Consider the following 72,089-nt stretch of genomic DNA (forward strand, 5'->3'; position numbering starts at 1 on the left):
TATCAAATGAAATTATTCGAAAGATTTTTTGTCAAAAATATCAAGTTTTACCTTTATTAAATTATGAGCTATATGAAAGTTTTAAATCTATTTATTTTTGGAATTAAGGACTTTATTCAATAAAATAACATTTCAAGTTTTCACAAAACTTAAAGATGTTTACTTATTTGTTGTAAAAATAGTCTATATATACTTATATATAAATTATAAAACTTTATGTTTTTCTTAAAACTATTCAAGTGTGAAAATAAACAATAAATGATATAATTCATTTAAAATATAACCGTTTAATCATAAATAAAATTATTAATGACATCGAAATTATTAATTGAAAAAATCCGATAAAACTTTCAACAAACGATAAGACTTTTCAACCTTTTGTTTTGCTAAACCAGTAAATCCTGATCTAATGTAACAAACTATAAAGACGTATTCCAGATCTTCATTTAAGAATTCACTGTTAACATTTATCGTGACGCAGTACTGACCTTGGTTGTAAGAGGTTGTCAACATTTTTAAACAAGCTGATGAGCAGATTAGGCAAGAATTTTTTAATAAAAGATGATAAACTAAGAAAAATATACTTCTTAAAAAATATTAAGGCAACAAAGATTTTCAATGACTTAAAATAAACAGACTTAGTGTGTTTGTTGCTTGTTATTTCAAACATCTTTATTGAGTTAGTATGAAATTGGTGGGAGACAAACATTTTGGTAACTCAGATGACATTGTGTCATTAAATGTCGGAATAATTTAATCCAATTTATTCTGTTTCTATTGAAAAATAAATTGATTTATTCTGTATCAAAATTTTATAGATGTATAACTAACTTAAGTTGTTTTAATTGTATTTAACATCAAGCTTATATCGTTTAAACAACCGGACTTAAGTTTAAAAATGCTTAAATGTCATAAAAAAAAAAAAAAACTATGATAATTATAGAAAAAAGTTTGGAATTGGTTATAACCACATATAAGCCAATACTTAACTATTATGTTTTTATTTTGAGTACACGTTTGTTTAAGAGTTAAGAAATCCTATATAAAAATACATAACTACAATTTTAAATGTTTCAATTTTTTTTTAAACTTTAGAACTTATATAAACTTAAGAATGGTTTAAAAGAAAAATCTAAATTACTTATTGTTGAATGTTTAAATCAACTTAAATTTGAATTAGAAAGTCACAATGCATAAAATTAACTTTTACAATAAATAATCATTTTTAATATTGTAGTCGAAAACTGTATTTTCCCTTTGTTTGTATTTTACAAAAATAGTAAATAGTTTTAAAATATTGTAAACAAATTAATTTTTTTTAATTTATTCCAACATCATCGTTATCAAACTTCATATGAAAAAACTTCAAATGCATGCTTAAATTCCTTGTATACTTAAATCAAAACAAAGTTGCTAAGTGCTACGTCAAAATAATAAATAATATTAATAAGCATTAAAATTAAATTTCTGCTGTTTTGACTAAATTTTATATTAGTTTTGACATTAACTAGTTTTAAACTTAGAATAATTATATTAAACTTAAAATGGTCAGAATTTTTCTCCCACTGAAACCTTATTAACAATAAGACAACTATTTACCTTGTAAAAAGATTTTTCGCAAACATCAGGATAAATAAGTTTTAGCCTTCAATTTAGTCGACACTAAATCAACACAAAGAAAAAAAACTGCAGTATTTTAAGTGCTTTTATTATTTTCAATCAAATCAACTTCAGCAAAAAGTTATACGCAAAGGTTACGACAAGAAACCGAAATTATCAATCAAAATATACTCAACATAAACAAGGTTAAGACGTCGATGCAAAACAAAAAACTTTTAATATTTGCAATTTGAAGGTTCCATAATAAAACCACGATCGTTAATGATTACAGGTGGGTCAATCGGAACAATGTGGCAGCTACCAAAACTGTGACTCATTGTCAAAATTATAGTAGACAGGTGTTGAATGCCGCAATATTCTACACTCCTGTCATCTTCCAATATCTTACCCCCGTAGAGAAATTTTTGCATATACCACGGAAGACCTTAAATAATATCGAAAATGCTTTTAAAGTTTCTTTAAAATGCTCATAATTGTTTTTGAAATGAAGTAAAAGCTAGTGTTTAGTTTATTGTTTCAAATTAATAAAAAAAAAAACAACTAAGATTAAGTAAAAAATAAAAGTAAAATTAAATTATTATTAAATGAAAAATATCTTAAAAATGTTAAAGACACTTTAACATTGTTTAATTAGTTTTAGACTAAAAATGTTTGAATTTAACTTTATTTGTAGGCAAAAGAATTATCATTTAACCTGATATCAAAACTAATATTAACATTTCAATTTTTTTACCAAATATTTTTACCTTTTAGCCTTTCAATTTTCCTCTTAATATCTGCAATTTTTCCAGAAGGATCAACTTCTAGTGTTATAGTTTTTTTGGGTGGTATACCACTACCAGGTATTAACTGCACAAATATTTTTGTTTTTCCATCGAAGCTGGTCAATAAAAAGGTTATATAAACAAAATCGTCTGCAATGATAAACAAGTAAAACCAACTGGTTTTCTTAAAAATTAAAGCTCAAAATAAAAATAATAATTGTGTTATCTTTTTTAGTTAACTTTTTTTTTGTTTAAAGTTTGTTATACTTTTACATTTCAGCTTTAAAAACTAACTTTTGACAACTTCTTTGTAAATATTGTTAAAAAAAATCATCAGATATAAATATTTTTTACTTTTAATAAAGTATTAAAAACCAAAATTTTAGAAAACGTTAAGTATGTTTAATTAATGATATATTTTTGCCTTACTTTACTTGTTATACTTATCATAAGTTCAATTAGTAAAACTAACTTGCCTGGTTCAAACTTATACTTGTGATAACCCAAAGTACAACTGTTGTCCAGTTTTAATATTTGATCGAAATACAAACATTGCTCATCTTTGGAAGGCACTAAAGATTGTCATAAAAAATATTTAATTTTATCAATTTTTACTATACAACTTATGGTAGATTAAAACACTTTAATTAAGTTTTTCTTAGATTTTTTTATTTTAACTTAACATTTGCAGCTTTTTAACCGATATTTTAAAAATAAAAAATCGGTAATTGATTAGTTACTACTATGTAAATTATTGTAATTTAGTATTTGTTTAAAAAAAAACTTTATTAGTTGTGTCAAGTTTCAAACGTGTATTCTTAAAGATTTATGCATTTAATTATTTTTAATCAAAAATAAGTTGAATAGAATAAAAAATGTAATATATTAAAAATTTTTACTTTAAAAGAAGTCAAAATATTAGGTATACATATAAATATTTACTTATTACTACAATTTATACTAGTAAAAAACATTTCCTAATTAAGATCGTTAAAATATATATTCATATTATCATTAGATAATGTAATACTCTTATTAATTATAACTTTGTGTAACCATACATAGTGCAAATAGAATACTTGTAAATTATAGTAAATTTTGTTATACAATACATATACAAACTGAGCAAAAACAAAACTTTAAAAACAGGTTTAAACTTAAAACTCTTTATGCGAGTTTACCAAAACCAAAAAAGCTTCTTGTATCTTTATATAAGGATTATATAGTTTTTTGAAAATTTACCTCTCTTTCTGATATTGTCGTTTCTTATCCATTTCATGAATTGCGCAACTGTGCTAACCCAAATGGTTCTGATCTCAAGGTAAATGTTTTACCATTAATTAATTTTACAATATAATACATTTTTACTGCTGTAGCTGGTTGGAAAAGTGTGTTAAAATTCAGAAAACATTCCTTGAAGTAAAATATTTGTTCATAAAGAAGAATATTATAAAACATAAGTTTAGTAATTAAAAAGTTAAGTAAAAAAAATCCTAACAATTCATTTTTGTGTTTAATTGTTATCTTTAAATTTGTTAATTTATTTTCTAAAACTTATTAATCATAGAGGTTTTTTAGTTTAAGACATATTTTTATTTTTGAACTAATTACTGTTCATTTTACATAGTTTTGTTTTTACAAAAACTTAATGCAGAATTGTCTAAAAACAAATTATAAAAATATAACGCTAAAGAAAAATAGTAAAGAGTTTTGTTCTTTAAAACAAATAAAACTGTAAAAAAACACTTTATACACATTAATCATTTTTGGCTTAATACTAAACATAATTGATAATACATAATGCTCGAAAAAATACGTTATACAATTCTTTAATTATATTTAGTGTCTAATAAATCAGTTAACTTAGTTCTAATTCTAATATGTCTTTTTGTCTTTTTTGGTAAATAGTTAATTCACACAACTAAACTGAGGAGCCATAGTAAAACAGAAGTTATGTTTTAACATTTACCATTTTAGTTATAGTATTTTATTTATGAAAGTTAGTTATTAAATTTCCCCATAAAATTTAAAATTTTTGAAGTAAATTAGCAAAAATATTATTTATATCTTTTTATCGAATGAAAAGTTTTCTTTGTCGTAAGTAAGCGATTTTATTCTATAAGCTATACAAAATTATAAATCAACACGCTCTTTGGTATGTAGCACTAAAATTAAATCTAAACTAAAATCTCACAGTTCAAATCTGCACTAAAATTTTTTTTTTCTAATTTATTATACAAAAAAAAAAAGAAAATAAACATTTTTAAAAATAAGAAACCAAAAATAAATATTAAATATACAATTTTCTTGAAGGATGTGTACAAAAATATATACTAATAGTTTTAGGATGTCTCTAAACTTTATGTAAAACATTTTAAATCGAATAAACAAAAAATATTATAAAACTTTTATATTGTTCAGCCTGTCTTAACTACGTTTAATAGAGTAGAAGTAAACTTTCAAAAATTAAATTTTTAGTTTTGAATAGTTTATGATACTGCAAACTGTATAAACTTTCAAGGAAAAGAAAAGCTTAGGTTAATATATATGTTTTATTTTCTTAAAGCTATTTATAAGAATAAAGCATATAAAAATAAAAAAATCTTAAGTGTTTTATGTTTAGTTACACCAAAATAAGAATATATTATTGTTTAGGTGTATGTTTTTAAGTTTAGTAATACTGAATTGAACTTTATATAGTTAACTGTACTGTTGTCTACATAGCTACTAAAAAATAAAATTAAACACAAGTACTCTATATAATATATTTTAAAATTATGATAATCTCATTCAGAATATATCTATCAATTTTCAAAAAACCATATATGCAACATAACCTATCAGACTGTTAATTATTAATTATTTTTACCACTCTTGTTTATACAAAAAACGAGTAATATTGACGTTACAATTTTGTCACTTTTATTAAATCATTAACTACTGGAAAACTTTAATATAACATGATCCTGTTAATATGATGTTCGGAGATTAGGTTTTTGAATAGCCTGTCAGAAAAGTTTCTTTACAATTGCTACTAATCTTTGTTGTTCTTAGTTGGTTTATCAGACTTTAAAAGTGGCAATCAGATATTTATAATGTAGATCTAGAGAATATTCGTTTTTTACATCAGTTTGAATATAGGCTATTTAAATTTTTGGTGTGATTTCCCATACTTTTTTACAAAAAACCCACTTAACAAAAGAAAATAAAAACACTATGGCGCTTCTAACATGATTTCTCAAAAATTTAATATTAAATTTGCCTGACACCTTTTTTAGCTTTTCGTCATCAACTCCAGGATATCTAGTCTAATTTTCAATTTATGGACTTGTGGCTCTCGCTTTTACAACTCATGACCCCTAAGTTTTCTAAAGTTTTTCAATAACATCTGGTGAAAATTTCAGTACTACCATTAAAATTGCCTTTACTTTTTTTAGACCTCTTTTTTTGCTTTTTATTATCAACGCCATAATATCTAGTTTTAGTTTTTGTATCATGTCTTTTTGCCCACTTCGTGAAACCCTAGTGTAGAGTAAGGTTTTGTTTAAGTTTAGCTGTCTGCTTTGCGTTTGTATTTCCGGTTAAATAACTTTTTGTGATTTTAAAAGTTTTACAATTTATAATTAAAACTATTTGTAGAAATAACACAAGTATCTAAACACAATTAATCTCACCAACCTAATAACTGCTTGTGTGAGAAACTTTTTTCATTAGGCATAAAACAAGTTTTTGGTTAAGCTAGAATATATTTATTGCAACCTATAGAGGAAGTAATTTTCTTGAGGTTTTACCACCTCGGCTTTAATTTCATTGTTTAATTTGAAATGACACGAGTTAGCAAAAATAATTTCCAATAGCTTATCCAGTTGAGAATTACAAAAAAAAAATCTTCATTGATTAATTTTTTGGGTCTTCAATACTGAAGGCGTCAAATAACTTATAATCAAAAACAAGGTATGTTTCTTACTTGATTCATAAAACTTATATATTACACAAATATATTAATTAAAAAAATAGTTTACTTACATTAAATGTTAAACCGGTTTTGAAAAGAAAATTTTATTTCAAAAGTATTTTCAAGATGAAATAGCAGGATTTTTAAAGTTAATAGAAATCATTATTAGTATAAAATATAGTTGAATAATAAATGACTTTGTGATGAACATCAAATTTTTCAACTGACATTGAATCATAATAATAAAGCAATAGGTTTTCAAGCTTAGTAAAACCTTTAAAAATTAAAATTAGACTAAATAAAGTTAGTAGTTTTTATAGGTATGAAATTTTCTAAGTTTTTCTAAGGGATATTTTTTTGTAATCGGAAAAAACTTATTTTAAACTTAAATATATTTTAAGATATTAATAAGATCTCCATATGTATTTCTTTATTTGTTAAGTCTTTATTAATTTTTAGGATATGATATAACAAATACTTTTTGGTAATTTAAATTGTCATAACTTGAATCGTCATGTAACCACTTTTTATTTTAAGAAGCGTGTAAAATGGATTAAAAATAAATTAATTTATTAACTTTTACTTTCTTACTGAAAAAAATAATGTTACCTTTTAACCTGTTAATATACTGTATCATTTAATTAGAAAACATTCATTAAAATATATCAACTTTCAGTACAACAATGCATACTTAAGAAAAAAAAATAAGTTGTAAAACCAACAAAAAACTAAAGTAATAATACGACGTAGTAGTAGTAATGTATAAGTAGTATTGTCATTAATTAGACCAACATACCTTTTTCTTTTTCAAGTATGTATAAATTTTGGAGTTTTTGCCCTTTAAACACCTTTTTATGGTTCGAATTGACCGAATAGTTATGTAACCGATATAAGCAATTCAGTTAATCTAAACTTTAAGATTTTTTTTCTAGTTTTAAATTTAAGTTATATGAACAGACTACTGATTAAAAACCATACTTAGATTTAACCAAAAACAAAGATTCGGGCTGTATTACAGTTTCAAGCTTTTTTCTGTAATTAGTTCAGTTATTTAAGGACTCCAGAACTTTTTAATAAAATAGATTCAGATTTTCTGAAAAAATTAACATATATCATATAACTATAGAGTTCAAAAAACCAATACTTAATCACTTTAAAATATTTTCTAAGGAAAAAATGTTTTACTCAGTAAACATAAATAAATTAATTTTTTTATGAAACTTTCTATTACAAAGTAACTTACAGATATTTTTTCTAAATCTGTAAACTTATCTTTTACGAAAACTATTTTGATTATAAACATCTAATAATTGAATTAGGTTTGTTATCTAAATTTAAGTTTTGAATTTTTTTTTGGCATGAAACATTTTTTTTTTTCATGTGTTATACAATTTTTAAAAATTAAAGAAATAACATGCTTTTAGAGGTTTTTAAATTTCGTACTATATGGTTTGAAACTAACTAACTTATAAGTCAATAATAGATGAAGCTAAGTTTTAAAATTTATTAGCATAATAAATATATTGGCTAACATAAAATTACATTTGTGAATATAATTTACTAATTTATACTAGCACAACATCAACAACGTATTATTATAGATTTCTAATTTTCCATTGTTTGAGCTAAAATTTAAACTTCATAATTCAAGTTAGCTCTGCGTCTAAAATTTGAAAATTAAGTTTTATGATTATACTTTTTGTTTTGCCTTGAAGTAAAAACTTGTATTTTGTAAGTTTAAATTACTTTGTCAATCCTGGAAATTATATTAAACTGTATCCTAATTTTACCTCTAACCTTTTTTATTTTTTGAGTTTCCTAAAAATTTAAAATTCCTTTACTTACCTAAACAATTTACTTACTTAGTTAAAAAACTTTCTCAATATTTTTCTACCTTATTGTTTACTGAATCGAAAAACCCGATACATTAGTTTCACAACATGTTCAAAATTTGATTTTTATAAACAATCTAATACACAAGTTTTTGTTAACATCTTAAAAATATTAAATTTGGTTATGTTAAAAAAAATATTAATAATTTATTAGTTAGAAAGTGTTTGTTTACCTTTTATTTTCATTGGTAAAAGGAAATAAGATATAATTATTTGAAAAATGCTTATAGTTGAATAGGAAAATAAGTTTATTTATTTTTTTTAGTTTAAAATAAATACTAACATGTTTTAAGCAAAACGAAAAGCAATAGCTACTGAGCAGCAGTTGAAAATTAATTTCAAACATTTGTGACGTGATAGCTTTTAGACCACTAATGTTCTTATTCCACAAATATTAATATGTAAAAAATCAACACATATTTTAGTATAATTTATCTTTAACAAAAGCACCAATTTTAAAGATTGTCTGTACAGTCTGAATTCGCAATCAAAAAATATAAGCGATAACAAAAAAACCAAAATTAATTTTTTCTTTTTGTTTTTACAACAACTTAAGTCGCTAATTTTAACTATATAATGTACAACGTGTGGATGAAGCAGTTAAATGTAAACACTTACTTGCTAAAATCGTTGACAAAAAAGATCCTTTTTTTACATATTTTTTATAAAAAAGTATAAAATGTCACGTTTCCTACACTAAAGATATATTGGAAAAAATCTGTAGTGTGCACTTGCTCTCACATATTATAAACATTTTTAGAATTATAATTCTTGTTATAAGAATACATTACCAGCAAGATAATTAATTTTTGTTGGAATTTTTAAAGATTCAATTTAACAATTTAAAGATAACTACCAACAATTTGGAAAAATATATGTAAAAAGTGAAAAAATTAAGCATTTAGGATGACTAGATTTTAAAAAATTCAAATGGTTAGAACTTTTAAATAATTATTGCTTTTCTTCGAATAAAAGTATCGTTGTTTTCAAAGTTTAACAAAGAAAAAACAAATATATAACCTTAGATTCACCTTATTCGTAATTTAAACAACAAACTTTAATATTTTCAAGTTAATTTGAGATATACAACAGATTGTCATTGACAATCTTTAGAAATCTAAAGAATTGAAAAAGATGAAAAATAGTATACTTATTTGAAAGCACGACTTGTTAGAATAAATGAAATTCTTACAAACATTTATGTTTATAAATAAGGCAATATGTCCGCTAAAAGTATTTTAAAGTGCTTTAAACAAAGTAAATAAGTTATTTAAGTTAGTTTTAATATTTTTAACAACAATAATAATAAACTATAACAGTTTTCCTTTTTTAAAACTAAAATTTCCATAAAAAAATTTAAAAAAATGTATGATAGCTATTATTTTAGAAGCATATATACTTTTATATATCAATTTAAATTAAACACTAATTTAGGGCTAACAAAATAAGCTTTATAGATAAATATTTTTTGAAACTTTAACTTTTAAGAACAGTATTATATAAGAAAATGAAACAATGGAAGTTTATTTTTTATTTCGCTGTTAGTTTCTCAACAAGTTTTAGAGCTAGAATTATTTTTGATCTTAAAAATTTTGTTTTCGTGTTGTACTAACAAAAGGTAACAATTGATTATTTAAACAATAACGGTTTTTAATGCTAATATGTTTTATCTATTCCGTGTTTATATTTCTAATAACAATTTTCAGATTGTATTTTTATTCACTATACTACTTGAGTTTCAGAAACCAACTAGACAATTTATTATTTTATATAAAGATAAATATTTTTATAACATAAAAAATTTCAATATATGCTAAAATTAAGATGTTTTAAATTTAAAAACTTCGTATTAAGTGTACTTCAAAAATTTCAGAAGTTTTAAGATTTAAATAAGTTTAAAAGATTTAGAATTTAACTTATTTTTTAAAGTTAAAATTACTTACTAATTAGACACTTTAGAAGTTTGTTAAGTATTTATTTACAAAATTCTATATAACTTTTATATATTAATTATATATATTTACAACAGTTATTTAAAAGTTTTATCAAGATACAGTGTTTTAACTTCAGATATTTAATTCTAGTGTCCTACTAGTGTTCTATTTCGATGAGACATTTACGTTGCTATAGTTAGTCTTACTGCAAGTCAAACAGATTCTAGTATAGATAAATTTACACATAAGTCAAATTGATTTAATTTGAAATTAATGTGGCAATAAATTATGTTGAAGATAAATTATTTTGAAGTTTAAAAAGTTTTAAGCAGATTCTATTAAACAATCTTACAAAATCAGTAACCTAAAAGATAGATAATTTATACTTAATTTGAACTGTGCATTTAAAAGCAAGTGCTAAGAATATTATTTTATCAACAATAAGTTGCGCCAACTAGATGTATATTTTTTTGTATTTTATATTTTATAGAAACAAAGTTTTTTTTTTAATTGACAAGTTAAAAACATATTTTTTGTAAATTGATAGCTTTTTGAAAGTTTAACTAATTTTTTAACTCTTGTACAAAAAAAGATCTATTAAAAGATATTTGAGATAAGACTTTAACATATTTATCTGCAGCAAAAATAAAATTTAATTAAAAAAAACAGTTTTTGTATAATGTAGTTTTTTTTTATGACCTTTAGATCTCTCATAATTTCTAACTATGCTTATTAAATATTTCATACAAGTTAGTACTTAAATCAGATTGGAATTGTAGATCTTTTAGCTCAAAAAGAGTTTTTAAGGCCATAGGTCCAACATTTTTTTTTACAAAAATTAACTTTGACTTTTATATGAAAGCTTTAAGTACAAACTACAAGCCAGTTTTTATAGAATTTAAAAATATCATTTAACTTTTGAGATATTTAATTTTTTGTAAAAATTTTCCTATATAAATGTATGGACCGCAAATTTTTTGGGGTCAATTTTCTCGGAAATTTAAAAATTCACTAAAAATCTATCTCCTCCTTTATTTTTCAAGCAATCTTCTTCAAATTTTCAGGAAACGTTCCTTATAATAAAAGGAAAAACCTTTACTTTAGAATTGTAGTAATATGAAAAAATTAAAGTTTTATTACAAAAAAAAAAAAAAAAAGTGTTTTTTTTTAAATATGTTTTTACAAAAGATTTTTTGAATTCCAAAGTAAAATTTTTTTGTTTTTGTATAAAGATTAGACTGTAAAAGTTTGAAGAAGATTGCTTGAAAAATGTAGGAGGAGATAGATTTCAAATGAAATAGTCTTTTTTCGCTGTTTTAGTTTTCCTTTCCCATAAGGAATCTGTTATGCGGCCCTACTTTGACTGGTCATATCTCAAAAAGTCATTTAAATTTTTTAAACCGATCAAAAGCATCTTGAAGCTTAGAAAAAACTCTATAAAATAAGATCAACTTGTAAAAAACATAGTTTACCCCCCCCCCCCTCTATGGCCTTAAGTTAAATATTGCATTTAAAAATTTTTCAAAAACTAGCAAAACTTCTTAGCATCCATGTTAGGATGGATTTTGATAGTATACTAAATAATTCAAGAAACTATTATGTATGATCCATAATCTAAAAAGCAATACTTAATTATTGCAAGTAAACAATAGGAAATAAAGAAGTATTTTCAAATAAATATGTACGTTTTGTACTATATATCGTGTTAAACATATAATATTTATCTTTTTAATTTATATAAACAGTTAATTGTAATAACTATAGCAGTTATCTAAACTTAGCTTAAATAATATTTAACTAAATATTAAAATAAAATAAAAACATTTCAATAAATTATTGATGGAAATTACTTACATGTTGGAATTTAAAGCTATATATTTTAACTAATAAAATAATAAACTGTCTTGTTACAGAAAAACACTTTATAATTACTTTATTTGTATAAAGTTTTCTCAGCCATAAATAAAGGGTTTTAGTTTCGTTTCAAAAAATTGAAATTTAAAAAAAAAATTATCTAAAATATATTAGGTCGTTGTAATAAGTTTAACTTTTGAGCTATTAGTTGTATAGTTACAAGAACAAAGACAAGTTTCATTTTTGTTGTACACATTATGCAAAACCTAAGTTTGTTATAGTTTGCTACTGTAATAAAATTTACTTTATTTGAAACTAGCTTACTAATTATTGCAATAATCACTAAGCTTTTGTTATTACCTGACATCAGTCTTAAAATTTAATTTTTTACTATATAATTATTACAGAGTGGTTTGTAAGTAACAAGTACATTATATACTGAAATTAATTATATCAGTTTTCTTATATCTTTTATTCTTCGTCTCTAGAGTTAAAGCATTTTTTTTTTCGATTTTTACTTTTTTTTTATTTACACTACAATCTTTAAAATACATGTTCATTTTCATTTTATTAACGGAGTTTTGGTTTGCTTTATGAAAAATTTTATAACTCTTTAAGAATTTCACAATTAGTAAAGAATCCACTTGATCTGCTATCTTGTTTAAATAAACTAAAAAATATGTTGGTTCTTTTAACTGTTTTTAAAACAATTAATCTAAACTTTAAATACCAGTTTAAAGACATGGTTTTAAAGTTATATAACTTATTAAAAACAGAATTAAATTTGCGTTTTAGATAAATTTACAAAAGTTAAGATTCATAACAGTATATAATTATTTTAAAATTAATACTAAGTTTGATTAAACTATGACTGAAGTATAATTTACAAAAGCTTTACTTTAAAATAAAAACATAATTTTAACTTAAACTCAAAGATTTTTTATATGGAACCTTGTATTTTATATTTTCAATTGACAAAAAGCTTAATCATATTTAAAATATGTCAAACAATATTATATTTACTTTAATATTTATTGAAAATATTTTATTTTAATTTAGGTTTGTTGTCGAACATATCTTTGCTTTTTAATTTGTTTAAACATTATAAAATTTATATTGAAATTGTTAATATTTTTTTAAGTGTTTTGCTAACTAAGAAACAACTAGTAGCTGAAGAGAAGTTATTTCTTAGTTAGTAAAACACCATCAAGCTTTTCTATCAAATGACCTAATTTTGTCTAACTATTTCAGTTTCCACAAGTTTTAGAACTTTTCTAGTATAAGTTTAACTATTTTTCTCAAAAATGATTGTAAATACTTAACTTTTAAATTTTTTCATCTATTTTATTGGAAAAGAAGGTATTATGAACATATAATAAGTTTATAATTTTATCAAAACTTCAAAGACTATTAAAAACAAGATTGGTGTACTACTTCTTGTGAAAAATTAAAAACATAAATATATACGCTTAACATCTTATTTTTTGTAATTTAATAACGTTAAAAATTGATTTTTACAAGTTCTACTAGTAAAAATAAAAAATAAGTCATTTATAAAAAGTTCCCTCAAGTATTTTTTTTTATTTAAGTTTAAAATTTATCACTATTTTTCGGGAAATATTTTCATGTATAAAGGAAAGAATTAGCTGTTGAGCAGCAAATAGAAATACATTCTATTGATTCATTCGTGACGTAATGGTTTATAAGCCACTAGTGTTCTTATTCAACAAATTATTCAAATTATAATGACAATTTATATAACTCTCCCTGCTTTATAACTAACACAGCAATTCCTTTTATTTAAACTGCTTATACAGTATTAAATCTTAACAAAACTTAAATGGATGAAATCAAATACAATAACGAGATTATAATAGTTCATGTATTTATTTAAAAAGCCTCTTCGCAATGTTGGCTTAAACAGATAGTTTAATTGTTATTTTATTACCAATTTACTACTAAATTTATAAAAACACTACTTGAAGATAATGTTTTGCAAATACAAGTGCAATAGAAATATCTAAAATTGAAGAAAATACATAAAGATTCCAACACAACATATTGAAAATTACTTTTATATATTAAGGTTTCATAAAGTAATTAAGTTTTCAAAGTTTTTTTAAAGATTGTGAAACTTAATTTACTTTTATATTCTGCTAGAGTTTGAAGAATGCAAATAAATAAACCTTACAAAGATTTTGTAGTTGTAAGTTGTAAAATAAACTCTATTCTTATATTTGATATTATTATAGTTTCTTATTTTTATTTTAATAGTTTAAAATAAATTTTGATTATAGACAAAATTATTGTGATAATTTAAATTTATTTAACAATTGCTTAACACAACTTAAGAGAAAAATACAACTTAAGTTTTAGTTAATAAAAGTTTATTTACCTTTCTTATATTGTTTAACCTGTTAACTATAAATGTTCCGTTGTCCAAATGGTTTTATTATTACAAGCTAACTATAATTGAAATATATTCAACACCCAATATTTTAAATTTGAAATTTAAAATTACTTTTAAGTTTAAGTACTTTAGTTTTTTAATTTAAGTATTTTAGCTTTTTTTCAACGTTGTGAAAAGCAATCTGGTTTATATTTCGTAAACTATAAATACACTCTGTTTACACAGACTTTGTAGTTTTAAATTTTAGAATATGTACTTTATCCATATTCTATAAATTAATATTTATTAATTCTTTTAATCAAATTACCATTAGTTTTTGTTACAGCAAACTTTAAATTTTGTTGGAATATTTTTAAATTTGAAGAAATGCAATAAACTTCTAGTTTTTATAGATTAACGTGGCCTTTTCACAAACTTTAACTTATTAAGAGTTGCAGTGTTGCAAAAATTATATAAAAAATATATTTTTATGTTTCGACTAATACATACTAATTATAGTTTCATACGTTTTAGTAAGTATCCTGGTATGTTTACTTTAAAACTTCTATAACTATTTAAATTTAAATAGATATTTTTTACAATCATTGAAATACTATAGAAACATTATAGAGTAAATGAATAAAATCAAGTTGCATTGTCGATAATTATTTTGTTTTTATTTCAGTATTAGTGGCTTTACTTATTTCTTAAATGAGAAAAGTGTTCTGTAGATGTGTTTTTTTTTATTAAATAGGTTCATGCTAATTAGTTATGAAAACTCATTTTAATACTTTTTTATATTGTAATTAAGCAGTTAAATTAGAGTTTGGTAGCAATAAACTCTAATCGTAAAAAAAAACAATAAAATTTTAGTTAGCTAATGTTACTGCACAATAAAAACTAAACATCAAAAAATTATCAGCTTAATGTTTTAAAAAACTCTATAATAACCAAAAATATGTAAAACTGTTTACACGGTTTTCTTTTAGAAAATGTTTTTACCGAATAAAATTTACAAAATTTCAAAAAAAAAAACAAACAACAGACAAAAAAAAAAACAGAATTAGTTAAACGTTTATATATGTATTGGAAAAACAAAATTTTGTACTAAAAAAAGAACTTAAATGGTTTGTTAATTTATTAAAAGTTTAACTATTTTCTAACATATGTAAGTTGTTAACTAAGACTTTTTCGAAGTAAAACCAAAAGATCTGTGTTAATATTTCAAATACTACTTAGTTTAAAACATTTTTTTATGTTTGTTTATTATAATTATTTATAATATTCTAATGAATGATATTACATTATAAAATAAGTGTGATGCTCTCTAAAAACGTAGTTATGTAAAAAGATTATAGAAAAAAATATAGAAAGTTATGTTTTTTTTGTAATATTTGTATTTTATGATAAAGTTTAAATATTTAAAGATTTATATTAATTAGGTATCGAATTAAATTATAAATAAACGCTTTTATTTCTCTTGTCATTTTGGAGTTGAATAAGTAGTTATTTATGAAAATATAAACAGTAGAATAATGGTTATATAGATGAACTTATGTTTACTTAAAAAAAGTTGTTGCATTGTATACTACTAAATGTTATTAATTGGTAGAATAAAATACATACTTGTTACAAACTTGGCTTAGAATATAAACAAAAGAATAAAGTTTTACATGAATATTTTATATATCTTAACTAGGTCTTGTTCAGTTACATAAAACTAATTACTCTTCAGTATATATTTTGAAACTGAAGTATGATCTAGATAAAGGCGCATCTTGTGGACATTAAGTGAACTTAATATGTTCAGAAGATTTCAAGAACTGTATATTATTTAAGTAGATTACATTATGTTTATACCATTTTTATCTTTCAATTTCAAAAGCAATTTAAAGATTGATTTATATAATCTTAATTTCAAAAAAAAACATGATCGTTTTAATTTGATTTTTTTAAAGCATTTCTTTAATTAGTCTCTATTTTATTTTAACAGCGTATAAAGTTTAGTTATAACAAGTCGAATTTTGTACTTTATAATTTAAACTGGTATTTTATTAAACTAGGTACATGCTTTTAAAATTGAGTAGAACTATTCTAAATACATTATATAAATTACCTATTCTATAATACTTGAGTTTTGTCTAACATTCTTTAGAAAAACAATACTGTGCGATTGTTCCTAACAATCTTTTAAAAACTTTGAAAAACAAAAATTAGCAAATGAATGAGTGTTTTACCTTAGTATTATTAACAATTTATATATTTTTTTTGACAAACTAAGCTGGTAGAAAAAAAATAGCGAACTGTTTTATTAAGAGCATTTTGAATTTATTTATATTATTGTTAATAAATTACATTAATAGTTAACTGTACTATTTTAAATTTTAAATAGTGTTTTCTAAATAGTAATTAAATTTGTATAAGCTAGTAACTTTACTTTCTTAAAAATACGTTAACTTTTATAGGTTAAACATATTCAAAACACGCTACTAGGATATAGTTAAACACTTTTGATTTCTTAAAACTTTGAGTAAGTTTAGATTTTGTTTTAATTAAAAAACATGTTACATATTTAACTAACTAAAAAAAATTGAACTTTACCGGTCTATGTATTTTTACTTAAAGTTTCAAATTAGTTTTTGATAAAGCTGTCCTTGTTTACCTAAAAAAGTTTAATAACCTAACAAAAAAAGTTTTATTTAACGTAACCACTGACGTTGTCTTTGATCGAAACTTAGTTTGCATAAAAAAGTCTTGAAAGTATAAACTTAAAAAAAAATTCTATGAGTTTATTAACTAGCCAGACACTACGCATTTTTTGCTAATTATTACTGTAGTAAGTAAAGTCGTTAGCAGATTCAATGACTTTGTAAACTATGGTCAGCATCAACATAATATTGTGCTCGAAAAACGTTTAGTATTAATAAAAAAAGGGCTCAAATATAATAAATATTAACCATTAAAGTAATCTAATTAACAGGTTTTAAAACGTGCAGTTTAAATTTATAAAAGTATGTTTACTTAAGAAAGTTTTTAAGTTAATTATGTTTGTATATTTTAAAGGTATTTTTGAGAAATCCTCTAAAGTTAAATTTTTAAGACATTAAAAAAAAACTGATCAAATCTGTTAATCTTAATTATATAACTGAACTAACTGTATAAAGAGTGAAAGTTACAGTAAGCTTAAGGGAATAATAAACTATAATAACAACAACTTTGCGGTCATTTTAGATTATTTATACGATAAAAAAATAGCTTTTAATCAATAATTTATCTCAACAATTGTTTATCGGTGTTGTTTTTAAATTACTAAAAAATACTTAGGAGATTTTGTTATTGACCATTATAAAGTTAGTTCTTTTAAAATACAAAATTTCATATTCATGTAGTTTCTATTTTTCTTTATATTTAATACTTAAATTTCTATAGATTATTTATTTTGCTTACTATTTATGATACAAAGTCAGATTGCCAGAGAAAATCTTTTAAAAACTTAAGATAATTTTTGTTCTTGGTACAATAGTCGATATTAAGCTGTTATTGTTTTTACTTATATGCAGTAGTTATAACTATAATAATATTTAATGGTTTGTTTTGTAGCTAATAGATGCTTTGATTTGTTTAACAATATTTTCAAACTTACAAACAGTTTTGCATGTTTTGGTAGTATTTTAGTTATATATATGCCTTCTATAGTAAAACTATTAGAATTCATTATCCAATACCTAAATAGTTACAACACAAATAAAAATTCATATATATTATAATTATTCTAGAATTTTTTTGAAAAATATAGGTATTTTTTGATTTTTAGTTTAACTGAGAAAAATAGTAAAATTAATTGACTATAAAATAAGTCGAGATTTCATATTAAATTAAAATTAAAAACTTAACCTAACTTTACTCATCGCATACAATAAAATTTTATTGTAGTTATGAAATAAATCAATAGTTTTTCTCCTATTTAGAACATATATCTTCTTACTAGAAACACTAAAGTTTTTTTTTTATTTAGGTTATTAAATTTTTGAACCTAAACTCTAAATAAATTTTAATTTCACACATTTTTTACATTTTTTAATCATTATTTAATAATTTTGTAATCTTATTAGTATAGTCTGCATTTTATTTTAGTATGCATTTTACAGAATGCTTAATAATTTTTATAAATATTTAAAGTCATTAATGTATGTCCTTTAGTTTTCAATACATTATGAGTTATTACTATTATGACATATCGGCCCTTGAAAAGTATTAAGTTTAAATCATTTCGTTATTCAGATGTGATAATAAACTAAATTTATAACATCAAATAAGACATAACTTTGTTTAATACATTTTTTGATTATTTTTACTCATATAATAACTACTATAAATTTTCAATTAATGAATGCATCATAAATGAAAAAATATAACTTTAGATTTTTAATTAGTTTAGTAATTAAAGAAGTTTAATTTAAAATTAACAAGGTACATTTCTATGAAGATAAAATATTCAAAAAGTTTAAATGTGATACTTGAAGAAAAACTTTGAATATAGTTCACAAAAGAGTTCATACAGGAATAAATCATTCAAATTTGAAGCTGTGACAAAGTTTTCAAGCAGAAAGGTGATTTGACAAGACACATATTGGTGCATAGTGGTAAAAAATATTTTTAATGTTATGTTTTTCATTGGAGTTTTGCTCGGAAGAATGAATTAAATTGCCTTTTAGGAAATCACATTAAAGAAAAAGTGTTCAAGTGTGATTTATGAGACAAAATTTTTGCTCTAAAACACAATGTAAAGCCACATATGTTAATTCATAATGGTATAAAATATTCTCACTAATAAGTTTTTTTGAACAATATCAAATAAAGTTATGTTGCCAAGTTAACATGCGCATACTTATTATTAATTATTTTTATGCTTATTGTTTACAACTTTTGTTACTTTTAAAGATAAAAAAAAATATATAAAGTAAATCTTATGACGTTGAAAATAATTAATTCTGATAGCTAAACATAATTATATAACTGTGAAAACTTTATGATAATTTACAAATTTATAGAAAGCTTAAATTTTAAGCTTCTTAAATTTTTTTTATTTAAATTTTACTGTTGAATATTACATAAATATACTTTTATGCTACTAAATAAGAGGTTTTCATAAATAAGGTTTTAGTATTGAATTGAAAAAATTTACACATTTATTTTGAATTATATTCTTATAAAATAACTTTTTTGACTTTTATTAATGTTAACGTAAAGATTTGGTAAAAAGTTATATAAAACTGATTAATAATTTGCATTTCTAACGCACATTAAAAAAACAAACACAAACTATTTAAAATAGTAAAGATGAAAAAAATATTTTACAAATAAACTAAACATAAGAAAATAAAAACATTTGTTAAACTTAAACTTAACTAAACCTAAGTGTATCTCCTGTTTTTATTTTTTGCTGTGTAGTTAAATGTTACTTATACTTCATTTGTTTAAATAATTTCTAAATATTAATTATGCAGAATAAACAACACTTAGTTTCATTAGATCACTTTTATTTCAAAGTTCTATAATTACAAATTTCTTTCATCACACCCACACATTAATTCATGTTTTATTTAAATATTAAAAAAAATGTATTCTCTCAGTCGTCTGCGTGGCGCAATGGATAGCGCGCTGGACTTCTAATCCAGAGGTTCCGGGTTCGAGTCCCGGCGCAGATGCTTTTTTGATGCTTATGTAATAATTTTTATGAAGTCTATTTAATTCATTTTTATGGAAATATAGTTTCTATAGTATTAAGGTTTTTAGTACATACTTTTTAATATCATTTTATGATAAATTTAGTGATGTAATGAAAAAACTCTTGACGTTTTATATTAAACTTTTTTTGCATAACAAATTTTCTTATTACTAAAAATTGTACCAAAAGTGAAAATATTAAAATCAAAACTATAAAAATAAATATTAAGAGTTTATAATTACTATGAAAAGTTATTCTAAAATTAGATTTCAAATTTAATCAAATGACTAAACTAAACGATCTATTAGTCTGTTAAAGTTCTGCAAAATGAAAAATATGTATATTCCGTCGCTAAATTTAGTTACAAATAAAAAATTTTAAAAACATTATAAAAAAGATAAAACAATGAATTTAAGAACAATAAAAACGTTATGAGCTTCAAGTAAACCTATATGTTGAATCGACTAAAAATATATAAAAGTTGAAATGTTTTTAATATAGAGTCTAGGTGCATTTAAAAATGCACGCTCGTGGTTTGAATTTTTCAAAAGTATAAAAAACTCTTTTTGTTCTAAATTAACTTATGAATGGGTGCACGATCAACTAAGTTTGAAAAGTAAAACTTTCTAAACATTTTGTAAAGATTTTTTTTCTTTGAAATTTTTAAAGACTTTTAAAGATATGGCTATAATATTTTTTTAAGTATAAACGTTTTAGAAATTTTTAAGTTCTTTTTTAATAACTCTAGTTTTTTGTACAAACAATAGTAATTTTAATCAATCTTTTTTATTATTGTTGATTTTAAAGATTTTTTCGAAATCAATCATTACTTGCGTGAAAAATTAAATTCACTAAAATTCCTTTGTGTGGTACTTTATCCATTTAAAAAAATTTTTAGTCAAAAGTACAAAGGTTGCAATTTTTTAATCCAATATTAGTAGTATTTTTGTTAAAAAATCCAAATTAATCTTTATGGTTTTATTTTTAAACAAGTTGAATATTTGCACAAACCGTTTGTTTAACTATTATCTTTTATAAATGCATAGTCAAGCTCAAAAATCAACGATTTTAGTTGCAAAACCACTTTTTACATAATTAACTAGAACAACATTTTTCAGTACTTTTAATGACGTATACTAAAAATAAAACGAAAAAGTTCTTAGTCTGAACTACTTCAATGAAATTTGAATTCTAAATAAGTTTTAAGAAATTCACTTCTTATAAGAATAAACAAATTTGAACTAGATACACTAATCACTTAAATTTAAGAATACTTATTTATATTTATTGTTACTTCATTTTACTCGTATTTTGTTTGATTAGTTACATTTGTGAGTATTTATTTTGTTATGAAAAAAAAGTTACTTAATTAAATTTTTAAAGCTTTTCTTAAATAAGTTGTTAAAACGATTACTAACAGTGTTTTAAGTTTATTAGTAAAAATTACAATTTGGACAGTAGCTTAATTGGCTTAAGTTAAAATATCCTTAAATATTTTTACTAAACAACAAATTGACATGACAAGTAGGTTCCGAATGCGGTTTGATGCATAGTTGCCAGATTTTATTAAATTAAAAACCAATTATCACTCAAGCCAAGTGTTTTAAGGGGATTCATTCATAATCCACCCGCAATCAAAATCTACCCAGTCAATTTTAGAACCGCTTATCGATCGAGGGAAAGGGTTAGGGGTATCAGTGATAGTGAAAATTAAAAAAATACAAAAAATATATGAAATAAATTAATAAATAAAAATATGATTTAAAAAGAGAAATATAAATCTTGTAAGCGGTATCACTGGTCTGGTTGTTCCGGATGATCACATCATTTTGTTGATTTTGCGGTTTCGTTAGTCTGTAAAATTCAAATATTTTTTTTTTGAATTGAGCAATTTGTTGACTACTTTATGTAAAGCTATATTTAGCTCACTGACCTGAATTTGTTCTACTCATGAATTATTTCTTAATGCTTTTTATTTAAAATTTATATTTTTTGATAACATGGAGTCGTTGTAAGTACTAATAATGTATTAACACTTTTTATATAATTTTATTCACTCACCTCGAGTTTGTGTTGTTCATGAAAGCGTTGATATCAACAGTTGCACCTCTAGTCCCGTCAGGATTGAGGTACCATGCCCGGATCTGATTTTTTTTGATTAAGCTGTTAATTGTGTGCTATCAAAGTATTATTAAAGTTTTTATACAGTGTTCTATTCTTTAACAAAAAAAATAAAAATAAACTGAATTGGTATGACTTAAATTCTATAAAAGGTAACTCTGGTATGTAACATACTAGTTCGAATTTTGTAACGTTATACTATTTATTATTCTGGAAAAATCTAAAATTAAAAATTTTAGATAAAGCTTTGTTATACAAATTGTTATCAAAATCGTTAGTTGAAAAATAAATTTAAAAATTTTTAACAATTTAATTAAAAATAAAGAAAAATAACAAATAAAGTTCAATTTTTATGTTATTGTATTACATCTGAAACTAATATATGAAGGTTTTAAGTGCTTTAATACAAAAATATTTTACAATCTTACAAAAGAAAGGTTAAACAAAACGTAGTACAATTCAACGAAAAACTTTATTATTATTACGAGTATACTTTATCTTTGAAGTTTATTTCACTTCAAATTATTTATTAGTATTTAAAACAATTTTCGCTTGAAAATACACCAGGGGTCAACATATGCTTGTAGTATATCAAATTACTTGGAGTAATTATTATGCACCATATCTTATTAATATATAATAAAAACTGAAAAATAAGTATAAGGACCAAGTTTTAATTTTATTAAAATGAAACAGCTTTTTGTTAAAAACCAACGTAACAGTGATGTAGGTAGGTTAGTTTTACGAAACTTAATTTAGACTATTTTGAAATTTAATTTTTTATATAGAGCATATGCTTGTCCAGAAATCCTGAATTAAAAAACTAGTCAGAGTTTGCTAAACTTTGTTATAAGCAATTATATTTAATTAAAAGAAATAACTCACGTTTTCTGAAAATATAAATTTCCAATGCTGTGACTTAATTAAATTTTTAGAAACAGAAAAAGACTCCAATGACAAAATCACTATACTATTTTTCACTTTAAAACTTTTTTTTTTATAAAAAAAAAACAACTTTTACTTCTCTTAAAGCATTAACTTAAATTTCAAACCGATTAATTTTATTTTAACTTGTATAAAACTATTCTCTTGTTTCAAACAAGTGATTTTTAATGTTACATTTGCAGTTTGTAATGTTTGTGATGCAGCATCAAGTTTTTAACGAAATTTACTTTAAGTTTATGTTTTAAAATCATATTTCAAATGATATAATAAAGCAGTGCTTCTGAAATGGGGTTCCGCGAAACCCTAGGGTTCCGCGACGCCTCTCAGGGGTTCCGCGAAGCCTTTCGAAATTTAAAAAAGAACATTTATTTAATTAAAATTTTATGTAAAGTTTAAATTAGGGGTTCAGCGAAAAAGTTGGAAAAGGGTTCCGCCATTAGAAAAAGGTTCAGGAGCACTGTAATAAAGCACCTTAAGACACTGTATTATCATTGACCCGTAATATTTCTAATTGTATTTTTCTTTTAATCTGTAGTGCATATAATTTTTTTCTTAATTTATAGTTTTACTTGTTTATGTAGTTTTTAAAATTAAAGCTTAAACCTTATTATATATAATTTTTGTTTTCTGTTTTAAACTTTTTTTAATTATCACGAAATTTTTTATACTCATTGAAAAATTTTGAATGTACATTTTTGTAAGATATATAAGTGTTCTAGTTTTAAAACTGAAATATATAAAGATTTTAAGCCATATTAATACTTTCTAATTGTTATTTCACATATAATTTTGTAGTCATCATAGTTAATCAAAGTAAATTGATAAGTGCTTCTTAATATAATAAGCTTATAAAGTCACAAGGTAGTATAACTTACATGCACTAACATGTATCACTATTTAAATTTATACAATTAAAAAAAAAAATTATTTGTTTTAGTTACTTATTTTTATGCAGATTTTTAATTTAACTGTTTAAGTTTCGGATAAACTAATTTATTAGATGTAAATCTTGTTTTTAAGCTTAATATAATAAATATAACACTTCAATAAAATTTTAACTAAAGTAAATGTTAGTAAACAAACAAAACTAACAAAGTTTATGTTAGTGTTGTTAAATTAGTAAATTATATTATTTTCAAATCAGGTATAAGTGTAAATATCCTCTGCAGACCATGTTTGAATTTGAAACTCTTATAATTACATACGTAAATGAAGTTCCGCAAAAGTTTTCTTCAAGAGGTTTGATCCAAAAACTTTCTGGAGACAAAAATGTTGTGGATTGTGATGAGACCGGTACAGGATTGCATGATGCGCTTAGAAGGAGGTACGAAGCAGAACTCAATGTGGTGGAAAACAATCTAATGTTTAAAACAGTCAAATTGTTCTTTACTGTATCTAGTGTAGAACGTAGCAACCTCAATTATGCAAATGCTGAAGATGTTGAGGAAATTGATCTGAATTCAACTGCTGGAGTATTGCTTCATAAATTCCGTAGAAGTTTTCCTAAGTCACAAAGGCCCATGGTAATTCTCAAGTTGTTTTATGTTACAAGACAAACTTAGAGGGCTTTTCAAATTCCGACGCATTATTTTTTCTGTCGTACGGGTAGTTGTAGTACTTATTGTGTCGTCAAAGTTTTTTTTGAAAAGTTTCATCATATTTCCATCTGCTTTTATGTGCTGAGGTACTACAATTTTTTTTTGTATGCTTTACTGCTCATTTTTTAAAAAGTTAGCCCGCTAATACATATATACTTAGTTTGTAATTATAAACGTTTTATTGTTACGCCTCGGTTTTAAACTTTGCTCGGTTTTTTATGGTGACTACTTGCTCAGACTTTCTTTATACGTTTGTTTAATAAATTTTCATAAAATTATAAGCAGCTTTAATTCTAAATACATTATCTAGTTATAAAAGTTTAAGTTTAAATAGTTGTAAACTTTTATAAGGCTTAGGCGCTGGAGAATAAACTAATATTGAAGTTTCATATTTCTGACTAGCAATTATCCATACGGAATTTAACTCGTAATGTCCCAGTACAACGAATCGGCTTATTTTTTTGTTTTGATTTGCATAACTTGACAATTTTTATCCTTAGTTAAAACTTAGATTACAATAATTAACGCAAGTTTTTAACATTAAAACACAATTTTTGAACAGTTTTAAACTTTATTTCTATATTATAAATATTTAGGAGACCTTTTATAATAAAAAAACAGTTTTTTTAATATTAGTATTTTTGAGTAAATTATGTTCATAAATATTTATGAAACTAATAACTTTCATCTCTTATATATCATCAAATTACTTAGTGTTTTTAAACAAAGTTATGTTAAATTAATTAGCTGTTTCATTTGCATTTTCAAGCTATACCATCTAAAGTTCATTTAAAACTTACTGTTACTTTGTAAAAATTCTATACACTTTTGAATGTTGGTATCATGTAAAAAGTTTTAGTAATGTTTTAAATTAAACTAGTGCTTTATAAATAAGTTATTAAGGTATGATACACATAATCTTATATTTAGAACAACCAATAAAAGAGTATGTAATCTATAATACTTTATTTAATAGTGTGCAAGTAAAGTTTTACAATGTTATTATTAATTAAAATACGTTTTAAATTTATCTTTTTTTTTATCATTATAAATATTTTTATCCTTGCACATATCATCATTGTTTTAAAATCATGAAAAAAGCCTCAATAAAAAAGAGAAAAGAAAGACTAATTTTGTTGTTTGAAATTTTAAAGTATTACAAATTATATATGTATAAACTATTTTATAACACTTAATATTTTTATAATGGGTTTAGTCTCACTTTTAAAATTGCCCTTCTTTAAAGCTGAAGACTAGCCATAAGTCAATATGTGCTTTAATTAAAATCAAATTCAAAATATACATAAATATTATAAAACAAAATGATACTATGTTTCGTGAACAAATTTAAATTACCAGAAGAATCATTAAAAATTTTAAATAATTTAAAAAGAATCTAACACATAGGATTTACAAACAAATTTTAAACAATCTTGTTTTAATTTTTTTTAGCACGAGTAAACCTGAAGTTTAATTAGATATATTTAAGGTTTCTTATATTTTCTTTTGTTAAATACTTGTTTTAAGAATCAAATAAAACTAATATTGAAAACTGTTATTTGCTAGAATTCATTAAACACAATCTAAAATCTGCGCTTAGAAATTTCAGTCAAACGACTTCGGTTGTAGAAAGAAACTTTGAACATCGAGCTACATACTAAATATTTAATTTAATTGTTTAAATTACTAAATTTATATTTTGAAGACCTTTTTCTTTAAAAAATTGCATTTTCTAATTTTCTAAAATTTGTTACTATATTAAACTTAATTCACTTTAAAATAGTTAGTTTATTTGAAAAAAATCATGAGAATATAAAACATGCTTAGTTTTATCAAAAAATATTATTCAAAAAGCAAAAAAGTTCAAGACTATATTTAATTTTCAAAATTGCTAGAAAATGAATAAACTCTTTTTATATAAACTCAAAAGCATTTTTACATTAACAAAATTATATAAAAAACTATTTAAAGTAGAAAGACCAAATGGTGAAGCATTAAAGTTTAAATCTAAGACATTTTAAACAAAAATTTTCTATTCTACGAAAACAAAATTTATAAATCATTTTCTTGAGAGTTAAACTAATTTTTTTAAATATATCGTACTATCCCTGATAGCCTTACATGAACTCTTATCTTACCAAGTTTTAATCAAACACTCTTGTCTTTATTAATAATTTGATTGTTGTTTAATTTGCTAACATTTTTTCTATATTTATACTTATAACTTGTTACACTCCTAGAGTAGTCTTTTTTGATGATAATCGATTACTGCTTTGTTTTCTTCTAAGTCTTTGTTTATAATAAATTTTAAACTGTGCTATATACTTAATTTCATTTTTTTTAAAGTACAAAGGGAAAAACCTATATTTGACATGTCGGTATAAAATAATCAATGTTTAAATGTAAATAGTTTTACAAATTTGACACTAATTTCAACAAGCACTTTAGAAACAAATATTTAAACTAAGCAAAATGTTTTTATAAAACAAATCAAAAAGTATAACAAAAAAGTAAAACTTGTAACAAATGTTGAACCGTTATAACTTGATTTTTGGTTAAACTGTGTATTTGTTTTACTAAATTATTTTTTATTTATTTTTGTTTGATTAGTTCTAAAACTATAGAAACAACTGTGCAACTATGTTATAAAAAATGGCAATCTTTTTTTTCTAAAAAGTAAAATAACCAGTATTTAATCTTACTAGTACACAATACTATGTGCAAAACATACTTGAAAATTTTTATTTTAACCAACGTAGAAATAAAGTTTTGATAAATTATTCAAATATTATAGAATTTATCAATTTCAGTTTGTTCACTATAATATAAAATATAAATTCCATTAAGCATTTTTAGCTTTAAGAATAAAAATCGCAAGCAATATAGATTAGGCATGTTAAAATAATCCTTTTGGACTGGCTTCATGTTTCCTTAACACCCCCTGAAAAAAAGAAGAAAGAGGAAAAAAAGCTTAGATCAAATATTAAAATGTTGTTTATATATTTCGTTTTGCTTATTTGTTAAATTCTTAAATATTGAATGTTAAACATATTACATACAAATATTACAACTAGAAAGATTTTCATTTAGCTGGACATTTTTTAAAACCAGCTGAAGTAAACTTAAAATTAAAATTTTGTTGTGATTTTGTAACGGAATGCGTTTTTCATTTGAATGCTGAGTGTCGCAAAATTAGTCAACTAGAACGCAAGTTTCTCAGGCAATGTTATTCTTTTTATGGAATAGAGTGGCGGGATAAGACCTATAGACTAAGAATTAGACACGTACTGTATAAATGTAACTGTATGTTAACCTTATAGTGCATTTTTATTTTGTTTAAATATAAGAACTACTATTTACCAATATTTAATTGTTAGAGATTTAGAACATTCAATAATTCACAATAATATTAAAGTATTTTTCACATAGATTTTTTAGTTTTACTTATTGAAAGTTGTTCATAAAAGTAAGTTAAATTTTTGAAATAGTGTTGTTATAATAGTGTCTTGTGGCACTAATAGATAATAAATACATCACCCAAATGGTCTTGTCTTATTTATATAAAGTAGTCTCAAATAGAATCTAGAACCTATTAGTTAGTAATAAAAAATGGTAGAACTAAATTATAATGAGTGTACCAATAAATAAAATGTACCACAATCTATACCTTATAACATCACAAAAAGTTGTGTAATTAAGTTTTATTTTTTTTCTGATAATTTAATTAGTAAGTTGTATAAAACTTCTTTTTAAAATGCTATTCAATGTAAACAAATGATTATTATGCATTATTTATGAACTAGTAATTAAATTTCTACCTCAAAAGTGTTTAATGTAAATAATACGGTTATTTAAACTTATCAACCAATAAATTTTAATGGAGCAAACCATTTAAATTAAAACTACATTAGAATTGAAAATTAGTATATACAATTATTATTATTTATCAAGGTTAGTACATATAAAATTATTTTAGAATTTAATTCTTATGCTTATTATATTCTCACTATGTGATTTTAAAAACTTGAACACTACAAGGATTTAGTGAGTTTTCAATATTTTGTTTAAAATTTTATTTCTTTTAGTGTCTTTTTATGTTTATAGGTGTCAAATAATATGTTTGGATCTTGTAGTGTTTAAGTTACATTTTAAGATAATTTAAATATACTTTTATGAAATTGTATTAATTTAACTAATATTGTTTTAAATGACATTTCAATTCTTTATAATTATATTATAAAAGAAACTAATTTACTATCAAAAATAGTTAAATTGAAATGAAATTAAGATTAAAAACATCATCTAGGAATACCTTGAACTTGTAAATAAATGAGTTTTTTTAAAAGTTTATTACAGTTTTTATTATTTTAATTTGATATAGCCTCATAACTTTTTTTTATTGTTTTTAGTTTGAATTTAGCATACTACTAGTTATTTCAAGTTAGTAATAATTTGTGTTACTAACATTTAACTTTTAATTTTAATTTTTAAATACAAAAAATAAATTAAACACAGCGTTTTCCAGCAAAAAGGTGCTACCCAACCAGCAGAGTGCATACCTAAGAAATATGTACCTAGGTGGCAGGTTTTAATAACAAAAAGTCTTTCGACCCTAGTTATAAAAATGCGGACCTGAAATTATTTATTATTGTGTGCAAGACTTATCCTATTTTGGTAGATTATCTCTTCCTTAAAACTTTAAAATAAAAATACTATGTCATAAAAACAAAATCATTTGTACAGTTTTTGCATAGTTGGACGCCCCTGAAATGATTTATTATCGTGTTTAACACTTGTTCTATTAAATTATTTCGACATTTAAATTTTTTTTGTAGAAAAATATTAAGTTATAAACAAAAATGTTTTTTATAACTTTTTTTGCACAGTTTTAGGCTTTTTTTTTCAATTTCATCTATACTTCACGCTATGATAGTTGCTAATTAATACTATTGTTGCGAATGTTGAGTGTTTAACTTGAAAAGTTCAATTTAGCATTACTTCTTATAAAATATTCAAATAATGTGAAAACTAGTAGAATAGTATTGTTTAAAGTAAACAGAATAATAAATGTAAATCTAACTTAAAAACTTTTAAAAAATAAGTAATTTGTGAGTTATATATAAAACAATAAATTTAAAAAAATTAAGTTTTATTAGTTGTAGTTGAATTTTTGTTACATTTATAATAAGAATAACAAATTTTTTTTAATATTAGTTTTTATAAATGACTGTATAAATATTCTTTAATATAGAAAATAGTAGAATAAAGAAAAAACTGAACTTTTTTAACAATCTAAAATTTATACCCTAATAAATAAATAAAGCTATATCTTGTTTATTTCAGGTTATAAACAGTCTGATTGTATTTTGCATGTATATATTTAATGTTTTAATATTATCATGCAAAAACTATAATTGCTTGTTAAATGTGAAAATATAGGAGGTATAATGTTTAATTTTTTCCAATCACCTTATTTATTCACTTACTAAAGCAGCTTTATTAAACCAGTTATCTAAAATGTGCTTCAACTCATTCAATTTTACAATTTACTCCGGATAATATTTTTTTTGTATACAAATGAAAAGAAATTAAAACTAAGTACAGCATATTTTATATTTAGTCCAACTCGTCAAATTTTTTTATGATATTGTTATATTACTACAGTTTAGCTAACTAAGTTAGTTTATTTCAAACATGTTTTTTAATTGAACTTTCTTTTTTCAATGAGTCATTTTTTTTTGTTTTTCTAGAATTAAAAAATGTTCAATCCTTAGAAGTGGTGCAAGTTTTTATTTCTAAGACTTAAAAAAGATGGCATGTAAAACACACTTTCATTAAATAATTTGAAAAAAAATTGTTGTTTTATTTTCTAATCAATGTTTAAAATTTTATTTTTAATTATTATTAGTAACCATTTTTATAAATTATTAAATATGGGAGATATTAAAACTGCACTAACTGAAACTTCAGCACCTACTGAGAAAAACAGAAATGACCAAAATAAAAATAAAGATCCTTCAGAATCTAATTTTGAATGCAACATTTGTTTACAAACCGCCAAAGATGCTGTTATTACTTTATGTGGTCATTTGTTTTGGTTAGTTTGTAAATCTTATTACAAAAATCTGATTTTTAAAACTATTACAAGTTATTTTTTTATTAAATTGTCAGAAAAGTTTTTTTAACAGTTTAAACAAGCCACTTACTGTAGAACTATTAGGTCTACATTTGGTTTTAATTTACTTAATTGCTTTGTTAAACCATTTTAACCGTGTATGTAACTTAAATTTTTTAACGTATATGTACTTATGTGTATGATATTAAATATTTCTTGTTAATCAAATTCGAAAAACAAAAAAAAAATATTTTAAACTTTAAAGGGATTTAAAAATATAACTACATTTTTATCTTTTTAAATAAAATTTAGTTAATATTGCAAAAAAATAATTCAAATAAAGACTTATTTAGAAATATAGCTGGATTGAGCTGAACTTTAAAAGTACATATTAAACTTGTGTTTTATTTATTTTCATGAGTATTATTTAATTAATAATTTTAACTCACAGCTGGCCCTGTCTGAGCCAATGGTTGGAATCTCCAAACCCCAATTCAAGCAATTGTCCAGTTTGCAAAGCTGGTATCAGCAAAGACAATGTCATACCAATATATGGTAAAAGTTGTTCCAGCCAAGTTGACCCCAGAACGAAAACGAAACCGAGGCCACAAGCCCAACGTCCTCAACCTGAACGCAGGGTTTAATTTTTATTTCAGAATAGTGTTTAATGTTTGAAATGTATTGTATAGCATTTTCAAAATGTTTAAGAAAAGTTTTTTAATCAGTAAGTTTATAAATTCAAGTGATATTGTTAATACCCTGAAACAACCTGGTTTAGTAATGCTTATATCATAGTAATATGTTACAATAGGGTTTAGTTTTGAAAATAGATTTTTAATTATTCTAAATATTTTTGTGAACTTTAGTTTGAATTACGTTTAATTTTTGTGTGCAATAAAGCGTAACTACAAACAAATGAACCAACAAAATAGGTGATAGCTAAGTTGTATACATTTGTATAAAAGACTGTATCAATATGATTAACAAGTAAACTTTTTAAAAGTATTAGTTAAGGAACAATTTTGATTGTGAAATATATTTAAAAATTAAACACTAATTATTGAATGCGGATGATTTACATCTGATATCTATGTCTTGTTGTAAACCGCTTTTAGAAAAATTTAATGCAGAGCTTCAAATAGGTAATTAAAGTTATGAAATAAACTGCACGTATTTATATGCAATAAATTTAAACTTACAAAACTCAAACTTATATATTATACAACAAAGTTACTAATTATTGAAATTATCTCATACTAGCTCATGCTAGCTTGCAATTTTTCATCAGAGAATAGTACGCTGTAAACATGATAATATACAGCTAAAAAAAACATGTTGAGTTACATTTAGTGTTTAGACTTTTAAAAATTCACTTCAGTATATTAATCTTCTATGCTTAGCTTAAATGTAAAAAATGTCTTAGTGCAAAAAAAAAACATTTGTGCAAAATTGTTTTCGTGCAATTTTGTGCCCTCGTGAAATTTTGTATCTTGTGCAATTTTGTACGCCTATGAAAATTTGACAACTACTTATTTAAAATATATGTACATCGTACATACATAAATATTGTAAATACATGTGAAAATTCAAAAAATTTGACAACTCTCATTATAAGATCTTGATAAAACACATTTAACAGTTTAAACAAAAAATTCAGATCCGGGCATGGTACCTCAATTTTAACGGGACTAGAGGTGCAACTGTTGATATCCACGCCCTCATGAACAACACAAACTCGAGGTGAGTGAATAAAATTATATATTAAAAGTCTTAATTCATTATTAGTACTTACAACGACTCCAGGTTATAAAAAAATATAAATTTTAAATAAAAAGCATGAAGAAATAATTCATGAGTAGCACGACTTCGGGTCAGTGAACTTAATACATCTTTACATAAAACAGTCAACAAATTGTTCAATTAAAAAAAAACTATTTGAATTTTATAGACAAACGGAACCGCAAAATCAACAAACTGATGTAAACATCCGGAACAACCAGAACAGTGATACCTCTTCCAAATTTTATATTCTTCTAATCGTCGCTGTTTTCTTGACTTTTTACTTTGTTACTAGGTCTTTTTACCGTTCAAGTTGATTTTAGCAAAACATTTACCGAGTGTTTATCGAACTGAAACATTTTATATTTTAATCTAAACATTTAATTTTGAATTGAAGTGGATTTAGTTTAAAATAATTATTTTGATTTTTTTTCATCGGTAATTTAACTTACATTGCCTTTTTCCTTTCGTAGTTTAATTAATTGTTCTTACCTTTCTTAAAAAAATAATGACTATAGAAATATGAAAAATTATCGTTTTATTTAATTGCTACTGTGGCATTTATTGATTAAAATGGTGGATTCAAATAAACACATAGTCTTATTAGAGAAATAAAAAGTTTAACTTAATGTTTCTAAACTTTATTTAAAAATAATCACTAAAACAACTTTAAGTAGCTAGATATCACATTTTGAACATTTATCTAAACTATATGCCGGATCCTAAACTAAAAGTGTTCTTCGGTTCCGGCCGGATTCTAATTTAAACAAAAATATTCGGGTTCTAACGAGATGGAACTATGGTCAATAAATTTATTTCAACCTTTATAACTCTTTCCAGTTATCGACATATTACCATGAAAATTCTAAATCAGTGTTCTGCACAAGATGCTTAAAAAAATTGATAGACATTTTTGAGCAACTTAATTAATTTAAACTAAAAATTACGATTTTATAAAAAAAAAGATCATAGAAGGCAGCTATACCAAATTTCAAATAAGATACGAATACAGCTGGGTCCTAAAATAAATTAATATTTAATAGATCACACTAAAATCAACTCGTAATTCTAAATATAATATAATTTGTTATAAAGAAAATAAATTACCAAATATATATTAAACATATTACTATGGAAAATTGAAATAGTTAAGTTTAAAAAGGTAAATATTTTTTATGTATTTTAAGCTAGGCCTATGAACTTATTATATGACAAAACAAAACATGTTGAAAAAATTATGAAAGTTAAAATTCTGAAAAATATTCGCACTGATTTAATTTATTAAACTTAAAACGTAACAAAGTTTTGTTTATGAGGTGTCTAAAGACTTGGAAAGTTTATTTTGTTTAAAGCCACCGAAAAATTTGAATCCTTACAAAACAGAAAACAACCATACACTACTTCTTTTATTTTGCAATTTATTTACTAACCCTGCGCTACACATTAAAAAAAAGTATTTCAAACAATATATCAAGGCTCGGCAAACTGAAGCTCTCTAAGCAAAAACTTTCGACGATAAAATTTTGTCCTCGTCCCGAGTTGGTCTCAGGCTAAGGCTCGTTGACCGGTGTCACCCTGATTGAACATTTAGCTAAGTGTTGAAGGTTTGTTTAAATCTCTTGTATATTCATTCAGTTAGTTTCCGTAACTGTGATTTAAACTGTCTAAATGAAAAAGCGGTGAAAAAGTCTAAAAGCTCGTTTGATTAATACTCTTTAATTTTTATTTCATCCATATTATTACAAGTAAGTTTTACACTCATTTAGTTTAAAATTTTACAAAAATGAAACTTGAAAACAATTTAAAACAAAACTTCAATGTACACGATAAATTTCGATAAAGAAAAAGTTATTAATTAAAATAATTCATTTTTATTTTCCTTTATCTTAATAAAGAAATACTAAAGCTAAATACGATTATCAAAAACTCTGTTGAATCTTAACAGTTATTATTTTCTTAAAATTTTTGTAAATACAAATTAAAATTCGTTAGCGAATAGCAAGTAAAACACTTAATATGATAAAGAATCGAAACATTAGCTTACGAGTAATAACCAAAATTAAAATGGGTCACTTCAGTCTATTACACTAATGCCATTTTCAGTTTTTATCTAGTGAACATGTTTTAGTTGTCTAAGAAATTTTAGAAATTAGATAAATTTTTAAAGGTAATAATGAAACTACTTTATAAAACATTTGAGTAACAACTTGAATGTTTAATTTTTAAAAGTTTTTTACAATATTTCATCTATTAGTCTTTTAATTGGTAAAAAGATGCTTTTCATATTTTCTGTTTGAATTTTTTGTTTTATTTACTTTTAGAACTTTAAAATCTTCTATCTACATTGAACAATTGATCCTATTGAGCATATTTTTAACCATAAACTTTTTAATAAATGCATTTGTTTTTGTATATGTTATTAGAAAAATAAAACTTGCACTCACAGCTGGCCCTGTCTTAGCCAATGGTTGGAATTTCCTCTCTAAGCAAAAACTTTCGACGTTAGAATTTTGTCCTCGTCACGAGTTGGTCTTAGGCTACCGTGAAGGTAGCCTTGTGTTCGTCTTGAAGGTTTATTTAAATCTCTTGTAAATTCATTCAGTTAGTTTCCGTAAATTAGAATCGGTGAAAAAGTTTAAAAGCTTGTTTAATTAATACTTTTTAATTTTTATTTCATGTATGTTATTACAAGTACATTATACACTCATTTAGTTTAAAGTTCTAGAAACATAAAACTTTAAAAAAATTATAACAAAAATTCTGTGTACTCTAGAAAGTTTTAATTTCACACGTTTTTAATTTTTAAATCACTATTTAATCATTATCTTCTACAGTACCGCTTTTTTTCAATTTTTATTAGAATTATAGGTATTTTTATTACGTTGCCTTAATAATTTTGTTCTAATTATATGTGCATAGAGCTACTAGAAAAAATAAGTCAGTAACTACTTTTGATTTATTTACATCTCAAATTAAAGTATCTGCGAACAAAAATTAACCCTAAAAGAAGCATAAGAAACAAACAAAAACCTTGCATAACTTACAAAACTTTTTGATACAAAAGAAGAAAACCAACTAAAGTATATAAAAAAATGCACTCCTGAAAATTTACAACGAACTAACTTTTCCCATGAACATATTTTGATCTTGGTGCAAAATCATGAACACAAACGGATGATCAACAATAAAATCAATTGAGTCGCAATACGCGATCTCGTCTACTCCGGTTGCTGCAGCTGCTTCAGTTCCTTCCTCACTTGTTTCAATGAAAGCTTTGTGAACTACATTAGACACACAAAGTCCACTTGATTGCATGGACATCGCACTAAAATTTGCATTTTCTTCATCAAAAGCGTCTTTTATTCCTAACGAACGTAGAGTTTCGTTCAAGTTTGCTTCATACTCAATTTTGAACTTTGGCAATTGCAAAAATATATCTTCTCCTATGAAGTTTTTACCTTGTTCGAGGTCTCTAATAGTTTTGACGTCTAGCTTTTTGATTACATTTTTCAATCCAAGTCTTTCATCTGGTAAAATTATCAGCATACTGAAATCTGGTTGCTTGTAAGGAATTTTTACACACTTGAACCCTTTTTCTTCAACAGAAAGATACGAATAATAACCTTCGTCTTTCATCATCTTAACGGTAGATGTTTTCTTTTCTGTACAATGAAATGGAGCATCACTGGTGTTACGTGGATCGAACTTATTAAACCAATCGCCTTTGAAGTAGATACAACTAACTAGAACACATGCAGTATTTGGGTCCATGTCATTAAATAAATCTTTTATTTTTCCATTAGTACAATTTGCTACCCAGTTATTTATAAACGTTTTCGATCTTTCGGCATTGTTTATGTAGTCCAAAGGCTGCATTTGGCATTTAAAAGCTGATTCCATATTACTTTTGAACTTTGCTACCATCTGAAACCTTTTTGATGGAAATACAGAATTAGCAAGCTTGACTTCTAAACCTTCGGAGCTTAAATTGAGAACATCATTCAGCGCTTTAAGCTGTCCAAGAAGTTGTTCATCTTTAACAAGTCCTAGTGCCTCTTCAAGCTGCTGCTTTGTTTTCCCATTAGAACCAAGTAGTAGCATTGAAAGAGCAAGCGAAATGCTCAGTGGTGAAAAGAATATGTTCTTATCTTCATCTGTGCTTACACAAAGCTTTTGAATGAGATTGGCGTTAAACGTGTTGAAATTCATACTGGATTTAAAAAATACCAACCCTGTTTTATACAATTTTATATTTGTAATATCATTTACTTATGTATATTTATTATTCTGATTTTATCTTACCAATCAAATCGTATGTTTACTGAATTAAAGAAATAGTTTATTATGGCCTACTCTGAACTGTAGTAACTAAATGATTTAAGTTATTCTGCACGTTACATAACAATTTAGATTAACCGACTCAACTATTGTAAAAGTATTTAAGGTTTACATCTCAAAAAAAAAAGAAAATTAATTGAAACAGTACCTGTGGGCTTTCTTAGTAAGATTAATAATAAAAAGAATAACAATATAAGAGAAAGTTTCTTTTATAGTATATATCCATGTTTTAGTATTTTCAAAACTTCTTTTATCCTTTTATTAAAAAGTATTTCTAAATTCAAAAACCTAAAATAGTTCTGTGGGTTTAATCAGTAAGAATAAAGTTCTAAAAAAAAATTGTAGAAGTATCTAGTTCATAATAACTCATAATTGTTAGAATTTGTACTTTCAAAATTCAAGTTTTCAATACTTATACAGCAGTGCATCCTTTAAAAAATGATTCATTTTGTATAAGCCCTGCTTTATGTTTATTGCTTAAATATTTTTGTAAGCAGCATATCAATATTTTTAAGCTCGTTTAGCAAGGTTTATGGTATATTCGTTAAATTGACTTTAACTTACATAAATTGATAAGAGCACAAACAAATTACTTTATTATGAATGTACTACATTCTACAATCTTTAAATAAATGATTTGCAATTATAAATTCAATATATTATATGCTCTACTATGAATTTCTCGACACTTTTAGCGCCAATGAGCTACTTTCTTTTCGTTCAGAGGTAGATATTAAAGCAATATAATTAAGTTAGAAAGTAACTGATATAGTATTATTAATATTTTTATGCATTTTTTAACATCAAGTATGGTTTCAGACTAAGTTCTTGATAAGTTTTTTTTTGTAGATCTACATAAGGGGTCAGCAGCTTTTTATATACCAAATTTTTGCTCTTTGCCTACAGTTATTAGTTGTAGTAACCATCAACAAAAATACTATTTTTATCAAAAAGATGTAAACAAGCAATAAAACAGAACTAGTAATTACTTATTGTGTTTTTTTACTTAGCTATTTTTTTTGTTAAAAAATTTATTTTGGTTAAATAATTAACAAAATTCTACTAGCTTTATATATATCATTTAAGCAGACGTAAAACGAAAAAAGTTGTATAAGGTCTTCTTATAATGATTTAAAACCAGCTATTGTAACCTTTTTATAGTATAGTGATACCCAGCAATATTTTAGGTATAATACTAGTTTGTTTCTTAAATAGATATATATTTTGAGGAAATTATATTGCTCATCATAAACTTTCCTTTTTATGGTCTTTGAATTCTTTATTTTTTTTTAGTTTAACAGAGCATCAAGATATTGAGTGTTACAAAAGATAAATTCTAGTAATTGTTAAAAAAAGATCCTAGTGAACCAAGTTCACTGGATAGTAAAAAAACAATATATACAGTAATATTCCTCTATTGTACCAAAATATGAGTAACACATGTTTGTTAAAGAGTTAACACACTTAAACTGGGTTATGAATGGAAAGGAATAATAACTTTGTGTCAACTAAAACTTACAACTAGAAGAGTTGGCTAAGCGCGCATAAGTACGAATTAAAGTTTTAATTAAATCATTTAAGTTTACTTACTTTATAATTAACATATAGTAAAACTTTACATTAATACAATGACAATAACACGCCTTATAAAATATTACAAAAATATAGAAACGGTATAATTAATTTATTTCGTTTACCTAAATCAGACTCCTTAATAAAATAAGAAAAGCTTCTAGTGCAATCAAGTGGAAAACATTACTACAAGTTTTAAAAATTTTGAATCTGTTTAAGATTTTAAATTCTCGCTTCTACAGGGAGACTCCATGGTCATCCTGCCATGTTTAGAAAAAAAAAAGAATTAAAACTAAACTTTGAAGTTGCCAGTTTCAATAGTATTTTAAAATTCATACTGTTTATTGAAGGTAGCTGTTCCCTAGCAATATCTTCTTAACAGAGTCAGTGGAAAGTCTTATATAATAACAGACAACTATAAAAAACTACGAAAATCATTCCTAATTAGAAAACAAAGTTCATGACAATCAGCTTTTGCAGAGTTTTTGTACTTTTATAAATTGATAAACACTCGAATTTATTTTTCTTAAGTAATCTAAGTTATGAGTAATGATTTTCGAGAGTGAATATTTCGGGCTTACGTTTGTTTTTAATTTAAAACAAGGTTTGATTTAATAAACAAGACTTAACTGTTATTTGCTAATTATATAAAAGTAGTCATTAAATTCATAAATAACTAAATTGATATAATAGTTTGTGTGATAAATTAGAGAACTAGATATATACATTTTTACTTTCGTAATAATAATAAAATTTTTAACTATACATTACGTTTGAAATATATATGTTCAAAAATATTCTCAAGTAGTTTTTAACTTTTTAATAGTTGTTGTTAATGACATTTTACAATTTTAGGAATTCTGAAACATTAAACTTTTTTTTTACTTTGCACGGATCTTCTGTCAATAAAAATATTAATACAATTGGTGATAACAAAAACAAAAAATTGTTGAAGTTTTAAAACTGTTTAATAAAATTGTATTAAGTATTGATAAAAACATTTTAAATCGTTGTTTTATCAACTGCTTTTACTAACTAATCAAATTATTTTAATCTCCATACTTTTTTAGAAACTACAAACCTAAACTGATCAAAAAAAAAATCTAAAAAAATTAATTATTTTAAAAAACTATTTTTTATTTTTGGTTTGTCATATATTTTTAAAGTATTTCTGTTTCTATTTTTATTTTTAGTTAATTATTACACTAAAATTAGTACTTTATACAAATTATATTATAACATAAAGAATGATTCATTTTAATTTTTTAATTATAAAAATATAGGAACAAGATACTGACTGACAATTAATGATTGAGTTTTATTTAATGCTCAAAAAAAAAAGGTATCTTACAGTTGTCTGCATATTGAAACATAGAGTCATTAAGTTAACAAAGTAAAAGTGTTTTAGTTTCTTAAAGACGAAAGTTAAAAAAAAATACGGCATGTGAAACAGTTTTTAAGTTTTTATTTCCAACAAACTTTGTTTATTTTAACACATTAGAAAGTTTTGTTAACAATGATTGAAACTTAAGACATGGTGTTCGGCCTGTTAAAGTCTACTAAATTATCTAAATGGATTTTTAAACATCGTTTTCTTCATCACTTAGTGTCTTAACACTTTTAATTTTTGGTGCAGAGTTATGATTTGATTACGTTAAATTTTTTCGTTTTGTAGTCCTTGCTGAAAAATATTATTATGTTTATTAAGCATATAAAGTAAATCCAAATTAGCACTAGGCTGAACTACATGACCTTAAAATTAATTTTTGCCATTTTGCAGCCTTGTTGTTAATGGTTTTGTTGTTTAGTTTAAAAGTAAAATATAAAAATTTATCTAGTATAAACTTAAATTTTTTTGATAAAAATATAAAACTTAAAAACTAATACAAACCTGCTATTTGATGGTTCGAGTTGCTTATTTGCTGAGTTGTATCACTAACTTTAGTATATTTATTGTAATGTTCTGTAAAAGTTTGCTTACTTTTTTGACTTGTCACCAAATCAGTTTTAGTTTTATTGTTTATTTTGGATTGACTTGAGTTAGCAACGCTATTTTGAAATTTTTCATTTACTGGAGAGTAATACAACAAATCTTCATTAATTAGTCTTTGTAGGTCTTCGATAAAGAAAACATCGTGTAACTGAAATAAGAAATTCATTTTTTTATATTTAATTATTCTAAGCTATTAAAATGATACATTTCAAGTTTTAAAAAATGCTTACTAAAGTGTTTACAACATAACAATAATAAAATAATAAATAATGGCTTAAATATTTAAATATAGTTTTATATGGTTTTTTTTTTATAAATTTCTAATGTATTCAAACTAACTGTTTGATGAATAAGTTCTATCACTTTAGCTTCGATATTTGCTTTGCTAGCAAGTTGGTTCTGTTTTGTTTTTATTTAATAATTATATATACATGTTTGTATAAATGGATAGTAAAAATGTTTAAGATGCTAAGTTTACTTAAAACAAAGTAAATTAAAATTCATAATCTTTTTCATTAACTATTAATAAACAGCTTAAAGTTATATAAATAAAACTTATTATCTAAAGTCTTGGAACTAGTGATGTGTTGTAACTCTATAATATACAAAATAAATTATTTTTCAAAAATTACTAATTTTGTCACAAACATTTGGTGAGCATTGCAGAGTGTTGGCTTCTTCAGAGTTTTGATTTTCTGGCAAGTTGTTGGAAGACATCTTTAAAATTATGTTTAATGTGTAGTTCTACAGTACTAAGTTTTAACATAAAAGTAGTAAATTAAAATATGTATTCACAGTTAATTGACTTAAAGGAATTTCCTTTTAAACGTTTATAAAACAGATTAGAATGAATTTTTTTATCAAAAAACAAAACATAACAATTCAAACTTACCTAACACTCAAATAGTTTACGACAATGAAAATTTTACAACAAACAAAAAAAAAAAACTTAGCTAATAATTTAGATCCTAATATTTAGATAATTTACAATAATATGTTTCTTTGCTTGGTAAAATCTTAAGTTCTTAATTTAATAATATTCAGAAACTAATTTATTGTTTTAATATAAGCAACTTAAAACAATTACTTTAAGTTTACAAAATTATAATGTTTTAAAGTTGTTAATGAACTGAGATTAAATACTAAATTAAGTATTTTTTACTAAATTGACTTTTAATTTAACTCTCAATTAAGCTCCTTAACAACTTTCATAAAGTTTAACAGGCAGCTTTATTTCAGAAAAATAAATAAATATTTTTATTTAAATCAGCTGAATTTTTCTAGAATTTTAAAAGAATATTTTTTTCATGTGTCATAGTTAGTTTAGATATGTCATAATTAGTAAAAATGAAAAAATAAAAGTTTAAAACTTAACTACATTAATAATTGTTCAGTTAATATTGTTATAATTTTAAGTTGATTAATTGTTACAAAAGAAAACATTTAAATTATACTTGTTTTATATTTAATTGGAACAAAGTGGTATTTTAATAAACTTTTATAAATAAATATGCTTAAAATAAAAATTTCATTTTAGACAACTAAAAAGTAGCAACTAAAAATTTACTCAACTTACTGCAACTTAGCTTATTAAAAACAAAAAAAACAGTTGTAAGGAGCTATCATATTATATTAAGAAGAAAAACAGTATAGAAACTACAAAACTGATTAAGTTTATTAAAGAATAGAAAACAGTTATTGAATAGATTAATAAACATTTTACTAATTTAAATCTGTATTTTAAATCGACAATCTCAAAGTTTAAAAGTTAATACAAAAAGAAAATTTGAATTTATTCTAACTTCTTTAACAATTAATAAAATTTAGGTTTAAAAAAGTTAAGATTTTGTGTATATCTTATTAATTACTTCAAGCACTTAAACAATCGATCACACAAAAGTATAGTTTTTTTTCATTAAACTTATTATTATAAAACAGCTATTATTTGAACATATTTTTAAAACCATTTGTTTGTGTATATCTTAAGTTTTTAAAGGGTTTCACAAAAATTCGCCTAAGCGTTTAAGTTAACTTTTTGTTAATTTCTAAAAGTCATCATTGTTTAGTAAAAGAAAAAGAATACTACTATGTATCATTATTTAAAAATACTTTTTATGTTTTGTAAAAGTTTTTCATGCGTTTTAGTTATATAAACTGTTTGAAGCTATTTTACAATTTCTTTTTTTACAGGACAGTGGCTCAAAAGCAGAATTTTAAAGTCTTCGTTTATTTAACACTATAATGTAAGTCTTAAATGTTTTTAAATAACACTAGCATAAAAATATTAAAAAATTAAATTATAAATTACAAAAGCAAAAAAAAAAAATACAAATTTTGGTAAAAATTTAATCGCTAATATTATATAAAATTTATTGTCCATTTTCGGATAAAATTTTAAGGATGTCATCTAGGAATATAATAAAACTTCGAATACTTGGAAAACTAACTAAATTTTAATTTTCAGTTATATCTCAATTGTTATTGCTAAATTTACTTCGTGCTAAGTTGTTTTTTTTTACATTGTTTTTATTCTTATGATCCTTTACAGAATTTTATACCTGCTTTCGTTAAAAAAGTTTGTGTTTTAAAAAATTATATCAAGAAAATGAATTTAGAGTTTTTTTTTCATTATTGAAGCTATTACTGCATATTTAATTTTTGATTACTTACTGTAAAACTATTTTCTATACACCGCCGCATTATTTTTATATTTAGCTAAATTGTTATTTACTTATGTTGCTTATTTAAAAAATGAAAATAATGTATGTAATAAATTAAAAATGATAACTAGACAAGGCTGCATTTTCATTTCTTTTTTACTGTAATAAACTTAATGGCTATCATAAACAATTAAGTTTAAGTTACTTATTAACCTTAGTAAAGTCTTAACAAAGTGTTTAAATTGTTTTATTCTTGAGCTTTTTGCTATCTAAGTTAAAGTTTTGAAACATTTTTGTTTTCATGTTTGATACAATCTACCAGAGTTAAGAAATGACAAATTTCAGAGATTATAAATTTCATACTATATAGTATAAAACTTACTAACTTGAAAAACATAATTAGATGAAGCTGAGTTTAAAATTTTATAACCACAATAAATATATTGGCTAACATAAAATTACATTTGTAAATACTGTTTACTAATTCATACTAGCGTAACATCAACAACGTTATCTTATAGACTTCTCACGTTCAGTTTTGATCTAAAATTTAAATTTGTTTCAACTTTCTAATAAAAGGTAGTTCTGCGTTTAAAATAAAAAAAAGTTTTATGATTATACTTTTTGTTTTGCCTTAAAGTTAAAACTTGTATTTTGTAAGTTTAAATTACTTTTTAAGTTCTGGAAAAGACATCAAACTTTTTTTTTTTTCCTCCAAGTTTTTTTTAATTGAGTTTTTTGACAATTGAATTACTTTACTTACACAATTTTCCAATATTTTTTTACCTTTTTGTTTACTGAATTGAAATACCCGATACAAAAAATGTCATCAATTTCAAAAATTGTTGACATATTTTAAGATTCTTACAAACAAACTAACATACAAATTTTTGTGAAAATGTTTAGAATAAAAAAATTTACTTATGATAAAAAAAATTATTCAAATTTTATTAGTTACAAAGTGTTTACATTACATTTTGATTGTGTAAAAGAAATGAATAATTATTTTAAAAAACTTAAAATTGATAAGAAAATTATTTGTTTTCTTTTTAGTTTGAACTAAGTATTAATTTGTTTTTCGCAAACACTGTTTTTAGCTAAACGGAAAGCAATAGCTGCTGAGACATAGCAATTAAATTTCACTTAAACTTTTGTGATGTAAAAATTCTAAATAACTAATATTCTTATTTCACAAATAATAATATGTATATTATCATCACATAATTTAGTATTATTTATCTTTAACAAAAGAACTAACTTTTAGAGAATTATTGTACAGTCTGAATTTGCAATCAAAAATTAAAAGCGATAACAAAAATACAAAAAACAATATTTTCTTTATGTTTTTACGACAATGTAAGTCGCTAATCTTAACAATATAATGTACAGCATATATATGAAGCAGCTTAAAATGTAAATATTCACATATTTATAACGTTGACAGAAAAGATAGTGTTCTCACTTTTTTTTTGATGAAAGAGTATAAAATTTCACGTTTTATACATTAAAGATATGATGGCAAAAATCTGTACTGTGCACTTGCTTAAACATATTTAAAATTATTTTAACATTATAATTCTTGCTATAAGAATACATTACCAGCAAGATAATTAACTTTTGTTGAGATTTTTAAAGAAAACTACTAACAACTTGGAAAAACATCTGTAAAAAATATAAAAATTTAAAAACTTAGGATGACTAGATTTTCAAAAATTCTAATGGTTAGAACTTTTAAATAATTATTGCTTTTCTTCGAATAAAAGTATCGTTGTTTTCAAAGTTTAAGAAAGACAAAACAAATATATAACCTTAAATTCACCTTATTCATAAACTAAACAACAAACTTAAATACTTCAAGTTTTTTGAGATCTAAACATACAAGCAGATTGTCATTGACAACCTTTAAAAATATAAAGAATAAGAAAAAAGATGAAAAACATTTCACTAATTTCAAAGCATTTTTTGTTATTTTATAAAATTCTTACAAACAATTATGGTATATAAATAAGGCAGTGTGTCCACTAAAAGCGTTTTAAAGTGCTTTAAACAAAGTAAACAAATTAGTTAAGTTAGTTTTAATTTTATAAAACAATAGTAATAAATTCGAGCAGTTTTACTTTAAAAAATTAGAACTTATATAACTAAAAATGAAGAATATATATACGATAGCTATTATTTTAGAAACACCAATTAGTGCTAGAGACTATAGTTAAGTTTTAAATAGTAATTATATTTTGTACAAAAATTACTTAGAAGTTTTATTAAGATATAATGTTTTAACTCGAGATATTAATTCTAGTATCCTACAAGCGTTTAATTCGATGAGACATTTAAATTGCTATAAAAAATCTTACTGCAAGTCAAACAGATTCTAATACAGATAATTTTATACATAAGTCAAATTAAATCAATTTAAAATTACCGTGACAATAAATTTTCTTGAAGCTAAACTTTTTTAAAGTTTTAATAATTCAAAGCAGATTGTGTTTAATAATCTTACAAAAACTAGCAAAATCTAGTAACCTAAAAGATAGATGATTTGTGTTAAAATTGAACTAGGCATTTAAAAGCAAGTGCTAAAAGTATTATTTTACCAACAATAATTTACGCCCACTTGATGTATAAAATTTTTCATTTTGTACTTTAAGAATTTTTTTTTAATCAACAAGTGAAAAGATATTTTTAGTAAATTTAGTGTTTGAAAGTTTTGCTAATTTTTAAATCCTGAATAATTAAAAGATCTTCTCAATAAATATTTAAGATAAGTCTTTAACATATTTATTTGAAATGGTAAAATAGTTCAAATTCAAAAAGAACAGTTTTTGTATTATACAAATTTTTTTATGACTTTGAGTTCTCTCATTATTTCTAACTAAGCATTGAGTATTTCATACAATTTATTAATTTTATTAGATTTTAATTGTTAATCTTTTAACTTAAATAGAGTGTATGATTTAAAAATTGCTTTTAAAAATTTTGAAATACTAACAAAACTTGTTAGCATCTAATGTTAGGATAGATTTTAATAGTATACCAGATAATTCAAGATACTATAATGTATGATCCATGTTCTAAAAAATAATGATTAGTTATTGCAAGTAAACAAGAGAAAAAAAAAGATTTTTTTATTTCAAGTATGTACGTTTTGTTAAACATAAAATATTTATCTTTTTAATTTATATAAACAGTATTATGTAACAAAATATAGCAATATATCGAACTTAACTTAAAAAAAATTCAACTAAATCTTAAAACGAAAAAAAAAAATTCAATAACTTTTTGCTGGAAATTTGTAACAAATTAGATATTAAGCTACATATTCTAACTAACAAAATTAAAAACTATTTTGTCACAGTAAAAAAGTTCATTATTACTTTATTTGTATAAAAATATTGTTTTTTGAATAACATATATATAAAAACCTAAACGTTTTTTAAGCCACATAAAAGAGTTTTAGTTTTATTACAAATAATTAAAATTTCAAAAAAATTTATCTAAAATGTATTTTGTCGCTGTAATTAGTTTATTTTTTTAACTATTAGTTGTATAGTTATAAGAACATAGATAAGTTTAATATTTATTTCAAACATTATACAGAATCTATTTTTGTTATAGTTGGCTACTGTAATAAAACTTACTTTATTTGTAATTAGTTTACTAATTATTGCAGTAATCAGTAAGTTTTTATTTTTACCTGACATAAGTATTAAAATTTTTATTATTACTATTTAAAGTATAACATAGTTTTTCGTTAGTAACAAGTACATTACATACTGAATATAATTATAAAATTTTTAATTTTAATTGAAACTCTAGTGTGAAACCTTTTATTTTTTTTATTTTTTTTATACCTTTTATTTTTTTTATACTATAAGTTATATTTTCATTTTCGGTATATTAACGGAGTTTTGGTTTGCTTTATAAACAATTTTATAACTTTTTAAGAGTTTTACAGTTAATAAAAAATCCACCGTAGCCGCTATTTTGTTTTAATAGACTAAAAAATATGTAGATTCTTTTAGTTTTTTTCTAACCAATTTAATCTAAACTTTATAAACCACTTCAAAGACATGGTTTTTAAGTTATAAAAGTTATTGAATTAAGATTTAAATTTGTGTTTTAGATAATGTTACATAAATTACGAATTTTAACAGTATATAACAAATTAAAAATTAATACTAAATTTGATCTAATTTTATTTCAAAGATAATGTACAAATGCATTACTGTAAAATAAAAACTTGACTACATCTTACAGCTCAAAGAGTTTTTATATTGAACCTTGCGATTTCTTTTTTTAAATTGACTATAAGTTTTATAATATAAAAAGTTTGTCAAACAATAAAATATTCACTTTAGTTTATTTTTAGAAATATAATATTTAAATTTAGGTATATTGTTAAAATATCTAAGCTCTAATTTAAACTCTAATAATTTCTAATTTGTTTAGAAACTATAAAATTTGTAATGAAATTAATAATTATTTTAGTGTTTTACTAACTAAGAAATAACTAGTAGCTTTAGAGAAGTTATTTCTTAGTTAGTAAAACAATAAAAAAAATTGCCAAAAAAGCTTATCTATAAAATAACCTAATTTTGTCTAATTATTACAATTTCCTAAATTTTAGAGTTTTCTAGTATTAATTTAACTATTTTTCTAAAACATGGTTGTAAATACTTTATTTTTCTTATTTTTTATCTATTTATTTGGAAAAGAAGACATTTTAAATCTTAAAAAAGTTTATATTTTTATCGAAACTTCAAAGGTCGTTAAAAAAAATTATTGTACTAAATTTGTGAAAAATTAAAAACCATAAATAAATTTGCTTAATTTTTTTTTTGTAAATTAAAACCATTAAGAATTAGTTTTTTACAAACTTTACTAGTATTAATAAACAGTGAGTCATTTATAGAATGTTCCTTAAAATATATATTTATATTTAAGTTCAGAATATAATACTATTTTCTGTAAATGTTTTCGTATATATAGCAAAGAAGCATATATTGAGCAGCAGATAGAAATACATTCTATTGAATCGTTTGTGACGTAATAGTTTATAAACCACTATTGTTCTTATTCAACATCTTATTCAAATTATAATGACAATTTATACATCTCTCCTTGCTTTAAAACTTACACCTTAGTTCCTTTTTTTTTGAAGACTGTTTATCCAGTCTTAAATCTTGATCAAACTTAAATGTTTGAAAGCAAATACGATAACGAGGTCATAATAGTAAATGCATTTATTTGAAAAGAATTTTTCTCTCAATGATGGCTTTAAAAGGTAGCTTGAATGTTATTTCGTTTACAGTCTAGTAATAAGTTTATAATAAAACTACTTGAGGATAATGTTTTGCAAATACAAATGCTATAGAAATATCTAAAATTGAAGAAACTACGTAAAGATTCCAACACAACATATTTAAGATTGCTTTTATTTTATATTAGTTAGTATAACAAAAGGTTTCATAAAGTAAATAAGTTTTCATAGTTTTTTTAAAGATTGTGAAACGTAATTTACTTTTATACTCTGCTTGAGTTTGTAGAATACAAATGAATAAACCTTATTTTTTTTTGTAGTTTTAAGTTGTAAAATACTTTATATTCTCTTTTTTGATGTCATTATAATTTCCAATTTTTATTTAAATAGTTTAAAAATAAATTTCTTTATAAAAACCTTTATTATATCAGAACTATTTTAGATTTATATAACAATTGCTTATTACAATTTTAGAAAAAAACACAACTTAAGTATTAGTTGATAAATGTATACATAGCTTTCTTGTATATTTTAACCTGTAAACTATTACGTGTTGCATTGTCTGAATTATTTTATTATTACAAACTAAGTTTAATTGAGAACTATTTAATAACCAATACTTTTAATGAGAAGCTAGATTTATTTAAGAATTATAATTTAAGTGTTTAAGTTTCTTTTAACTTTGTTATATGCAAAATGGTTTATATTTCGTAGACTATTAATACGCTGTAGTATCACAGACTTTGTAGTTTTTAATTTTAGAATATGCACTTTATCCATAATCTATAGAGATATATTTATTAATTCTTTTAATCAAATTACTATTAGTTTTTGTTACAGCAAACTATAAATTTTGTTAGAAAAGTTTTGAATTTTATATAAGATAGTTTATCACAACAATAAGAAAATTGCAACTAAACTTCTAGTTTTTTCAGATTAACGTGACTTTTTCTCAACTTTTAACTTATTTAGAGTTACAGTGTTGCTAAACTTATAGTTTTTTATGATTCGACTAACAAATACTTACTATAATTTTTTACTTTTTAGTAAATACTTTTGTACGTCTTTTTTAAAACTTCTATAACTATTTAAATTTAGTTAGATAGTTGTTAACAATCTTTGAAATACTAGAGCAGCCTTATAGAGTGGATGAGAAAAATCAAGTAGCATTGTCGGTAATCATTTTGTTTATGCTTTAAGTTGAGTGGCTATAATTGTTTCTTTAGAAAGAAAGATTTTCTCTAGATGTGCTATTTTCATTAAAAAGTTCTTGCTAATTTAAATATTTTATTACTTCTGAAAACTCATCTTAATACTTTGCTATTTTGTAATTAAGCAGCTTTAATTAGAAATGTGTAGCAAAAAATTCTAGTCATAAAAAAAGACAATAAAATTTAAGTAAACTAATTTTACTGCACAATAAAAACTAAACATCAAAAATTATCAGGTTAATGTATAAAAAGATTGTATAATAACTAAAAATATGTAAAACTGTTCACACCGTTTTCATTGAGAAAAATTTTTTACCAATTAAAATTTAAAAAGTTTCGAAATTAACAAAAAACAAACAACAGGTTAGAAAAAACACAATTTATTAACGTCTAATCATGTATTGAAAAACAAAAGTTGGTACTTAAATTAAACAAACTTAAATGATTTGTTATTTTATTGAAAGTTTAGTTTTTTTTCTAACAGATTTAAGTTGTTTAGTAAGATTTTTTCGAAGTAAACCAGAAGATCTGTGGGAATTCTTCAAACACTACTTAATTTTAAATGATCATAATATTTATTTTGTGTTTGTTTGTTATACTTTATTTATACAATTGTAAAGAGTAATATTATATCATAAATTATGTAAGCTGCTCGTTATAAATGTAGCTATGTAAAAAGTAGCTAGACAAAATTATAAAAAGTTATCGTTTTTCTAATGTTTGTACATACGTTAAAGTTTAAATATTTAAAAATTTATATTATTAGTTTATGTTTACTTTAAAATAAAGTTTTTGTTTTGTATACTACTAAATGTTATTGATTGATCGAGTTAAAATTCATACTTGTTACAAGCTGGGCTTAGAATAAAAACGCAAGAACAAAATTAATGTAAATTTTGAAATTGAAGTATGATCTAGATAAAGGCGTATCTTGTAGACATTATGTAAATTTTTATGTTCAGAAAATTTGAAGAATCGTATATTACCTGAGTTGAAAATAGTATATTAGGTTTATTTCATTTACATCTTTCAATTTCATAAGCATTTTAAAGATTGTTTAAAATAATCTTATTTTAAACTTCGAAAAACAAACACGTTCGTTTTAATTTTTTTTTTTAAAGCATTTCTTCAACTAGTCTCTATTTTATGTTAAGGGTATATAAAGTTTATCTAAATAAATGCGCATCTTATGGAAATTATGTAAAATTAATATGTTAAGATAATTTGAAGAATTGAATAACGTTTAAGTTGTTAATTACACATTATGTTTATACCATTTTCATCTTTCAATTTCAAAAGCATTTTAAAGATTGTTTAACACAATTTTATTTTAAACTTCGAAAAACAAACATGTTCGTTTTAATTTGTTTGTTTTAAAGCATTTCTTTAACTAGTCTCTATTTTGTGTTAACAGTATTTAAAGTTTTAATTATAACAAGTCGACTTTTGTATTTTATGATTCAAACTAAAATATAGTTAAACTAGTTACATGTTTTTTAAATTGAGTAGAGCTCTTCAGAAACATTATATAAACTACTTTTCTTACAATACTTTAGTTTTGTCTAACATTCTTTGGAAAAACAATACTGGTAGATTGTTTCTAACAATCTTTTAAAAACTTTAAAAAGTTACAGAAAAAAATTAATGAATGTTTAACCTTATTATTATTAACAATTTATACTTTTTATTTTGAATAACTAAGCTGATAGACAAAAATTTTGTACGCTAGAAGCATTGTGTTGCTTAATAAGAAAAGCGAATTGTTTTATCGAGATCAATTTAAATTTTTTCTGATACTTTTGGTAATAAAATACATTATTAGCTAACTGTACTACTTTAAATATTATATAGTTTGTCTAAATATTGATTAAAATTGTAAAAGGTAGTAACCTTACGTTCTTAAAAGTACGTTATTATTTATAGGTTAAACGTAGTCAAGAAAAGCTACTAAGATATAGTTTAACACTTTTGGCTACTTAAAACTTTGATGCTTTTTCAATTAAAAAACTTGTATATGTAAAACTAATTATTAAAATAAAAATATTCAAACTTTACCGGTTTTTCAAATTAATTGTTAAAAAAGCTGTTCTTTTTTAGCTCAAAAAGTTCAATAACCTAACTAAAAAAATTTTAGTTGGTAAATCACAGACGAAGATTTTTACCAAAACTTAGTTTGCATAATAAAGTCTTTAAAGAAAAGAAAATTGGAATGAGTTTTTATGAGTTGGTTAACTAGCCAGACATTAAGTATACTTTGCTAATTATTGCTGAAGTAATTAAGTAAAGTAGTTATAGATTCAATGACTTTGTAAACTATGGTCAGCATAAACACAATATTATACTCGAAAAAACGTCTAGTGTTAAAAAAAAAACATATAAAATATTCACCATTAAAATGATCTAAAACCAAAACAAAACTACTGCTATTAAACTGCTTTTAAAACTTGTAGTTTAAAGTATAAATCAAAAAGTATGTTTATTTGACAGAATTTCAAACTAATTATGTTTATATTTAATTTAAGTAACTTTTATGGACTCCTCTAGTGTTAAATTTTTTAGACGAATAAAAAAGTCTGATTAACTAGTTTAATATATTTTAAAAACAACCAAGAAACTAGTCGTTTATTATTAGTATTTTCACTTTTCAAAAAATTTTAAAAGATGTTTTTACATCTTAATAAACTTTATTGAGTATCGACTAGAAAATACTTCCACTGTTTTTTACTTAGTTTTAAAATAGTTTAAACAAGTATGTATTTGAATTAACTGCATAAACAATAAAAACTATAGTAAGTTTAAGGTAATAATAAGCAATAATAATAGTAAACTTGCGATCAATTTAAAATAATGTTTTTAACGATTAGAAACCATAGTTATCATTTTATGAATTTGTCTCAACAACTATTTATCGGTAATATTTCTAAACTGCTATAAAGCACTCAGGTTAAAATGTTTGTAAAAGTTTTCTGAAAACCATTAACACAGTTAATTCTAATAATCCAAAAAATAATATTAATGTGGTTTTATTTTGCTTTTTATGCAATACTTAAACTTATACTTCTAATAATTCTAATAATCCAAAAAATAATATTAATGTGGTTTTATTTTGCTTTTTATGCAATACTTAAACTTATACTTCTAATAATTCTAATAATCCAAAAAATAATATTAATGTGGTTTTATTTTGCTTTTTATGCAATACTTAAACTTATATAATATTATATAATATATATATATATATTGAACTTTTTTTATTGTTTACAATAATTGGTTAGATTGTCAAAGGCAATTTTTTAAATATTAATGATAATTTTTGTTCGTCGTGATATTCAACAAATACTGTTTTTATTTATATGCAGTATTTATAACTATATAAATTTTTAATGCTTAATTTTGTATCCACTAGATGTATTAATTTGTTTTAACATAATTTTCAAAAATACAAACATTTCTGCATATTTTGGTAACATTTTCTTTTTATATATACTTTTCTGTAGTAAAACTATTAGAATTTATTATACAATACATAATTAGTTACAACACAATATAAAAATTCATAAATTTTATTACCATTCTGAAGTTTTTAGTAAATATAGGTTTTTTTTCATTTTTAGTTTTCTAACTGGCTCAACTAGTTTAACTTAGAAATATTTCAAGTGTAAAATTAGAATTTGATTATAAAATAAAATTAGATTATTTCATATTGAATTTCATCTTCAATAAGCTTTAAAAATCAACAGCCATCGGCTGGCCTTCGATTTAACTTTAGGTTTAAAACTACTTGATAAAAACAATTACATGTAATAACACGTTTTAAAGCTAATGTTAATGAAAGATTAAGAAAGATAGTTGTTAGGTAAAAAAAACAAACATTTTGGTAAAAGTTTTGCAATAAAAAATGAATGAGAAAATTCAGTATGCGAAAGATATTAAAATTCTACTGAAAACAGATTGCATTCAACAATCTTATAAAATTTGAGTGATTTTTTCAAATCCAAAAATACTTATTAAATTGTTCAAGTAGTTATTTGTTTCCATCTTGAGAAACTTGTTTTAGTTTTTTTTTTTTTTGTGTTTTCATGTAGATTTCACTACGAGCGTCTTGTTTGTTTTTTTATTTAAATATCGTGTTAAAAACAAAACATTTATCCATCTTACTTAAATAAGCGGTAGTATATAACAAAATTATAGCAGTACTTTAAACTTGACCTAAATAATAAACAAATAAGTCTTCAAATAAAAGAAACTTTCCTCAATAACCTTTCAATGGAAATTTGTTTTAAAATTGGCTTTTTAGGCTATATATTCAAACCACAAAATAGTAAACTATTTTCTGACAGTAAACATTTCATTATTACTTTATTAGTGTAAAGTTATTGTTTTTAGAACAAAAAATATAAATATCAAAAACTAAAAGTTTTGTAAGCCACTAATGCAGAGTTTTAATTTTTCTTACAGTAGCAAACTATAACAAAATTAGCATCTATATAATGTGTACAATAAAAATTTAGCTGAACTATGTTCTTATAACTGTACAACTAATAGCTCAAAAGTAATACTAATTACAACGACCAAATGTATTTTAGATAAACATTTTTCTAAGTTTCATTTTCTTGTATAAAAGAAAAGTTATTGTATTGTGTGTTACCAAACTCTTTTAATTGATAAAATTAAAATGTTTACTTGTTACAAACTTGGCTTAGAACAAAAACGTAAGCACAAAGTTCTATATGATTTTTTTCTATATCTTAACTAGGTTGTGTTCAGTTACTTAAAACTAATCACTCTTTAGTATACATTTTGAAATTGAAGTGTGATCTAGATTAAGGCGCATCTTGTGGACATTATGTTAAATTAATATTTTCAGAAGATTTAAAGAATTACATTTTATTTAAGTTGAAAATTATACATTATGGTTATACCATTTTCATCTTTCAATTTCGAAAGCATTTTAAAGATTGTTAAATACAATCTTATTTTGAACTTCGAAAAACAAACATGTTCGTTTTTATTTGTTTGTTTTAAGGCATTTCTACAACTAGTCTATATTTTATGTTAACAGTATTTTAAGTTTAGTTATAACAAGTCGAATTTTGTACTTTAAGATTTAAACTGGCATATAGTTAAACTAAGTACATTTTTTTTAAACTTAGTAGAGCTATCCTAAAAACATTGTATATACTATTTATCTTATAATACTTTAGTTTTGTCTAACATTTTTAGGAAACACAATACTGGTAGATTGTTTTAACAATCTTTTAAAAACTTAGGAAAATTACAAATAGTTTAAAACATGAATGTTTTACTTTAAGTATTATTAACAATTTATACTTTTCGTTTGAATAACCAAGCTGATGGATAAAAATGTTGTACGCTAGAAGCATTGTGTTGCTTAATTAGAAAACCGAATTTATTTATCTAGAGCACTTTAAGTTTATCTAAAACTTTTTTAATAAAAAACATTGATAACTAACTGTACTTTTTTAAATAATAAATAGTGTTTTCAAAATAATAAATAAAAATATATAAAGTAGTAACTTTACTTTCTTACAAATACGTTAACATTTATAGGTTAAGCGTAGACAAAACAAGCAACTAAGATATAGTTTAACACTTTTGATAACTTAAAATTTTGAGTAAGTTTAAATAATGTTTTATACAAAAAAATTGTTACATGTTAAACTATTTAAAAATAAAAATAATATCTTAACTTTACCGGTCTTTTTGCTGTTATTTCAAGTTTCAAATTAATTTTTCATAAACTTGTTCTTTTATAACTTAAAAAGTTCAATAACCCCACAAAAAAAAAAGTTAATGTAATCACTGACGAGGTCTTTGACCGAAACTTAGTTTGCATAAAAAGTCTTGAATGTATAAATAAAAAAAAATGTAATGAGTTTCTTAACTAGAATGACATCAAGCATACTTTGCTAATTATTACTGTAGTATATAAGTAAAGTCATAAGTAGATTCAATGACTTTGTAAACTATGGTCAGCGTAAACATAATATTACGCTTGAAAACACGTCAAGTATTTAAAAACAAAATTAGTATAATAATTATTCACCATTAAAATTATCTAAAAATTAGGACAAAACTACTTCTATTAAACTGCTTTTAAAACGTGCAGTTTAAATTTTAAAAGTATGCTTATTTGTCGAGGTTTTTATTATGCTTTTATTTATTTTAAGGTTATTTTAAGGACTCCTTTAGTGTTAAATTTTTAAGAACAATAAAAAAGAACTGATCAATTAGTTTAATATATTTTAACAAAATGAAAATAACTAACAAACTAGAAACTAGTTTTTTGTTATTATTACTTTTATCGTTCACGAAGTTTAAAAAGATGTTTTAACATCTTACTGAATTTTATTCAAAATTTAATAGTAAACCTACGCTATTTTTAACTATGTTTTCAAATAGTTTAAATAATTATACAACCGATTATACAACTGTATAAAGAGTGAGACTTACAATAAGCTTTAGGTAATAATAAGCAATAATTTTGCGATCAATTTAAAATATTTTTTAATGATAATAAAAACTAGCTTTAAATTAATAATTTATCTCAACAGTTGTTTGTCGGTGTTGTTTTTAAACTAATAAAATATACTTTAGAGACATTGTTAGTGACCATTATCAAGTTAGCTCTTCTAAAAATACAAAGTGTCATAACCATATAGTTTTTATTATGCTTTACATAAAATACTTAATTTTCTATAAATTATTTATTTTCCTTACTGTTTTAATAGGTCAGATTGCCAGAGACAATATTTTAAAAACTAAAGATAATTTTCGTTCCTCGTGTAATAGTAGATATTCAACAGGTATTGTTTTTACTTATATGCAGTATTTATAACTTTGTTAATATTTAATGGTTCGTTTTGTATCCACTAGATGCATTGACTTATTGTAACATAAATTTTAAACATACAAATAGTTTTGCATATTTTGGTAGTATCTTATTTATATTCATGCCTTCTATAGTAAAGCTATTAGAACTTATTATCAAATTCCTAACTAGTTACAACACAAAATAAAAGTCATAAAGATTATTACTATTCTGAACTTTTAAATAAATATAGGTACTTATTTCATTTTTAGTTTTCTAACAGGCTCAACTAGTTTAACTTAGAAATATTTTAAGTGTATAATTAGAATTTGATTATAAAATAAATTTAGATTATTTCATATTGAATTTCATCTTCAATGAGCTTTAAAAATCAACAGCCATCGGCTGGCCTTCGATTTAACTTTAAGTTTAAAACTACTTGATAAAAACAATTACATGTAATAACACGTTTTAAAGTTAATATTAATGAAAGATTAAAAAAGATAGTTGTTAGGTAAAAAAAAAACAAACATTTTGGTAAAAGTTTTGCAATAAAAAATGAATGAGAAAATTCAGTATGCGAAAGATATTAAAATTCTACTGAAAACAGATTGCATTCAGCAATCTTATAAAATTTGAGTGATTTTTTCAAATCCAAAAATACTTATTAAGTTGTTCAAGTAGTTATTTGTTTCCATCTTGAGAAACTTGTTTTAGTTTTTTTTTTTTGTGTTTTCATGTAGATTTCACTAAGAGCGTCTTGTTTGTTTTTTTTATTTAAATATCGTGTTAAAAACAAAACATTTATCCATCTTACTTAAATAAGCGGTAGTATATAACAAAATTATAGCAGTACTTTAAACTTGACCTAAATAATAAACAAATAAGTCTTCAAATAAAAAAAACTTTCCTCAATAACCTTTCAATGGAAATTTGTTTTAAAATTGGCTTTTTAGGCTATATATTCAAACCACAAAATAGTAAACTATTTTCTGACAGTAAACATTTCATTATTACTTTATTAGTGTAAAGTTATTGTTTTTAGAACAAAAAATATAAATATCAAAAACTAAAAGTTTTGTAAGCCACTAATGCAGAGTTTTAATTTTTCTTACAGTAGCAAACTATAACAAAATTAGCATCTATATAATGTGTACAATTAAAATTTAGCTGAACTATGTTCTTATAACTATACAACTAATAGCTCAAAAGTAATACTAATTACAACGACCAAATATATTTTAGATGAACATTTTTCTAAGTTTCATTTTCTTGTATAAAAGAAAAGTCGTCGCATTGTGTGCTACCAAACTCTTTTAATTGGTAAAGTTAAAATGTCTACTTGTTACAAACTTGGCTTAGAACAAAAATGTAAGAACAAAGTTCTATATGATTTTTTTCTATATCTTAACTAGGTTGTGTTCATTTAATTAAAACTAATCACTCTGTAGTATACATTTTGAAATTGAAGTGTGATCTAGATGAAGGCGCATCTTGTGGACATTATGTTAAATTAATATTTTCAGAAGATTTAAAGAATTACATATTATTTAAGTTGAAAATTATACATTATGTTTATACCATTTTCATCTTTCAATTTCGAAAGCATTTTAAAGATTGTTAAATACAATCTTATTTTGAACTTCGGAAAACAAACATGTTCGTTTTAATTTGTTTGTTTTGAAGCATTTCTACAACTAGTCTATATTTTATGTTAACAGTATTTTAAGTTTAGTTGTAACAAGTCGAATTTTGTACTTTAAGATTTAAACTGGCATATAGTTAAACTAGGTACATGTTTTTTAAACTGAGTAGAGCTATCCTAGAAACATTGTATATACTATTTATCTTATAATACTTTAGTTTTGTCTAACATTTTTAGGAAACACAATACTGGTAGACTGTTTTAACAATCTTTTAAAAACTTAGGAAAATTAAAAGTAGTTTAAAACATGAATGTGTTACTTTAAGTATTATTAACAATTTATACTTTTCGTTTGAATAACCAAGCTGATGGATAAAAATTTTGTACGCTAAAAGCATTGTGTTGCTTAATTAGAAAACCGAATTTATTTATCTAGAGCACTTTAAGTTTATCTAAAACTTCTTTAATAAAAAACATTGATAATTAACTGTACTATTTTAAATAATAAATAGTGTTTTCAAAATAATATACAAAAATATATAAAGTTGTAACTTTACTTTCTTAAAATGACGTTAACATTTATAGGTTAAGCGTAGACAAAACAAGCAACTAAGATATAGTTTAACACTTTTGATAACTTAAAATTTTGAGTAAGTCTAAATAATGTTTTATACAAAAAAATTGTTACATGTTAAACTATTTAAAAATAAAAATAATATCTTAACTTTACCAGTCTTTTTGTTGTTATTTCAAGTTTCAAATTAATTTTTAATAAACTTGTTCTTTTATAACTTAAAAAGTTCAATAACCCCACAAAAAAAAAATTAGTTAATGTAATCACTGACGAGGTCTTTGACCGAAACTTAGTTTGCATAAAAAATTCTTGAATGTATAAATATTAAAAAAAATGTAATGAGTTTCTTAAATAACCTGACATCAAGCATACTTTGCTAATTATTACTGTAGTATATAAGTAAAGTCATAAGTAGATTCAATAACGTTGTAAACAATGGTCAGCATAAACATAGTATTATACTCGAAAAAACGTCTAGTTTTAAAAACAAAAGTTGAAGTATAATAAATATTCACCATTAAAGCTATCTAAAAACTAAGACAAAACTACTTCTATTAAACTGCTTTTGAAACGTGCAGTTTAAATTTTTAAAGTATGCTTATTTGTCGGAGTTTTTATTACGCTTTTATTTATTTTAAGGTTATTTTAAGGACTCCTCTAGTGTTAAATTTTTAAGACAATAAAAAAGAACTGATCAACTAGTTTAATATATTTTAACAAAATGAAATAACTAACAAACTAGAAACTAGTTTTTTGTTATTATTACTTTTATCGTTCACGAAGTTTATAAAGATGTTTTAACATCTTACTAAATTTTATTCAAAATTTAATAGTAAACCTACGCTATTTTTAACTATGTTTTCAAATAGTTTTAATAATTATACAACCGATTATACAACTGTATAAAGAATGAGACTTACAGTAAGCTTAAGGGAATGATAAGCAATAATAGCAATAATTTTGCGATCAATTTAAAATATTTTTTAATGATAATAAAAACCAGCTTTAAATAATAATTTATCTCAACAATTGTTTATCGGTGTTGTTTTTAAACTAATAACATATACTTTGGAGACATTGTTAGTGACCACTATCAAGTTAGCTCTTCTAAAAATAAAAAATGTCATATTAATATAGTTTTTATTTTGCTTTATATGCAATACTTAAATTTTTATAAGTTATCTATTTTCCTTACTGTTTTAATAGGTCAGATTGCCAGAGACAATCTTTTAAAACTAAAGATAACTTTTGTTCGTCGTGTAATAGTAGATATTCAACAGGTATTGTTTTTACTTATATGCAGTAGTTATAACTTTATTAATAATAATGGTTCGTTTTGTATCCACTAGATGTATTGACTTATTGTAACATAAATTTAAAAAAAACAAACAGTTCTGCATACTTTGGTAGTATTTCATTTATGTATATGCCTTTTATAGTAAAACTATTAGAACTCATGATCCAATATATAATTAATTACTACAAAAAGTATATTTATTTTTCTGCAGTTTTTTAAATAGATATAGATGTTTTTATAATTTGAAATTTTCAAACTGGGTCAACCAATTTACCTGAGAAAAATTGCAAATATAAATTAAAAGTCTGACTAAAAAAAAAGTTAAGAATTCATATTGAAGGAAAGTTTAATACTTATCGTAATTTTAGTTATAGCTATATAAAAGTATTATTGTAGTTTATTTCGAAATTATTTTAGTTCTTTTTTTCTTCCTAGAACAGATATCTTCTAGCTAATTACTGTTGAATATTTTTTGTTTACATTTTTTATGTAAACATATAAAAATAAGTTTATTTTTGCTATTTACAATTTAGGTCTGATCGTTTAAAAAGTGAAATATATTTGATTCGTTTTTCTTTTATATTATTCATAACGTATTTACAAAAATAAAAAAGAAATAAAAAAAAAATAAGTAAAAAGTTTTATTATAAATACCTTGTTGCTTTAGCGCAAAGCTTAATAGATTGCTGTAAAAAAGTAGATATGTACATTTATTCTATTCCTGCTACAAAAAAGCTATTTTGTTTTTGAAGTTTATATCAAACGATGTTAAAAATTGAAAAGTTTTGAAGAAAATATAACTTTAAGAAAATTTATTTTTTTTTTACTATGTCTAGTTTAATTGGATTTTTAATTTCATACGTCAACATAATAAATCAACAGCATTTGGTCGGCCTAAAAATTAACTTTATGTTCAAAACTATTTGATGAAAAAAAAGCACATGTAATAAAAAATTGCAACAGGTAATGTCAATGAAAGACTAAGAAACAAAAGTGCTAGGTAGAAAAAAAACAATTTGGTAAAAATTTTGCAAAAAAATCAATTTAGAAAATTCAGTATGCGGAAAAAATTAAAATTATACTAATAATAGATTGCCATTTAACATTTTGAGAAAAGTTAAGTAGTTTTTTCAAATTTAAGAACACCTTTTGAATTATTTAAATAACTATTTGTTTCCATCTTGAGAAATTTATTTTAGTTTATTGATTTTTTTGTTTTCCTGTAGATTCTATTAGAAGTGTCTTGTTTGTTTCTTAATTTAAATATCGTGTTAAACATAACACATTTATCTTTTGTATCTATATAAATAGCAGTTGTTTAAACATAACCTAATAGTATTCAACTAAGCCTTTAAATAAAAAACTTATTTCAATAACCTTTTGATGGAAATTCGTTTAAATTTGGCTATTTAAATATAAACTTATTTAAATATAAATAAACTATTTTGTGACAGTAAGTCATTTTATTAATACTTACTTGTATATATTTAATGTTTTTTGGATAACATAAATATTAAAAATTAAAAATTTTCTAAGCCAAAATAAAGAGTTTCATTTTATACAAAAAAATGAAACTTAGTGAAGAGTTTATCTAAAATATAATTGGTCGTTGTAGTTAGTTTAAGTTTTGAGCTATTAGTTGTATTGTTATAAGAACATAGTTAAGCTTAACTTTTATTGTACTCATTATACAGATGCTAATTTTGTTATAGTTTGCTACTGTAATAAAATTTACTTTATTTCAAACTATTGCACTAATTATTGCAATAATCAGTAATTTTTTATTGTTTACTTCAAACAAGTAAAAAAAGTTTACTAACAAAAAATAATTTTAATACTGTATTCTTTAATATAACATTTCAAACTTTAACTTTATCTAAAAATGATTAATAGTTTAAATAAATGTAGTTATATTAGTGTTAAAGTAATAAAAGCTAAATTACAAATCATAATACAGAACATGAACTAATATAAAAAACAAAACAAGTTTAGTGTGTTTAGAGACATAAACAATTGATTTCTAGAAGACTATAATAATATAATGATTTCTAATATTTATCATCACAATAAAAAAACCTAGCTTAGTCTTCATTGTAAACTTAACCTTAATTAAAAGTTTTGTAACAAGAAAAATATGCTAGCAGCTAACATAATGTATTGAAATGTTAGAACCACTTTTTAGAGTACAAATTAGCATTCTTACAAAATATATTAAAGGTTTGTGTGAATTTCAATGTTTATTAAAAGATGTATGTTAACAAACAATAATAAATGTTTGTAAAAATTCATTCTACTACTTTGAACTCCTCCTTTCAGAAAGACAGATAGAGCACTTAAGACATAAACAATATTTTTGAAGTTGTGATAAATAAAATTATTTTTTTGAAAAGCTGAAATAAATTAAATTCAACTAAGAAGATGTAAAATGTCTATAAAAGTGTTTTTAAACGTATTAGTTAATTTGAGCAATTTGTCATAGTTTTAATAAATGAAGAAGATAAAATTTTGTTTTAAATGATAAACTCGATGAATTAACTGAAAATAAAGTAAATAAATAATTCAAAGTTTATTTAGAATAGCTAAGTAACTTATACAGCAATCATACAGAAAGTTATTTAGCAACAATGTTTAGACATGACGTTACTTTCAATTTATAAACTCTTCCTTAAAAGGTATTTTAATAATTTTTATTCTTATTTTATAAGTAGCTTCATAGTACCTGTTTTTAAAAGCAGGTACTATGTAACTACTGGGTAATTAAACTCTTTAAATAATTGTTTATTTTAACACTACTTTGTTCAGGTATTACATTATACTAAAAAAAAACGCGTCAAACATAAAATATTTTTTTAATTCTTGCGCATTAATAAACCTAGCAGTGAAAATCCTATATTATAAAAATTAATAATAGGTAATTAAAGTTAAACCTAGTATAATCTAGCACAGGGGTCGGCAAACTGCGGCCCGCGGGCCAATTGCGGCCCGCGAAGGATAAATCTGCGGCCCGCGAGCACGTTATTTTTTTGAATGGAATGCGGCCCGCGAAAAAAATTTTGTGGCCCGCGAGCATGTAAAAGTGGCCCGCTGAGCAAAAATATATTTCAAGTAAAATTTTTTTCGGTAATTCGATTTAATTTGTTTAGTTTGGTTTTAAGTCTCTGTATAACATTTAAAAATAATTAGAAGAAGTTACTACTTTAATTTAATAATGTGAAAAAGACAGATTAGCATTCTAACAGGATATTTTTCTGAGTTTCATAACAACTTCTATTATACAACAGCAAGTAATTATCTGAAAAAAGAGTGCTTGAATTTAATAAGTTAGTTATATTATACCTAATTATCAAATAAAATAAATGCAAATGTTTTCCATTTTGTACAAAATTAATGCACAATAATTAACTTAAGTGTCATTTCTTCATAGCTTAGATATTCTTTCCAATATTTTTCATACCTAAGTTCTTTTATATATTTTTTATTTGTAAATGTTATGTTTTAGTGTAAAAATATTTAAAATAACATAGTAATAAGAAAAAAAGGTTTGTTTAAGTTTACTTTTGACATATTTTAATTTTTTAGAAGTTTTCTTTGCACTTGAACTAATTTATATGCACACCAACTTAAAAAAATGCTCATATTTTAAACCACCTTTTATAAAATACTTTAGTTAGTTTAAGTTTAGTTTATGCATAATTTTCTAAATTTTTTTTCTACATGTAATATCTAAATTTGTACAGACACAATTAAAACAATATATATGACATAAACTAATATAGTTTTTGTTAGGTATACATTTTCATTTTTCAAACATTGATTTTGTCAAACTAAGTTAACTTTTATGCTTTGCATATCAATACACACATTTGCTGTTTTTTGGAGCTACCTATTTAATATAAACTAGACTTAGGGATAGTTTATAAACATTAACACACACTCAGACTATCACTATTTGAAGACTTCAAATCTCAGGCCAACTAAGTCATTTTATAAGTTTTGGCTAGAATTGTTTTTTGTATACAAAAATATCAGGAATATTTTTGTTAATTTAGGCTGGCTTTTTTGCTTAAAAGAGTGGCAAATTAAACTTATGATGTAAGTTTTGCTCAACCCAAAGTGTTAGTTTCAGTTATAATATAAGTAATAGCTTTGAACTTGAAAATTTATGCTTGAAAATTTTGAAAAAAAAAATGAATTTGAGAATTTTTGAAAAATCTTGGAGTTTCAAACAATTTTTACATGTTAAGTAGTGAAATTTCGATTTGACACAAAAATTTAGAAAATAAACATTTATTTATTAAAAAATATACTAAAGTAGCTTAACAGTGTTTTTTAATATTGATATACTTTGTAAGACACTTTTTAAACTTTAATTAAACTTTATACTAACAATAAAAGAAGGAATTATATTTCTAAAAACTTTTGGTGCATTGCACCTTTACTTGTGAAATTTACCGATTGTTGTGCTTCGTGTTTGAACTAAACCAAGAAATTCTACAAAATGTCAAAGTTAGTAAAAACATCTCTAATAAAAATTCTCAGATGAACAATAGTTTTTCTATCAGTGCTCTCATCTTAACATATTGATTAAAGTCATAATTTGATTTATGCGACTTTATAACCTTAATGCATTTCCTAAATAGAACTTTTTGTTGTCATTGAAGAAATAAAAAAAAGTTTTTCATTACTGCCAACAATAGTTCTTTAAAAAAGTTTTCAATTATAAACGGTACCTCATTATTAATAATAAATTTTGCTACTTTATAACTTGCCTTAACAACTTTTTTCTGATAATTCTGTAGTTACTGAAGCTAATCATGTGCTTTGTTGGAACTGACTTTGGTGATTTGTTTTTTATCGTTTCTCGCAATAAATCCTAACTAACGTTTTTTTTTTTTGCTCGTCTTTTATTTTACAACTAATATTTTTAAATTTTTTTATTGCAGATAAAGAATTGCTGTAATGCTTAATAAAAAAGAGGTTTTTCTCTTCGCTAATGACTCAATTAAGTTTTATACTTTTGTTAAAAATGTTTAAGAAAGTTAATTGTCCATTCCAGCTGACTTATATTTTTTTGGCATGTAATTTGTTTACTGTTAATAAGTTTCGTTATTTCTTTATGTTGTGAACTTTGTTTTAACTGGGTTGCTACACAAACAGGCTATTTTAAAAGCTTGAAAACTCAGATGTGTGTGAAACTTTTATTTCAAACACTTTAAATAAATCTTAGAATTCCCAGAATAGTTTTTATGACTGTAGTGTAGTTTACTAGTTGTAGTTTTTTCTTGTTTTTTTACACTTTGTGTACTTTTTAATGATGATGATATTTTTACTAGGTACTTGAGCTTGATTTACAACGATTTACTAGCTTTTTAAACTTTTAATGAACTTAGGCTGGTTTGATACAACTCAGACATTTTTGCTTTTTAAGTGACAACCATGTAAAAGACTAGTTACTAATAAGAAATTTTATTTAAGTATTCGAGAATTAATTATGTTAAAGAATTTGTTCTAGCTTTCTATAATACAAACAGGTGTTAATTTTATTAAATTAACTAATTACTAAATTTTTTAATGAATGTAAAATATTTAACACGCAAAAACTTTTTTTTGAAGTTAATATTCTTAGAAATATGAAAAAAGGGGTTGATAATATAACAAATGTATAAAAGTAACTAATAAATTGTCTTTCAAGTTTGGTTTTTATAGAGAGTTAAATTGTATGTAAAATTACAAAAGTATTAAATTTAACTTAGTTAGTGCTTATGAAAGTACATAGTTTATTAACACTTAAGTATATTAGTCAATGTAAATTTTATTCTAACTTTATTTAATTTAATTTAAATAGTCATTCTATGTATAGCTAAAAGTTATTTAAAATGATAAGGTGAATAAAAGTAAAACTTTTCTCTAGTGTGAATAAAACTAAAATCAAAAGATTATTCAAATGTCACTAAAACTAAAACTGCGGCCCGCGAAGACTTTGTAAACTTGAAATTTGGCCCGCGACCACCAACTGCCTGCCGACCCCTGATCTAGCATATACTGAAGAAGATTGTATTTAAGAATCTTTAAAATACTACAATAACTTTGTAACATTAGTAACATTAAAAGTTTCAATGAAACATATACGTTTTAGCTTTTCCATAGTAAAAATACAAAAAAAAATATTAGACTACTTGTTTATATTACCCACTTGATGTGTTTAGATGTATATTTATTTTATTTAAACCGTAAATTCTCTTTTAAGTTACATAATTGTTTGAAAACAGTTTTTAAATAATCTACTATTTATTACTTATGCTAAAATAGCTTATATATAAATATTATTAGTTTTAGTTTTCAAAGTATATTTTCAATGATTTTTTTATATTATCTGTTTTAGAGCTTTTAAAGTTTAGGAATAATTCATATTTCCAGCCTTTTTTATAATAAGGTTAATTCTATAAGGACTCTATACTTTTTAATCAGTTCAAGTCAAATAACTTGAAAATTTGAATATATTTTTTATTCTTCATATAACTACAAAGTTTCTTAGAATCTATGAAGTTTTTCTCACATAAAATAACTTTTACTAGCTTACATATAAGAGTTTTTGTTTTGTTAAACAATGTATTAATAATTTTATGTTTATAAAGACAATACCGTTTATTTATCTTTGTAAAAACTAGAACCGAAATTTAAACATAAAACTCACTCATCTAGTAATTATTATTTAACTTAATTTAAGTAAAAGCTTTAGTTATTATATATACATGATAAAAAACTTAGTATTAGATTTCAAAATCCACCCAGTCAAATTCGAAAACCGCTTACCGATCAAGGGTAAGGGTTAGGGGTAACAGTGATAGTGAAAGATGAGTTAAAAATAAACTTAAAAAATGTAAAACAATATACAAAATAAGTAAAAATGGAGTGGATTTTGAACGCGGGTGGAATTTATTTGGTGGATTTTAAACGTGGGTAAACTTTGATAGTATACCCTAACTACTAATTTTTAAATCTCCTCTAGCGTTACTTTAATATTTCTGTCTCAATTAAAAACTTTTAAAATTATATATAAACTTTAGTGAATATTTTGGCAATATTATTATTAGAAAGTTAAAGTCCATTTTAGGAAAAATTTTAAAGGTATCATCTAGTAAAACTTCAAGTACTAAGAAAACTAACTAATATTTTTTATTAAGTATATCTTAATTGTTATTGCTTAACTTACTTCCTGGTAAGCTAATGATACAAAATTTTTTCTATACAAGGTTGCATTATTATTATATTCTATAGAATTTATTATCTGCTTTTTTAAACAAAGTAGTGGTTACTAACTTAAAAATTATAATTAGGTAAAGCTGCAATGTAAAATTTTATTACTACAATAAACTTATTAGCTGTCATAAGATTACATTTTAAAGAGGTTGCAATTTAAACTAGTAGATTGTCAAACAAGTTCATTAAATATATAAATTAACGAGTTAAATTATTGTAGAAACAAAAAGTAAACACTTTTTTATTTGTTTTCACTTTAAGTTTTTGATATCGAATTCAGACTATGAAATAATTCTTTTAAAGTTGGTGATTTTTTCAAAGATAAACTATATTTAAATATGCTTTGATTATTAACATATTTATACTTGTTGAATAATAACATTAGTTGTTTATAAATTATAACGTCATACAAGTCTGAGTGAATATAATTTTTAACTGGTGCTCAGCAGCTATTGTTTTTCGTTTTGTTTTACAAATTATTTTGAAAAATAAATTAATGTTAAGCTTAAACTAAAGAAGTTTTTGAATTAGAAAATAAAAGAAAGATATTTTAACTAACTATAGGTCTTTTGAATAATTTTAGTTCAATTATTTAAAAAAGTAAAAATAAAATGAAAACACTTTTTTGTTTTTCAGATTTTCACAACAATATTTATACCAGATTATTGTTAGGAAACAATTACTTACAAAAAATAACATGGACACGATATGTATAAAACAAAACAAAATTAAATCATCATTACTAAGTTGGTGGTATAGTTTCACTTTAGCTTACAAAATACATAAAACAGCTTAGATTTATTTAAACAAAAAAATCATGAGTTTAAAACGTTTAAAAAGTAATATTATAAACAAGACAATCTAAAGAAACTTTTTTCTTAAATAATTACCAAACTAAATTTATTTTGAAGTTGCCTAGCTATAATAAATATTGCAATAGATATAGCTGTTTAATCAAACCTGCTGTCTTGTTGCTCTTTGTTTATTTTTTTAAATTTAAACCTGAATAATATCTGAAAAAGCTTTGCTTCATTATATACTAGAGACTTTAATGATTCTCGTAACATATTATACACAAAAACTCTTTAAAAAGTTTTATGATTACATGGCTTTTTATAAATTTGAAAAATAGTTGCTACAATTTTTTTTCCGAAGGCATATAGTAAAAATATACAAAAAAAAAACAATTTATTAAAAACATTAAATACTAAAGAAACTGAGTTATAGCTTCGATTAACAATAGACGTTATTACTTGTATAAAAAATTTTTACACTTATGTTTTAAACGTATTTGCAGGCTTCGTTGTCATTTAGAGTAGTAAATGTAACTCTTTTTTACAATAACTATTTTGGTTTAGAGTAAAACGTTAAATATTTAATTTATTTTGTTAAAAGTCAATTATTTCACATGATTTAAGTAGTTTTAAAGTTGAACGAAAGAAGTTTTGAAACAAAAAGTGTAATTTGAGATAATTTGTATTTTGGTTAATTTCATAAATCAAAATTGTTTTACTAGAATATCTAATGTTAGCAGATTTTTCAAAATTTGTTTAACTAGTTGTCATTGATAAATAAACTATTTAAAAGTCTTCACAAATAATATACTAATATATAACTAATAACATATTATAAAGAGACAACTTTATACGATTATTTCTGTTTTAGTTATAAGAAGTTCTATGCAAAACAAAACACTCACATTTGTAAAACTTAATGCTATCAATAAAAAAAATCAAAAGTTTTAGAATCGTAAACATATAAAAATCAAACATCATTAAATCTGTAGAGAAAATCTATTGTTTATACTTATTAAACAAATTAGGAAGTAACTAAAATTGTTAAGTACAGAAAAAAGATAATTTTAGCATGTGAAAACAGTTGAATAGATTAGTAAAATTTAATTTCTAGTTGTACATTTAATTTTTTAAGACATATTTAATTCTAAGACTTAAAGTTTAAACTGTTAGAGTCTACTAAATATTTTTGAATGGCTTTTTGCAAGGAGGTTTTGTTTTCTTCATCAGCTGGAGTCTTAGCTTTCTTAATTTTTGGTGTAGAGTTTGAATTTTCCTCCGTTAATTGTTTAGTTGTTTGTTTCATGTTTCTTCCTGTTTGTTATGATAATTATAATTGGGCGTATTATATTTATTTTACCTATTAGACTAAGTACTAGCGTTATTGGCAGTTTTAAGAAAAGTCAAGATATCTACCTGCTATTTACTATTCTACTCAACAGAACAGCAAAACCTTCAAAACAATATGTGACAACCGTTTTAATGCTAATTATATTAATTATAGATAAAATATTTATTAAAGAATAAAAAATTATAAAACAAAACTATATACAATCAACAATAAACCTTTTACGTTAACTTTTGCTGTAGCTATAATGTATTTATCGTAATTTTTTACAATTGTGTGTTTATTTTTTCGACTGTTCACAAAATCAGCTTTAGTATTCTTGATTATTTTGGGTTGACTTAAAGTGTTAGTTCTAGATTTTTTATCTAGTTGAGAATTGTACAACAAATCTTCATCAATTAGTCTTTGTGGGCCTTCGATAAAGAAAACATTATGTAACTGAAAGTAAAAATTTGGTTAGTTTTGACTTAAGTTTGTTTAAACTTTGAAAATGTTACTTAAATAATCTATAAAATAATTGTTTAAACATTTTTACTTCTTAAAAAAAGTTATATACAAGCTTTTATTAATATGTACAAAAAATAATATAAATATTTCATTTAGCTCAAGCCCTAAAAAAATTTAAGTTACTGAAACCTAATTTAACTATAAAATAGATATGGAACTAAACTATCTAAAGTGCTTAGTAATAAACAACTAACTTTTTGATGAATGAGTTTTATTTTCCTAGCTGCGTTTTCTGCTTGTCTTCCGAGTTTCTTTTTTATTAATGAATAATAAGTAAGAAAAATTTAGAATGTGATCGATATTAACAGTTTACTAAAGTAACTTTGGTTATCTTATACAAAATATTTTTGAAATTTTAGTGAAATGGCTTAAAACTAATTAAAACAAATTTTACTGTTAGAAGTATTAAAATATAATCATATTTAATATTTTACTTTAATAGTTAAAATAAAACATCTAACTTCTTCACTTTCTGCTCTGTAATGCAGAGAATTGGCTCGTTTAAAACCAATTCGTTTTTCCGATAATTTGCTGAATGACATCTTTAAATTTATGTTTTGAACTTAGTACTAAAAGCTTCGAGATAAAGATAATAAATAAAGTAATAAACTTGCCATTTTACAGCACTATTAGCCTTCAAGAATTTTTTAAGTATAGTATTCAGAAAAAATTTTCAATTGAAAAATAACCTAACCGTTGAAAATTAACCTGATTAATTTGAAAGTTAAAATTTTAACTAAACTACAAACTTTTTGTAACTTACAAAAATGTAAGAAAAATCTCATAAGCTTACTTAAACAAAAGCAGTATTTTTAACTTGTTGTTTCTAATCTATGTAAAGTTAAATTAGATTTTAAGACTTTTTATTTAGCGAGTTGTAATGTTTTAGATTTCATAAAAGAACTAGTAATAATAGCTAAAGTAAGTATTGCTTAGTGAGTTAATCAAACTTTTTAAAAACTTTACAAAGGTTTATATGCCTTGATAAGCACTGTATTTACTAAAAAGATAAATATTATAATACAAATAAGCAAAATTTATCTAAATATTCTTTTGTAAATTGTTTATTTTAAATTACTAAGCATTTTAAATGTTATTTGATTAGATGTTTGTGCTTATCTTTTCGCTAAAACCTCTTGAATTAATACATAGTTTTATTTCTACAAAAAAACTTTAATTGAATTAACATTTAAAACATTAACAAATTGAATTTGTTTTTTTTCTTAAGGTTATAAATTTATTAAAAGGTAGTTTAATCTTTTAACTATAAAGTTTGTATAAAAACTTTTTAACGTGTTATCTCTAACATATTTTTTAAATAAATATATACAGTCATAATTAGTTTAAGTTTCAATAAAGTACTTCTAATAAAAATAGTTTGACTAATATCCTTAAAGCTTGTAAGTAGCATGTTCAAATAAATAAAACTCAGATACTTAATAAAATTAATTGAATTAACACACAGGTATGTTGGGAAGGTTTCTTTAAATTTTAGAGCAAAACTTTAAAATTCATTACCATGACTAATACTTAAACTGACTAAAACTATTATTTTTACTACTTAAATTTAGTTTAAAGAGTTCGATATTCAAAAATATCGATAGATTTATATTATAGTATTTTAAATTTTAAATGTTGTTAAAGTATAATTTTAAGAAAATTCAATTTTTGTTCTTTTGCCATTTATAAAAAAAAACTATAACTCTTTATAGTTAAAACCTATACACTAAAGGATAAAAAGTAATTTTAGATATTTTTTTTAATTACTTTAAATGCTCTTAATAAAGTGTATAAAAAGCTAAGTTCAAATCAAGATTACGTGCTAAAAACGTTAATACTTGAAATGAACAATTTAAAATACATTAAAAATAGTTCTTAAAGTTTTTTGTATTATAATGTTATATTAAAATTAAGAATATACTCCACTGTTGATAATAATTGATTTGAAATGAGATTAAAGATTACATTTTTAATCACTTCAACGATATTAAAAACAAATTCACAAAATTGTAAGCTAAACCTAACTAAGTTATTTACAAAACAATATTGGACAAAACATTAACTGTATCCTGTTTTATATATATTTAACCAAAATGTTTTTTTG

At 23.0% G+C, this 72,089-nt stretch overlaps 2 protein-coding genes and 1 non-coding gene across 3 annotated transcripts; 2 read left to right on the forward strand and 1 right to left on the reverse strand.

Annotated features, from left to right (window-relative positions):
* Positions 1-20,043: 20,043 nt before the first annotated feature.
* On the forward strand, positions 20,044-20,116 carry Trnar-ucu (transfer RNA arginine (anticodon UCU)). The gene has a single exon. It is a non-coding gene; the product is annotated as a tRNA-Arg (tRNA).
* Positions 20,117-30,733: 10,617 nt separating this feature from the next.
* Positions 30,734-32,659, forward strand: LOC145839268 (E3 ubiquitin-protein ligase RNF185-like). The gene is made up of 3 exons (XM_082946865.1): positions 30,734-30,897; positions 31,367-31,553; positions 32,573-32,659. The coding sequence occupies exons 1-3, from the start codon at positions 30,734-30,736 to the stop codon at positions 32,657-32,659; spliced, it is 438 nt and encodes a 145-aa protein (XP_082802991.1).
* A 3,143-nt stretch (positions 32,660-35,802) lies between these two features.
* LOC145839269 (leukocyte elastase inhibitor A-like) lies at positions 35,803-41,314 on the reverse strand. Its single transcript, XM_082946866.1, has 4 exons — positions 41,246-41,314; positions 40,937-40,996; positions 40,496-40,745; positions 35,803-36,926 (listed from the first exon to the last, which is right to left on the reverse strand). Exons 1-4 carry the CDS (start codon positions 41,312-41,314, stop codon positions 35,803-35,805), a joined length of 1,503 nt encoding a protein of 500 aa, XP_082802992.1.
* Positions 41,315-72,089: the final 30,775 nt, after the last annotated feature.

The sequence above is a fragment of the Thalia democratica genome, chromosome 6, assembly GCF_965202585.1.
Source record: "Thalia democratica chromosome 6, ktThaDemo2.hap1.1, whole genome shotgun sequence".
In the NCBI taxonomy this organism is placed as follows: Eukaryota; Metazoa; Chordata; class Thaliacea; order Salpida; family Salpidae; genus Thalia; species Thalia democratica.

Excerpts from the sequence above, each read along its gene's own strand:
- LOC145839268 (XM_082946865.1), top strand. The coding sequence starts at position 30,734 with ATGGGAGATATTAAAACTGCACTAACTGAAACTTCAGCACCTACTGAG. Across the intron at positions 30,898-31,366 it reads TTATGTGGTCATTTGTTTTG|CTGGCCCTGTCTGAGCCAAT; the intron begins GTTAGTTTGTAA and ends TTTAACTCACAG. Across the intron at positions 31,554-32,572 it reads GTCCTCAACCTGAACGCAGG|ATCCGGGCATGGTACCTCAA; the intron begins GTTTAATTTTTA and ends CAAAAAATTCAG.
- LOC145839269 (XM_082946866.1), bottom strand. The coding sequence starts at position 41,314 with ATGTCTTCCAACAACTTGCCAGAAAATCAAAACTCTGAAGAAGCCAAC. Across the intron at positions 40,997-41,245 it reads CTCTGCAATGCTCACCAAAT|AACCAACTTGCTAGCAAAGC; the intron begins GTTTGTGACAAA and ends AAAACAAAACAG. Across the intron at positions 40,746-40,936 it reads TAGAACTTATTCATCAAACA|TTACACGATGTTTTCTTTAT; the intron begins GTTAGTTTGAAT and ends TTCTTATTTCAG.